General features: G+C 38.2%; 2 protein-coding genes across 2 annotated transcripts; both read right to left on the reverse strand.

The window, feature by feature from the left end:
* Positions 1-2,781: 2,781 nt before the first annotated feature.
* On the reverse strand, positions 2,782-44,065 carry ARL8A (ADP ribosylation factor like GTPase 8A). The gene is made up of 7 exons (XM_015818302.1): positions 43,870-44,065; positions 24,319-24,399; positions 23,174-23,247; positions 16,453-16,546; positions 10,761-10,828; positions 3,345-3,415; positions 2,782-2,901 (listed from the first exon to the last, which is right to left on the reverse strand). The coding sequence occupies exons 1-7, from the start codon at positions 43,990-43,992 to the stop codon at positions 2,852-2,854; spliced, it is 561 nt and encodes a 186-aa protein (XP_015673788.1). The 5' UTR covers positions 43,993-44,065; the 3' UTR covers positions 2,782-2,851.
* An 8,610-nt stretch (positions 44,066-52,675) lies between these two features.
* On the reverse strand, positions 52,676-64,361 carry PTPN7 (protein tyrosine phosphatase non-receptor type 7). Its single transcript, XM_015818303.1, has 10 exons — positions 64,277-64,361; positions 63,597-63,821; positions 60,114-60,297; positions 59,337-59,421; positions 57,694-57,770; positions 57,464-57,601; positions 56,112-56,222; positions 55,049-55,206; positions 54,621-54,734; positions 52,676-53,119 (listed from the first exon to the last, which is right to left on the reverse strand). Exons 2-10 carry the CDS (start codon positions 63,680-63,682, stop codon positions 53,026-53,028), a joined length of 1,047 nt encoding a protein of 348 aa, XP_015673789.1. The 5' UTR covers positions 63,683-63,821; positions 64,277-64,361; the 3' UTR covers positions 52,676-53,025.
* Between the last annotated feature and the right edge of the window lie 7,161 nt (positions 64,362-71,522).

Raw genomic sequence — 71,522 nt, forward strand, 5'->3', positions numbered from 1 at the left:
GACCTAGGGTGAATTTTAAATAGGGATAATTTTTAATGATTTTTAATAAGAGACACAGCTACAAATATTTGGTTTTAATTGGCTTTTATTGGGGAAATGTGCTATGTTGTTTTAATATGCTGTGAGCCGCCCTGAGTCCCGTGGGGAGAAGGGCGGCATATAAGTCAATGTATTAAATTAAATTAAATTAAATTAATTGGCTCAAATATTCTCTTGCTGTCTCTGCTGAACATCTGTTTCTTAACATCAGATTTATTCCCCTTATTGGCCTACTATTTCCATGGTCATTGAGAAAGTTAGCTGAGAATAATGGGAATCATAGTCTGATCGACCTGAAGAATATTCTGTTGCAGAAGTCTCACTGAAGCTATCCCAAAAAGAAGAGCCTCACATCTTTATCAGAAGTACGATACCTGGAGAGGCTTAGCTTGGTTCCTTCCTAACCTTTCTAGAATGACACTTGTAACACACTCCTTTATTTATCATCATGCTCTCTGTTTTCAAGACAATGGAGGGTTTTTTGCTCTTCCACAATAGGAAAAAACCCTCAGAAGAATAAAGTCTTCGGATACAGCATGGAAAAGGAAGTTTGGAAAAACCACCTGAAGAAAAAAGGTAACAGTGCAACCACCACCAACATAAAATTGTTAATTTATTGTTATTTTGAGCCAAAAAAAAAGGTACTGTTACAAGATTTGTTTTCCAGAGAAGGTCGAAGTGTGAGCCAAAAATGTATTTTTAAAAAAAGGAATAAATGACACTATACAATTGATTAAATTAAAAAAAAGTAAAATGCTTCCATGTGCAGTTCCGTGAAAATGAGGAGAAAAGAAAAAAATGAAATTAGAAAGCACCCTCCCCTCTTGAGGGAAGCAGCTCGTGGCAGGATGGGCCCTGCGACTGTACACCTGTCCATGGAGCTTACATGGGACAGACAGAGATATAGCCACCCACCAGCATCAACTATCTTTACAAGAAACAGTATTAGCTTATCGCATCTTGAAATATTTTTCATAGCTTTACTTCCTGAACTTCTCTGCAGCTGCTTTTAAGTCCTAGAGCAGGGGTTCTCAACCTTGGCAACTTTAAGACTTGTGGACTTCAACTCCCAGAATTCCTCAGCCAGCTTTGCTGGCTGAGGAATTCTGGGAGTTGAAGTCCACAAGTCTTAAAGTTGCCAAGGTTGAGAACCCCTGTCCTAGAGTGAGTCGAGAGGAGATATAGGAGCAGTAGCGTAGTCTGACCTCCCTTAGCCAGGAATATCATGGCCTTTGCCAGAAACCCAAGCACGCTATAATCCAAGGGGTTTCTTACACAAAACCCACAGAANGCTGGCTGAGGAATTCTGGGAGTTGAAGTCCACAAGTCTTAAAGTTGCCAAGGTTGAGAACCCCTGTCCTAGAGTGAGTCGAGAGGAGATATAGGAGCAGTAGCGTAGTCTGACCTCCCTTAGCCAGGAATATCATGGCCTTTGCCAGAAACCCAAGCACGCTATAATCCAAGGGGTTTCTTACACAAAACCCACAGAATGAAATTCCCTCTTCTACTCGATTATCCTAAACCTTCACCCCTAAGCTTGAGAAGCAAAGTTTCCATACCTCTGCGTGCATTGGTGGAAGGAGGACGAGGGATGTAAGCTTAAAGGACACCGAGAAAGAGTCCTGGCTCTTAAAGCTTCATCTTGAGCTCTGAGCAAAGATAGCCTTTTCTACATACCTTTTCTGCTCTAGAATTCAATTAAGGTCTGTGCTTTGAGTGAACCATCCTATGAACTCTGTCTTGCTCAAAAGGCTTTTGAATGGAACCTTTGCATAAGTCATTCTGTTCCTCAAGAATCCACAAAGGTCTGAGGGAGGAGACAGTCTACTCTAAAACATGGACTCAGTGAATGCTGGCGATCCAAACTTAAGTCATTTTGGCAGTGCACCAGAATTCTAGGTCCTCTGCATAGTTACAGGATGCATACCGTGCACTGCTTACTTCCATTCAGGGAAATATCCTGATCCTTGCAAAGAAAGCTGCCTTACAGGTTTTCAAAGAGAGGGAGTGCATCCAGCATATATCAGGTACACAGCAGCAGCAAGAGATGGTGCTCTGTATCTTCAAGTGCAAAGTGAATGAGATTTAAAGCTCAGATGGATGAGCTGTGCCTCCTGCCTGCTGGAAAACAATGAAACTGGCCACTGTTTCCAAGGATTTAGTGGCAAAGGGAAAAAAAACTTGCATTGGCTCTTCCCTAAAGTCTTGCACAGCCGATTAAATGTGAATACTGCTCTAGGAGGCTCTCCTGGGGATGCCCCCCCCCCATTAATCATGCCATATACAGAAGGACAAAAGAAGTGTGAAAGATGGAAGGAGAGAGTTATCTTGCAGGGAAAGTATCACCCAAAGTTATGCTCTGTACCCAGCCAGATCCCACTTGTTCTGTGGCTGCTTGTGACATCCCCAATACTGCATTTGTTACTTTCCCACCCCATCCATTAGCTGCTGCCCCCTTGACAGCTGACAGGCCCCATTTAGTAACAGTATAATTGCTTAAATTAAAAAATTAAAATATATATACATATATTTATATATATATATATACTGTACACACACTGACAACAACAGAACAGTGCCAAAATCAGAGTAAGGAGCAAAAGAGAGGAGGAGGCAGACAGTTTCTTTATAATAAAAACAGGAGTTCAATCTCAGCAGAAGAGGGTTCTGGTGTCCCCTAAAAATACCCATCTAGGGAAAAAGAAGTGGGCAAGAGGGATGGAAAGAGCAGGAGATGGGAAAAGAGAAAAGAGGAGGTGCGCCTGGCTTTTACAATCGCATCTTCCCGATCCAAAACTTGGACAAAGAGCTCTCAGCTTCGCCGGGACTTTGAATGCTGAATAAGCCACTGTAGGGTGATATCTGTGAAAGAGAAGGTGACAATTTATGACCATCGAGAAGAAAAGGAAGATATGCCAAGCTTTCTTCTGCTTACCTGGAGGTAAAATAAAATGTGCAGATGTCTGCCCAGCTAAAAGTCAGATTTTTTCTCAAATGTTGGCTGATTCAATCTTGCAACCCAACAGAATTGACAGAGGACAAAGAGTGATGTGTCCAAACTCTTCCCACTTCCAACTATGAAATGAATGGAAACCCCAAAGGCATACAGAACCCTCATAATAAAACTGACTGTGGTCTCAGCTGACTTAGCTGAACCTGTCCACATTATGGACAAAACCAGCAACTGGGTGCCTCCTCAAAAGAACTCTAAGATTTTGCTGCAGATTCAACCCTCATCAGAATCTTTTGAGTTGTTACATACCCTAACCTTTTAATCTTTCCCAGCCTTTTCTTTTCCAACTTACCAATGTTGTCTTTTTCTTTGCAAGAGATTGAATAGCAACAGATCTCGCGGTCCTGGATGGCGGACAAGTTCCTGAAAGAGAAGTAACAGCACAAAAGATCAGAAGTCTTAAAAAAGAAAGAGACAACTCACACAAAAGGACCATTGCCAGCCAAAAAGAGTGATAAAATGTGTCCCAGCAACCTGCAGCTTCAAAAATAATGAAAAGAGGATGAGTTCAGAACTTTTCCTTTTGAATGATGACCTCACTGCTCATGAGATTCTGCCATCCTCATTTATCATCTCTATCCACTCTGGGTCTCCTAAAATTTCAGGAATGTTATCCCACAGCCAATCTGATTTAGGCATATAAGAGTCAGGTATTATTCACATAGGCTTCGTGCAAGCTTTTACAAGATCCTGGCACCTTTAAAAATAAAAGCCATTTTAACTTGATTTCCAGGATAAAGTATGAGGAAAAATAAATAATAAAAATAAATATAATAGTTTCCATTACTAAAGTGCAACAAATGGATAACAATAGTATAGGAAAGCTCTTAAATGTTGAAGATTGACAAATTTCAACTGGCAATGTGTTCCAGAAGCAGACAAGTGAGAAGGTTTTCATATTCGCACACTGTTGGTATGGTTAAAAATATGATCTCATTACTGTATGCATATAGAACAGACTGCCTAAATTAGCTCTGACAGCCATACCTGATTAAAATATGCTGTAGAAAGGTCCACCCAACAATTAGATAGGACTAACATGAACTCTGCTATGTGCTATTCCAGAAAAGCCTATGAGCCTGAGTGTGTAAGCAACATGACAGTTTCTTCTTATTTATTTATTTATAATTTAATTTATAAATAAGCATCCATAGATTTTGAACAGGAGAGCAAATATGACACTGCCTTCTGGTGAGTGGTCAACCCTTTCTTAACTCTGAAGGTGCAAAGTTGGGTGAAAGCTGGTAGTTAACATTTGTAGCCTATATTCAAAGCTTGAGGAAGACAGGGATCTATTGGAATCTGTGAGATCAAAATGCCCCCAAATTCTAGGCCATTCAAGCCCAGATGGGTAATTTTGCTGAAAGAGCAGACTTGGGCATCATTCACGGAAAGCACACCAAATAGCCTGAAATAGCAAAATAAAATAGTACGTGTTAGCCCGTTATCTCTCTCACCTCAGCCTCTTCTCAAGAGCTCAAAGAAAAATAGTTGCTACTTCTATCCAAAAATACTAATGGCACTGGCACACAATAGTACTCATCATTCACTGCCCAAACTCACTTGCCAAGAGAGGGGTAAAAAAAAGTAGGGAAGATTTGGCGTCTCACTTGCCTAAGAAGATCTGCATAAGATTATGGGCTCCTTCAGATACAATCATCTTAGCTTACACCACCTTTACAGAAAATATTAGTTTCTTATTGCAGGATGTTGAAAAGTGCAAAGGAACAGGTTTCAAAATCATAATCTTACAGGGAAAGTGGAACACGATAAGGACAGCAGAAGCCCTCACAGGATCCTTCACAGACAGAACTTGGCCAAGGATATTTCTTCCCCTCTCATAATTCCCTTCTATTTTTTTTTAAGCTGCCTACTTTGAATGAGTCCTTGCTTTCTTGAGTCTTCTCCTTATTTTAGCAGAAAATATTACTATAAAAACAATTCCTGAAATACGTGAACTCTGCCGACAATATTGTTCAGCATATCAGGGAAAAAAGGAGAAATGAAAAATACTTGCCTGCCTATGGTGCCACCATGTGGCAAAGGCAGTGAAAAACTCAAGAGTATGTTGGTTTCTTTCAGTAAACTGCATTTCTGTGATCCAAAAGTTCATAGTGCTTTTATTTCCAGGAATATCCGTGGATTGTAATTTTCTCAATAAGTATTTCTATATTGTTCTATCTATAACAATAGAACACAGAATCCAAAGAAGGAGCTTCATAGTCAGAAACCCTATTATCAGTGTTCAAATAATGCGATATCCAGTTGCATTTTGATTTCCAAGATGGCTTTTAATCCCATAGGGGTTGCAAAACCATCTGTTGAAAAAAAAAATCTGTGGATGGCTGTAGCTCTGTAATTTGTCTTGAAATATGCTAAGGACTAAGGAGAAATTTTCTGACAGTAAGAACAATTAATCAATGGAACAGCTTGCCTCCTGGAGTTGTGAGTGCTCAATCGCTGGAGGTTTTCAAGAAAAGACCGGACATCCATTTGTCCGGGATGGTATAAGGTCTCCTGCAATGGGCAGGGGGCTGGACTAGAAGACCTCCAAGATCCCTTCCAGCCCTATGATTCTTTGCTTTCTCAATGCTTGAAACCATGTGGTGCACAACATGTTTTGTCACTATGCTCTTTTCCAGTTATTTCGGTTCTGAAGCAAATAGCTGATACTCAGCCATGCTTCCTGTGCTCTTAATCCCCAAAGCCTTTTGCTCTTCCCGAGATTCATCACCACCATCATCATATATGGATTCATGGGATAGTATCCCAGAAGTGAAACTGATTCAATCTTATTTACTGTTACCTGCTTTCCTGGCTAAAAAAATTCCAATGTACTATCAATAAACTACACTATATTTGAACATAGCAATCTCCAAGGCCTCAGATGATTTGCAAACTCATATAATATCGTCCCTAAAACAAAATTATTACACAATTTTACCACTACCATATGCAAATGACAATATTATATCAAATACAATTGGCAAGCTTTAAAATGCCATTAAATTCTATGCTGCCTTTTCTATAGCAAACTAAAATGATTCCTCTTTGGATTACCATTAGAGATGTAACCATGTAATGAATTAAGTTTTCTTTTATAACCAAGATTCTCAACAATGAGGGGCATTAATTCATAGCACCTATGCACACCTAAAAAACACCGTCCATAAATCAAGTTAGTTAGACTTGTACAAGTTCAGGAATCAATGCCTTGGCAAGCTTCAGTATCATATACTCAAATTCAGATGTTCAACTAGGTAGAAGTCTTAAAAATACTGCCTGCCCATTGGATATTAGGCCTTAATGTCCTTAGAAACAGATTTCCCTCTTTCATTGCCAGGAACGTTCTGGCAATGAAAATAATTCCTTTCCAGGTGGGAGAACATTGATGGTAAAGAGAAAACTGGGAGTATCAAACTGGATAAAAAAGAAGATACTGCAATAGTGGGGGGGGGGGGGAAGAAGTATGTGCGCTGATTAACCTGGAACTCAAAGCAAATGCTGCTTAATAAACTGCTCTGGTGTGAGAAAAGGAAGAAACATTCAGCAATAAAATACACAAGACTGCAGCAATAAAATATACAGGAGTGAAGCAATTTGTGGTATGCTCCACGTTTCTTCAAAAATCCCACCAATAAAAGAGATTTGAGGCTTTATTTTTTTAATAAGAAGATTTATGTCTACCCAACTCACAGTGACTTTGGGTGGCCTAGTCTAATTGTCCTGATTTAAGGCTGATACTCATCGTTGCTAAAATGATTGAAAATAAAAAAAATTAAAAAAATTGTGATATACTGAAAACTTGGAATTTATTAGTTTATGAAGAACTTTGGATTTATCAAGCTTAAAGTAGAGTCACAAACATGATTTTGCTTTCTTGGAAAGAAACTGCTACTAGAGACTTAAAATCTGGACTGAAGACATGGCTCACTCTCAGTCTTTCAACTGGTTCGTTATTAACACAATGGAAATACTGATTAATCAATATGATTCTGTAAAGATAAGATTTGATTTTCTTGTTTAAAATCTGTTACGTGTGCATGTGTGGACACATGCAATTTATGTGTTCCTTTTCTTTTTCCTATTTTTTTATTACTTTGTGTTTTGTAGAAATAATTTTGTTAATTTCTTCTAGTTTGTTGTTCACTATAGTAAGTTTTTTTTAAAGGTAACCTCTTTGGTTGATTTTTACTTCTGGCTACCTAATATGCACATCTATCTAATTATTTCTGATAAGCTGAGAAGGGACAGTGCCAGCTAAGTGGGAAGTGTGGAGCACTAGTCTGCTCAGGCCCTGCTGGCTGATCATTAGAAAGGAATGCAATGCTGCAAGTTAAAGCATGAATCTTGCTGGTACTTGTGGATCTTGTCTTGATTGCCAGTTGATTTCAGACACTAGTATTTGATGTTGGCAATTGCCATTTTGACAGCGTGTCTATTTTGTGGAAACCTGAACAAGCTAGCAGCAGGTGCGGACAGGACTTTCAAGGTAGGTGTTGGCCATGTGCTAGGAGATCTGAAACTAAGGACATGAAGCTGTTTCCAGTTCATGGGCTCTCTGCCTGGACTTTGCTACTCAGATGTTTTGTGTATGTGGCTGTTCCAAAGAACAGTTTGGAAGCATCTGCGCCCCCGCCCCAATAGTTTTGTCCTTTCACCATCACCTGGATTCAGAAGTGTGGTTGCTGAACTTCCTCAGCATCAATTCCCTAGAAGCCCTTTTTGCCAGAGAGAACTAAGAAGCTGTTTTATCTTTGGGGAAACCGGGCTATTCTATGAATGAGGATCAGGGTAGTATATAGAATGTTTTATAGGCAGTAGTTTGTTGAGGAAAATGCCTGAAAGTCATATAAACCTAAAGATCTTTGTTGAAAGTCTTTACATTAGGTTCAGCTTCTTATTGGACAGTGGAAGGTGCTGGATAGGAAGGTTAGGAGGAATTATGAAGGAATGGAATGATGAGCAATGAACATATGGTAGGAGACTGAGAATGGACCACATTCCGGAAACACATTTTGACATTTGGAATTTTTTTTTGTGATTCCCTCTTCCAGCTTTCAGTTTTCATACCAGGAGTTCAGGGCTCCAATTGCTGGAATTTAAAGATATCTGTCTATAGTGATTTTCCTCATCCATGATTTCATTATTAATGAAAGGGCAAACCTAGTTTGTATCTCCCTAGGTAGGGTTTTTTTTCTATAGGAAATATATATACCTACTCGGGTTTCAGATTTGACATTAGCCACAATTCTGGAGCAGGGGAGGGAAGTGAACATTGTGATTTATAAGGCTTTATTGATGCCAACAGAGATAGCAATGGATTTCCCGTGATTAATAATGTTGGGGAACATCATCTTAACTTTCCTAGACTTGGAATATGAAATGGCCCAGGGGTTCATAGCCATGAACAACCATGGACTTGGCCATGGCACACATTATATCTGGGGTTTTTTTTGTTTTTTTTTGCCTCAGGACAGATGTGACATGCCTTGAAACAGTGGGGGAGGGGCTTTGAACTTCACTCTTTTTCATGGACAGATCACTCTCAGATTGCCATGGAGTTTTACAATGTAATCCACCCAATGTGGTGGGAAAGAACTTACTGTATTAGATTGGTCTGCAAGTTTTCAAAAGACTCTTTGGGAGTTTCCCAAGATTCTGGCAGACAACTCAGCTAAGGCTTTGGTTGCCCAAAGATATAAAAGGATATCCAAGGTAGGAATTCAGTTAATTCACAGCAGCCTCCTCCTGTTTGCATATACATATTGCAGCCCCTTACTTTACTGAAGAGTTTAAGAAGATGAGTGCCAGAGGAGATGCCTGGAATATTATTAAATGAAGATCCATCTTGAGTCTGACAGAACACTAGCAGAAGTTCAAGTTAATGCTCATACAGTAGTAATTCAAGCAGTGCAAAAAGTAACTCTTATTGCATCCACGAAATACTATTCCTTGATCCTTTTTAAGATGACCTGTTCCCTTTTTTTAAGGGAAGAACGTTCACAAAGTCCATCTGAAAGGACTCTGTGACATTTTCACAGCATCTGTCAGTCAGGATGTTCACACTATTGACGATGCCAATGCAGATGATTATGGCCTCATCTTGTGAAATTTTATGGAATCATTTTGAGACTGTATGTCTTCATGAAATTGCAATGTTAGCTTTGCTACTCTCACTTGTATCTCTTTCCCTTATGGTTGGTCATGGCCTTACATGAGGTGATGGGTTGGATCAATATTTGTCTGAGAATATGTTTCCCTCATATCTGAAAAAGGCAGCAGTCAGACCGCAGACTTTGCTCAATCCAATGTTGGATCGTTATAGACCTGTTTCCTCTCTTTTCCTCCCTGAAATATTGTGGAAAAAGTGGTTTTCCTACAGCTGCAAAGGATCCTAGAGGCAATAGACATGAAGTCATATTTGTCAAAGTTCAAGCCAGAATACAGCATGGAATCTTTGGGCTTGTGGATGACTTTTGGACAGACCAGGATCTGGACTTTATAATCCTTCTTGAATTTTCAGCATCTTTTGATACCATTGACCATGATAGTCTTCTGAACCATCTCTGTTCTGCAGTGGTTCCTCCTTCCGGAAGGATAGGTTCCATTTGGTGGCAGGAGAAGTTCTACCCACAGAACTCTTTGTGGAGTGTCTCAGGGATGTCTCCTCTATCCACTCCTTTTTAATAACTCTATGAAACTGCTGAAGGAAGTCATCTTCTGTAATGGGGTTTGGTATCACCATTATGCTGAAGTTATCTAGTTATATATTATGTTTCTAGGCCAAGCAGATGACACTATGGAAGTTGCCTACACAACCAGATCAAATAGGGCCATTTGCTTCAAATCCTATCTATATGGGATTGTCCCATAATGGAGCCTCAGAAGCAGATGTTCTCAGTAGTTACCTCCATTCTTTGGAACTCCCTCTTAGTGGGAGGGGGTAGATCTCTCCCCTGCCACCAAATGGAACCAATCATTCTGAAAGGAGGAAACACTGCAAAAGAGAAATGGTTCAGAAGGCTATCATGATCAATGGTCAAATCTTCAGGAAAGCTTTAAAGACCTACTTGTTCATTCTTGCAGAAGAGAAGGGTGTTCTTTGACCAGAACTGCTGGCATGTATTTGTGGATGTTTTTAATTTTATGCTATTTACTTACTTACATTGATTTAAAGTACACCTTATTCCAGATACATAATAAAAAAAAATATAAAGTCCAGATCCTGGTCTGTCCAAAAGAACAATGAAAAGAAATAACTGATATGCATCCAGAAAGATTATAAAACACACGCCACACAAAACGTACAGGAACCTACCCACTACCCTGCCCCAATATCTAGTCAAGTTTTCAATGATGTCATGGAACATCATCAGAATAGGAGCCATACAGATTTCTGGGAAATACTATTCCAGAGCACAGGCACCACCACATAAAATGCAGAAGGCATTTTATGCTCATATTGTTTATATCTTTTAGACTGGTGAGAATGGGTGGCCTATAAGCAGTGTAATTTTATAATACCATAACTGGTATTTATTATTATTATTACATTTTTATTATGCCTTTTATATAAAAATATTATATTGCATAATCATGCTGAATATATCCAGATGTGATTTCCAAGAAGCTAAAATCAAGTTATTGCTGCAATGGAGAGACTCCAGCCAAACTGTAGAAACTGAAGACAACAATAAACACTTACATTTTTTCAATGAGCTCTTTCTCATCCAAGGCACCAGCCAGATCTCGCTTGTTCCCAAGAACTAAGACCTGCAAAAGAGAATAGGGCAGTGCTCTTAGTCTGATACGTGCAAACTGTAAAGACGATACCTTGTCAGACTTCACTGAGGTAACAAGTTTGTTCTATATAGAACACGTGGTCACAAAAGTTATGTGAAAGACTTAAGTTCTTAAAGGAAATATTAGGTCCCTTTCAGACGGTTCGTACTTCAACCTTTTTTGTGTTAAACCGAACTTTCCCTTTTTCTATTATCCTTTCGACAGAGATGTTTATAAATTTTATACAATTTCTAAAATACTATATGGACTTTATAAAGCCATATATAAAAGAAGCAAAACGCTGCATTGCTTTAAGTCTAAATGCAGATATGAATAACAATATTAGCCATGTAAAATAATTTAAGGGTTCACTTGGAAAGACATTCATGGGAAAAATCAAATACTCACAAAGGGTATTTGATTAACCTTTAAATGTATTCCCTGGGGGTAGCCAATACATCTTTTGTAACCAACAAACAGAAAGTTGTCTAGTGTCCAGATATGCTATTAAAACCTAGCTACCCAAAACAGTATCTGCTTTTCTTTGCAATTACTTCACCCTTGGCAATGCTCCCTATGGGCCAGTTCAAATGGCAGCATGCTGATTGATAACTGTTTTTTTCTTTTAAAATATTAACTGGACCCTACACAATTCTTGACTTCCTAATTTTCAGGAGCTATTCTCATTAAGATTTGGACCATGAAATTCTCTCACAATGACATCTACCTCCCATTTATTTTGCTAAAGACCATACTTCCACTGATGTAAAAGTTGAGGGATCTGGCAAGCAATGGAAATTACAGATTTTTAAAAAAGCAGCATAGTGCATTTCTGTGTAGAAGCTGGTTTAAAGAAAGGAGTGAAATGACCTCCATATATTTAATATAACTGCAAATATGTGTTACATATTTACATTTTTGCCTCAAATAAGCTATTTCATTGTCTTACAAAATGAAAACTCTGAGGAAAGGATTTTAATTCATGGAAGGTAGAAACACTCAGAGCTGCACTTTATCTTTACAGTGTGTGCAATAATACAGTGTGTTATTTCTATCTTCTATCTGAACAGTAGCCAGTGGGAGCACCTACCGAACTCTGGCTCTGTGTCAGGCTCTGTTAGTACTTGGATGGGAGACCATCAGAAAGTTCCAGAGCTATATGCTAAAGTAAAATAAAAGTAAAAAATAAAAACATTCTGGAAGAAAAAAATAGCAAGCTCTTTCGTTACTATTGCCAAGAAAACTACACAATTATATTTATACAGCCATCAGAAGCTGAGCTCCACTTGAGAAAATATTTAACTGTGGATGCGCTAAAAACTAAGTATTATTTACATTATAAAACTTCAGCCTTACTTTTCTAGGACCTAATTGTGTAATATTTTTCTTTTTTGCATTCCAAACAAGAGGGTCACACCTATCTCCTGCAATGTTATAAAAATAGATTCTGCCCTTTACTTACTTTTCCAATACAGTCCTTCCATAAAAACTTACACATCCTAGAAAGAAATATCTCAGCACCATGTGGAATAGTCATGAAAATGAGAAATAGTTGGTTCCAAAATCTAGTCCTATAGTTTCTGAGAATAAATTACATTGAGTTGAATTTTTTACTCAATCCGTCATATGGATTAACTTGTATATGTTTAGCCTTTCCAGAATTGGATCAACTTACAGGAATGCCTTGGAGTTGTGGTTTATCAAGCAAGTTGTGCAGTTCATTCTTTGAAGCTTCAATCTTCTCCTGATCTGCAGCATCTACCATATATCTATAATGAAACAACACATTACTACTGAGCTGGAAAGGTGACAGAAGCAGCTGCAGATGACAGCCTAAGATACTATGTAGGAACCTAATACAACATTAGCTAACCAGCCCCCAGCAAACAAGATGGATACTTCTGAAACTTTATTAGTCTCATTAACTGACTGGTTACAAAACTTTGGGTTTGGGCAACATCTTAATTCACCTTTTTCTGTCCATACCTTAGGAAGTACTTACTCTCTTAGAGATACTGGGATTCTAGTGCTACAAATATGCACTGCAGGCTTCATTTTGTGTGTAGAAGTGCTTAGGCAGGGTTGAACATACTTTGAAATGAATGTATTAGACATGCTTCAGATCTCACACAACACCTCTCTGCTATTTATCAAAGCAGCCAGTCTCCATCACAGCTTTAAGAAGCCCATTCTTAAAGCAGCAGCATAGAAAAGAAAATAGAACTTGTTGAATGAATAAGAGAGAAGTGTCATAGTCATGCAAGATCAGAAAGCACTTCCTTCTCAATCTTTTCTAAAGCATGCACAACTCTACTGTTGGACACGTTTGTATAATCTATATTCATATACATTTGAAGATTTCTTTCATTAAAAAGTGCAAATGACACAAAAGAGCTATACAGTGTAGACAGGATATTTGTCAGAGATTCTTAATCACATCTTAGTAAGAAATTACTAAAGATGTTAAAGTTCTTAAGATTTAGGGAAAAAAATAACAGCAGAGAATGAAGGCAAGATTTTAAACTATTGATTCTGTTTATAGATACATTCAATAAAGATGAAATTTTGAATTCTAAGAGTCATTTATTATCAGCTTCTTAAACTTCCAAAAAAATAGAACTGTTGCCATTATTTAGGCTTCAACTCTTACTACATCTTAACAGTTTCCTGAATTTGCCCATCTTTCTACCTTCATTGGATCATTCTGATTCATGACCCTTTTCAGAATTGCAGCCACCAACCACCCCAAAGGAAACTGATAAGGTCTTGGGTAATTCAAGAGTCAGTTAATCTAACTGTTGATTGCACACAGCAATTTCATTCACCACAGGCGAACTTACATCTATGTTCAGTTATTCACTAAACAAAATGTGCTAGGCTAGTTCCATTTAAAAAAAAAAACAGCAGGAAGCAAATATAGGACAATGTCTGCAGATTTTCTAGATTCACTTTTTATGTTATAGAAAAACATGAAAACATGTTATAGAGTATTCAAGCAGAATTCAATAACTGAATCCTGAAGTACAATATACAGTACAACATTTTCAACAAAGGTGAACTCAACCCAGTTGAGAAGCAGCCCAAAATCTGGTCTAAAGAAAACAGAAACCAAGACCTTTTCAGAAATAAAGATATATAAACTATCAGTATTAATATCAAAGAATATGCTAGATACCAAATGTATCTTTAGGCTTACCCGTATAATACTTAGCATGCAGAATGTATTTTCTTGATTATGCTATTTTATACAGTGCCTCATACTGTATACTAATATCTATTGCATCAGGGATCAAAGCTCAGTTTGGCCCAGAATCCAGATTCAGATCATTTACTTGACAGCAAGGGGATAGTGGATTATTTTGTAACATTAGCCAATATATGTGGACAAGGGCACAGAACGCTACCTACTAGCTTGCCTATATGGAAAGAGAGGCACAGGCAAAACAGAGCTAATCCAGCATGTACTCTGCAGAAGCAATAGAAGGATTGGCCGCTACTGGAGGTTGCACTCACTGATAAGGGGTAAAGTAGAAGGACTATGGGTAAAGATGCAGCTTCATAAAAGGGTAGTCTTGAACTGGATATTGTTCAGTTATATGGATTTCAATTCATAGAACTCCTGTCAGCATTACTATAGTTGAAAATAGCGCAAATTAAAATTGTCATACATGAAGGATGCCTTGATTCGGGAATACTGATATAAAACATCACATGAATGAATAGCAATACATGTTTCTGACAAAGAAGTCCTTTAGAGATAATTAGAAGTAATCCATGGGAATGCAGGGAAGAAACAAATCTTCTTCTTCTTCTTCTTCTTCTTCTTCTTCTTCTTCTTCTTCTTCTTCTTCTTCTTCTTCTTCTTCTTCTTCTTCTTCTTCTTCTTCTTCTTCTTCTTCTTCTTCTTCTTCTTCTTCTTCTTCTTCTTCTTCTTCTTCTTCTTCTTCTTCTTCTTCTTCTTCTTCTTCTTCTTCTTCTTCTTCTTCTTCTNGCTATGGAACAGTCTGAAGTGACTCCATTGTTCAAACAAGATATATCTTGTGCACCAGTGTTTTCAATACACTTTCTGAATTCAAGAATTTCCTTTATAATCCAGGGAAAGTCTGCCAAGCATGAAGTTGGAAAAAACACAATTTGGCTTGAAAGGGAAAAAGATAATAGGAAAGCTGTCTCTACAAATATTTAAAATACCAATTTCTAAAATGCTATATGGACTTTATAAAGCCATATATAAAAGAAGCAAAACACTGCATTGCTTTAAGTCTAAATGCAGATATGAATAACAATATTAGTCATGTAAAATAATTTAAGGGTTCACTTGGAAAGACATTCATGGGAAAAATCAAATACTCACAAAGGGTATTTGATTAACCTTTAAATGTATTCCCTGGGGGTAGCCAATACATCTTTTGTAACCAACAAACAGAAAGTTGTCTAGTGTCCAGATATGCTATTAAAACCTAGCTACCCAAAAGAGTATCTGCTTTTCTTTGCAATTACTTCACCCTTGGCAATGCTCCCTATGGGCCAGTTCAAATGGCAGCATGCTGATTGATAACTGTTTTTTTCTTTTAAAATATTAACTGGACCCTACACAATTCTTGACTTCCTAATTTTCAGGAGCTATTCTCATTAAGATTTGGACCATGAAATTCTCTCACAATGACATCTACCTCCCATTTATTTTGCTAAAGACCATACTTCCACTGGTGTAAAAGTTGAAGGATCTGGCAAGCAATGGGAATTACAGATTTTTTAAAAAGCAGCACAGTGCGTTTCTGTGTAGAAGCTGGTTTAAAGAAAGGAGTGAAATGACCTTCTCCATATATTTAATATAACTGCAAATATGTGTTACATATTTACATTTTTGCCTCAAATAAGCTATTTCATTGTCTAAAAAAATGAAAACTCTGAGGAAAGGATTTTAATTCATGGAAGGCAGAAACACTCAGAGCTCACTTTATCTTTACAGTGTGTGCAATAATACAGTGTGTTATTTCTATCTTCTATCTGAACAGTAGCCAGTGGGAGCACCTACCAAACTCTGGCTCTGTGTCAGGCTCTGTTAGTACTTGGATGGGAGACCATCAGAAAGTTCCAGAGCTATAGGCTAAAGTGGAAAAAATAAAAACATTCTGGAAGAAAAAAAATAGCAAGCTCTTTCGTTACTATTGCCAAGAAAACTACACAATTATATTTATACAGCCATCAGAAGCTAAGCTCCACTTGAGAAAATATTTAACTGTGGATGCGCTAAAAACTAAGTATTATTTACATTATAAAACTTCAGCCTTACTTTCTAGGACCTAATTGTGTAATATTTTTTCTTTTTTGCATTCCAAACAAGAGGGTCACACCTATCTCCTGCAATGTTATAAAAGTAGATTCTGCCCTTTACTTACTTTTCCAATACAGTCCTTCCATAAAAACTTACACATCCTAGAAAGAAATATCTCAGCACCATGTGGAATAGTCATGAAAATGAGAGATAGTTGGTTCCAAAATCTAGTCCTATAGTTTCTGAGAATAAATTACATTGAGATGAATTTTTTACTCAATCCGTCATATGGATTAACTTGTATATGTTTAGCCTTTCCAGAATTGGATCAACTTACAGGAATGCCTTGGAGTTGTGGTTTATCAAGCAAGTTGTGCAGTTCATTCTTTGAAGCTTCAATCTTCTCCTGATCTGCAGCATCTACCATATATCTAGAATGAAACAACACATTACTACTGAGCTGGAAAGGTGACAGAAGCAGCTGCAGATAACAGCCTAAGATACTATGTAGGAGCCTAATACAACATTAGCTAACCAGCCCCCAGCAAACAAGATGGATACTTCTGAAACTTTATTAGTCTCATTAACTGACTGGTTACAAAACTTTGGGTTTGGGCAACATCTTTATTCACCTTTTTCTGTCCATACCTTAGGAAGTACTTACTCTCTTAGAGATACTGGGATTCTAGTGCTACAAATATGCACTGCAGGCTTCATTTTGTGTGTAGAAGTGCTTAGGCAGGGTTGAACATACTTTGAAATGAATGTATTAGACATGCTTCAGATCTCACACAACACCTCTCTGCTATTTATCAAAGCAGCCAGTCTCCATCACAGCTTTAAGAAGCCCATTCTTAAAGCAGCAGCATAGAAAAAAAAATAGAACTTGTTGAATGAATAAGAGAGAAGTGTCATACTCATGCAAGATCAGAAAGCACTTCCTTCTCAATCTTTTCTAAAGCATGCACAACTCTACTGTTGGACACATTTGTATAATCTATATTCATATACATTTGAAGATTTCTTTCATTAAAAAGTGCAAATGACACAAAAGAGCTATACAGTGTAGACAGGATATTTGTCAGAGATTCTTAATCACATCTTAGTAAGAAATTACTAAAGATGTTAAAGTTCTTAAGGTTTAGGGAAAAAAATAACAGCAGAGAATGAAGGCAAGATTTTAAACTATTGATTCTGTTTATAGATACATTCAATATAGATGAAATTTTGAATTCTAAGAGTCATTTATTATCAGTTTCTTAAACTTCCAAAAAAATAGAACTGTTGCCATTATTTAGGCTTCAACTCTTACTACATCTTAACAGTTTCCTGAATTTGCCCATCTTTCTACCTTCATTGGATCATTCTGATTCATGACCCTTTTCAGAATTGCAGCCACCAACCACCCCAAACAAAACTGATAAGGTCTTGGGTAATTCAAGAGTCAGTTAATCTAACTGTTGATTGCACACAGCAATTTCATTCACCACAGGCGAACTTACATCTATGTTCAGTTATTCACTAAACAAAATGTGCTAGGCTAGTTCCATTTAAAAAAAAACAGCAGGAAGCAAATATAAGACAATGTCTGCAGATTTTCTAGATTCACTTTTTATGTTATAGAAAAACATGAAAACATGTTATAGAGTATTCAAGCAGAATTCAACAACTGAATCCTGAAGTACAATATACAGTACAACATTTTCAACAAAGGTGAACTCAACCCAGTTGAGAAGCAGCCCAAAATCTGGTCTAAAGAAAACAGAAACCAAGACCTTTTCAGAAATAAAGATATATAAACTATCAGTATTAATATCAAAGAATATGCTAGATACCAAATGTATCTTTACGCTTACCCGTATAATACTTAGCATGCAGAATGTATTTTCTTGATTATGCTATTTTATACAGTGCCACATACTGTATACTAATATCTATTGCATCAGGGATCAAAGCTCAGTTTGGCCCAGAATCCAGAATTCAGCTCATTTACTTAACAGCAAGGGGATAGTGGATTATTTTGTAACATTAGCCAATATATGTGGACAAGGGCACAGAACGCTACCTACTAGCTTGCCTATATGGAAAGAGAGCCACAGGCGAAACAGAGCTAATCCAGCATGTACTCTGCAGAAGCAATAGAAGGATTGGCCGCTACTGGAGGTTGCACTCACTGATAAGGGGTAAAGTAGAAGGACTATGGGTAAAGATGCAGCTTCATAAAAGGGTAGTCTTGAACTGGATATTGTTCAGTTATATGAATTTCAATTCATAGAACTCCTGTCAGCATTACTATAGTTGAAAATAGCGCGAATTAAAATTGTCATACATGAAGGATGCCTTGATTCGGGAATACTGATATAAAACATCACATGAATGAATAGCAATACATGTTTCTGACAAAGAAGTCCTTTAGAGATAATTAGAAGTAATCCATGGGAATGCAGGGAAGAAACAAATCTTCTTCTTCTTCTTCTTCTTCTTCTTGTGCCATATCTGTTATCGGACGTTGGCGATCATGTTGGCGATCCTGTTTTTATCAGCAGCCGCACGAAAAAGTGCTACTGAGTTTTGTCCAAACCAATCCCTTAGATTTTGAAGCCATGATGTTCTTCTTCTGCCTAGACCTCGTTTGCCTTCAATCTTTCCCTGGAGGATTAAATGGAGTATGCCGTATTTTTCTGGGTGTCGCATCACATGTCCGAAATATTCTAATTTTCGTTTTTTAATTGTTTTGATGATTTCCCTTGGCTTTCCCAGGCGGCTTATCACCTCCTCATTTCTGATTTTGAAGAAACAAATGCCAACTCTTTATTGGACTACATCATTTTCCTCCCATATCTCTCCTTCCTTCCCATCTAGCAGGCTAATAGAAGAGAGGCAGAAATAGCTAGTTAGCTGACCATTCCTACAGTATTATTCTGAAGAGATTAATCTTGTGTGTGTGTGTTTGTAGCTTTTTGAATTTGAAGGGGAAAAGTGATTTGGAACATGTGAAAATGCTCAAATGTCATCTATCTGGAACTTTTTAACACATCTGTATCTTTCCTAAGAGAACCTGGCTGCCCTCTACAAATGAAATGCAATCTTAGAAAAGATATACTGCCTCTGAATTTGGAAGGCGGCACAGCCCTACTATAAGCATTCATACATAAAGAAAACACAATTCCACTTTATCTGGATTGAGATTCCACAATGGCATTTCCTCTAATTCCAATCTCTGTCAAAAATTAGAAAACGTTACTTTTTTTTTTCTAAATTGAGATGAGTAAGTATAAACCTAAGTTTTCAAAAATTCCTCATAATTTCAGGGCATATACTTGAACCCTCTGATTCACCCTTGGCATGAAACAATTGCTCCCCATTTGCCAATCCTAATTTCCTAATTAGCTCTTTAATGAAAACCCCAGGAGTTATCCCAAGAATTAGGAAACATGTTACATGTCTTTGGAGCTGAAGTTGCTCAATAGGTTTTTGAAAAATGCAAACTCTGATAGCGTCTACCTCCCAAGCACATATTCTATCTTTTTAAAGCTACTTATACTATTGAACTGGGTATACATCTGTGCAAACAATTCCCCTGTTCTAAAAATATGATGTAGAAACCAGAGCAAAGTATACCTTTTGAAAATATAACCTGAGGAAGAATCACCACTCCATGACACAGTGTTTCTAGTTAAAGACATTGGGTAACAGGTCACAGGAAAGAGCTATTAATTCTGCCCTACAATTTTTAATTATTATAATACAGTGCTGGTATTGATGAAGATTCTAGTGCTGTAAAAAAAAGTAGCTTGGAAAGATTTCTAGAAATGCTTGAGAGGTCTGAAGTAGAGAATTTGAGAACTACATGGAACTTTAGACTGAGCCTTGGAAAGAGAACTTCATTAGCTACTTTCTCCCCCCCCCCCAAAAAAAAAAACCAGAATAAAGTTGTTCTGCCTGCCTACCATAAGAATCAGTGAGATTTTATGAAAAATAGCATTAAAAGGAACAAAACAAGAGAACTTTTCTGAAATGGTAACATCTGCAGTGGTCTGTAAGAACTTGGCCCTATAACCTATCATCAGATCTTGAATTAAATGGAAGCCTGAAGAAGTTTCTCTCCTGCAGCATTAACGCCTCTTAATAGAGTGTATAAGCAACTCTTTGTGTCAAAGTATTCCAATACAAAAGTGGTTTCTTTATGCATGACACATGAAAACAGTAAAGATAAGAAAATACATCCAATGGTTACAAGAATATTCTGAATTATGGGAGCTTAGAGTTAAATATTAGGATTTCATAAAAAAATGTCCTATAAAGAACACAAATCACCCCTTTTTATTGGTGTATCAAAGTATCCATGGAGTAGGAGAAGTTATGTCAAAAATATTACTGGGCAAATGATGTACATTATTCACTATATGTGATATATGTCACCATAACATGCACAATGTTATAATGTTATGTCTTTATTATAATTCTACTTGATGCCTCTGTGGTGTGTCAATAGATATCACTATGAATGTATATGAGAAAAATCCAGCAGTTATATCAGAATGAGACTTGAAAGACTTAAGAACAGACTCTTATATTATTCCAAGGTCTATTATTATTAAGCATACAACTAGCGCAAAGGACTGAGGGACATTTTCAACATTAGTATCATTTAATTCACTCAAAATATCTTGACGTTAACAAACAGAATTTGCTTGCAGAAAAGACATTAAAAATAGTTGATATGGAAAGAGGAATGTAAGTAGTCCTCACTTAATGACAACTCATTCAGCAACCATTTGAAGGTATGATGGTTCTTGACAAATAGTAGTTACAGCTTGTCCTGTACAGCTTGACCGGGGGGGGGGGGAGAGTCACGTGATCAAACTTCAGGCGTTTGGCAAGCCATCCACATTTACAACCATTGTTGCATTTCCCCCCCCCCCCCCCATCTCTGGCCTTTTGACTGCCCTGCACTCAGCCACCCAGCCCTGGCAGTGTCCCCAAAGAGTCATGATGCCTCCGCAGAACAGTCCTCCAGAAGTGCTGCCGAGGCTTTTCAGGGACAAAGCTGGGGCAAGAGTGAGCAAAGGGCTTTGTCAGTGTTGGGTTTGCTTTATCCCCCATTGAAACCTGTAAGATGGTCCTCTAGAAGCTCTTATCACAAAAACTGCAGAGTGTACACTGTGACTCCTGGAAGTCGTCATCCTTCCGCTGCCTCAACTCCAAACAGTGACTCCTGCACAGCTGCCACCTTCACCTGGGGAACCGCTGCCACCTCTCCTGCCTCACCCATTGATAGAGAGCACCTCACTTTGATGTCCCCAAATTTTGATTGCAGGGGCGCGACAATGACCAGAACTTTTGAGGATCACTTAAAATTACCATTTATTAAGCACCATTGTAAATTCAGATGGTTGCTGAATGAATGGTTGCACCTGAGAACTATCTGTATGTGTGAAATCTGAATCAATTTTGTGTTTTCTTCAGAAAAAATCATCTGAATTTCTGAATGAATGGATCTCTAGTTTCTGGCCCCGCCCCAGGTCTCTCTAGGCATCAGGACTTCAATACTCACCCTGCGAAGATCGAGAGATCCTTCGCTTTCTTGACTGCTCCAGGCCTTCGGTGCGTTCGCAGAAAATGGAGGCCTAAAGTAACGCAAGATCACGTGAAATCAGCGGGGCGAGATTTCACACTACTGATCTTGCGTGATCTCATGTTACTTTAGGCCTCTGTTCTCTGCAACAGAGAACAGAACTGAAGCCGGGGGCCGCTTCTGTGTGTCTCCAGAGGCTGGATCCAGCTGCCGGAGGCCTTTTCCAGGCCGCTGCCACCCAGTTCTGAGGCTGGGGGACGCTTCTGCGGACCTCCGGAAGGTCGATCCGGGCTTCGGAGGCCTTTTCCAGGCTGCTGCTGCCTGGATCATCTTAATGAGCAAGGGAGTGATCTCGTTCGAGATACGAGATTCACTCCCATGAGTTTTCGAGTTACGAGTGGAATGGGCAGGCTCCATTACACTCGTAACTCGAGGACTACCTGTAATTAAAGACAAAAATTAACATATTTGGATGACTGTTATTGTTGGCCAATCAAGAACTTGTAGCATTAGAAAACACTTTGCATCAAGAAACAAGGCCTAGTTATTGCTCTCATGCTACGACTCTGAAACACAGTGGAAGATAAATGACAAGCTGACAACTTTTGCTTCTGAACAGAGTTTCTTATTTATTTATGTATTCATTTATTAATCAGATTTCTAGGCCACTCAACTCATAGCAATTCTGTGCAGCATACAGAATAAAACAATTAATACAATACAAACAGAAGATGATAATCTATGAATTAAATTAACAATATATTAAATTTCCACAATGGACAAATTTCCTGACCTAGTGATTGGCAGAAAGGCCAGGTAGGTCTTCAAGGGCTGTTTAAACAATGGCATGGTTGCAGTGATTTAAACCTGAAGGGCAGTAACTTTTCCACAGGGCAGGTGCCACAAGTCCATTTAATGACATTACTTTAACTATAGGACTTGCAGCATGCCTATTTTGTCAGATCTGCCTGGACAGGCTAAAGCAATGGGGAAAAGGTAGTCTCTCATCCTTTATAGGTACCTTGAATTGTATCCAGAAGCTTCCTGGTAACCAGTGCAGTCTGTGCAGCAAAGGTATTACACAGATGTGCAAAATTGCCTCCATAACTACCTGCACCACCATATTCGGCAGCTGCAGTTTCCAAGCCGTCTTCCACTCTTCCATTATTGAGTGCATTGCAATTGTTTACATGTGAGATAACTAGAATCTGAGTGACTATGAGAAGAGATTCATGGTCCAGGAAAGGGCATAACTAGCATATTGGATAAATCAAGGAAAAGCCCCCTATCCACAGCTGTGATGAGAGGAGGCAAAAGTTTGCTATGATGCCTAACTTGCACTTAGCTATACTATAGTTAAAGAGTTAGAACTAACTGCAAGTTTCTGTCCTTCTTTGTGTATTATTCCTGCCCCTCTATAAGGAAGCATCAAGCATATCTTACTTACCATACCCTTAGTATGTAGACAAGAATTACTTACACTATTGCACTAACACCACGGCAATATCTCTCCCACATGCTACGAAAACGAGGTTGACCTCCAATGTCCCAGAGCTATAAAGAGAGAGAAGCAAAAAGGATAAGAAAAGAGAAGGATGTGAGGCCTTACAAATAGATTTATCCATGACTTCCATATGCAATACTCTACATGCATATTCTATTTTTCTAAGTATTTATATAATACAATTCTCCCCACTTACTTCATGGACCATATTCATTTATAGCTAAGGAAAATAAAGCTGGAGGATTACCAAGATAGCCCAGAAAATGGATTCCTCAACTGCAATTCTAGATCCTACCGAGAAATGTTTTCACATTCACAAAACATGCAAAATTCTTCATACTTCAAACTATTAAAATGCATTAAAATATATATTCAAAAAGACTGAAATGACAGGAGATACAGTATATGCACTAAATTAACATATTCATATTTTTTCTCATCATTTTAATACGTCTATACCAACTATTGATATGTTGCTAACACTTCTTTTCAAATTCCCACTGAAGTCCTATCTTTTCCTAAAAAGCTGAATAATAAATCATCTACATAATCTACAGGAAAAAAACGCCTTAATAAACAGATGTCAATCAATCTGTCCTTATTTTAGCTGAGTTATGCCTCCAGAGTTGCGAACCCTTGGCTCACAAACAGCATACAGCACTCATGTTGCAATCTCTGAGAATAATACATACCATAAATAATCTGTAACAAATACTAAAACCACTGTGCTCTGAAAACCCACTTCCTCCATCTGAACCCAACTGAAAGTAGCCCAATATTTCAATAATATTCCCTTTCTATGCTCCTGTCCTGCTTTAAGAAGTCACAGTGCCTTCATCTACAGAAAGGTTCCTGTTGCATAATCATCTAAAAAGTGAGCCTTTCACAGCATGCCTCCCAACTTCCTGAATCAATTTTCACAACATCTATCAAGGCATCCAAAGACAGGAGAGTCAGCTTATTTCAGCATCTAACAGCCAGTATGACTTCATATGTGAAAGAAGCAGATAATTTTTAATTTCTGTTAATTAAATTTAATTTGTTGATCTGCCTGGATGGCCACAATCTAGAGTACCCCAAACACTATGTTTGAAATCTAGTCAGGGTATTTTGTATCTTACCTTTATAGTTACATTTCCCTTGGTGATTTTCCTCATGTTGAAGCCCACTGTTGGGATCATATCTTCATTGAACTGTCCAGACTAAACAAAATAATAAAAAAAGATTAGTCATTCATTAGAAATGTCTAGCTTTCGGTTTAGCTTTTCAAAAGCTCCATCCTTATAACAGGGGGAGATATAATAGAAATCAAAGGACTGAAAGGGATTTTAATTCCTAGATTGCATAAGAATGACTGCAACTTTTTTTTTAGATGGTCAACTTATCAAACAACAATCCCATTCAGGAAATAAAGTAATGGGGAAGAGAAAGAGGAGAAAAAGCAGTCTCAAAGACATGAAGTAAAAGCTACCCCATCTGTCAATATGGATAGACCACAGACGATTCTCAAGTAGATCCACTGAATCCCACTGGTACCCCAGGTGTTCATTGTAATATCTAGTGTGCAGCACTTGGTGTCCTTAATTTAAAAAAAAAACCTGTTAGACTGTTGCTATACAGTCTATTTTAGCATACAACTATAATTAAAATTGCAACTAATACTCATAAGATGTATAGGAATGTAAACTCATTTGTCATTTCCATGTTGGGTATTAGAAAATGTACAAAATATAATCCGTATCAGACTGCAGCCTCATTGAAAATGACAATTGGAAGTATTTTATGGATCTCAATTGTTTATCTGATAGAAATCAACTGAACTAATCTACAGATAAAATATAGCACAAAACATAGTAACTTAGTAATAGTAAATTTTTATTTAAGTAAAATAGGATTTATGAAAATATTCTTGTTTATCTGATTATTTATTACTGTGATTTTTTTCCAAACAAAAGAGAAAAAAAGTGCATAAGCATGTGTTATGTACACTGGAATCCAGAAAGTATAAAACTGAACAATTTCAGATGAAAAGATTTTTTTTGCTTATTGTTACTTGAGTTGTCCTGGATCTGTGTTTCATATATCTTGCAACATTTGTCTCAGAATAATCTTAGAAATTAATTTTATCTGCCCACTGCTCTTGTCTTTTAATAATTTACAATTTTAAAATGACCATCATTTAAACATTTATCATTTTAAATGTTGTAGCAGAGATTTAAGAATCTTGTAAGTATATCTAAGTGTCAGCAATGAATTTATCTAACTCTGATTTAAAAATGGAGAGCTTTTAGCCTCTGGCTTTTAAAGATTTGGCACATCAGCAAATCTTCCTTGATTCTCTGTGTTTTCTCCCTCAGCTTCTCATTTTAAAAGGCACATCCCGATCTTGCTAGTGAGATAATAATAGACTACTCAAAAGCTGCATCAATAGGCCAACAAGCTCACACTGCACTGGGATTTAATGCAACATGCTACTCCAGACCTTGTTTTTCCAACAATGGCAAGGTTTTACTTAAGCAATAGACTCAAATATCCTCATTTTTCTGTCCAACTTTTTTTTCTGACACAGATCATCAATACTGCACAGTAGAAAATTTTTATTATTATGAGATTCCTAACAGAGGAGATAAACAAGTCTTTTCTCAATCCACCCTACCTCCTAGGGGGCTTTGTGGAAAAACTGGAAGAAGGATCATTACATGCAGTATATTGCCTTGAGCTCCTGAATGAAAGCAGGGATATCAATCTAATACATAAACTGGGCTTCAGAGCTGGGAGCAAATCTTAGGAAGTTTAGAGGACAGCAAGGCTCTTAAACTTTTTAACAGAAGCTACTAGATCAGGCATGTGAAACTCGTGACGTTGCATGACATATCACAAGTTTTTCCCCATTGCCGGCAATGGGGTGGGCGCAGTTTCGGTGTGACGCATCCGGCCCGTGGGCCAGCTGTTTGACATGCCTATACTAGATCTTTACAACAGGGACTATCTTTTTGAATTTCTTGAAGAAACCATAGATGTGATAAGCAAGAATGGCTCTTTAAAATCTAAGACTTAATCATAAGAAGGTCCATGGTCTCATCAGAGACTTGTATATTGCCTCAACATAATCTGATTTCCTTCAGCATCAGCAACATGTACACAATTAGACTAGATAGCTGACTATTTTAGGCTCTAACACAGCACTGTTACAACTTGCATTTCTGTCTTTTGATATATCCAAAAAGTTGCCTTTCAGTATATTGTTCCAGTATTAAAATCCATTCATCCTTGACATATATTTGTTTGTTTCCCAGACTAATCATAATGCAAGAGCCTTTGAGCCAGAATTCATGGGGCTTCCATAAATCAGAGGAACAAAACAAATGATTCTAACATATAATAATAATAATAATAATAATAATAATAATGATGATGATGATGATGATGATGATGATGATAATCATAATCATAATCATAATCATAATCATAATCATAATCATAATCATAATAATAATAATAATAATAATAATAATAATAATAATAATAATAATAATAATAATAGCAGCTCAGAAACATTTCACTGTATTGGAAAAAGTACCTGACAATTTTTCCTGTTACTAAATAAGTAATAAGGATTTACCTGACAGTAAAAGAAAAAAAAGATAGATTAAGAATATTATTAGATGACAGATAACCACTGGGAGCTGAACTTACAGAAAAATGCATCTCCACCACTTAAGTGTACTATTGTTCAAAACTTCAGCTAATCTCAAAGAAGAGCACCATCAGAGGAAGGATAAGAGATGGAAAAAGGTGTAACAAAAAAATAGACACTATTCCTCTTGAGATCTTCAGTTCTTAGTTTTATACAGAGAGAGAGAGAGAGAGAGAGAGAGAGAGAGAGAGAGAGAGAGAGAGAGAGAGAGAGAGAGAGAGAGAGAGAGAGAGAGAGAGAGAGAGAGAGAGAGAGAAGGCATTCTATTGTAAAGAGGAACAACTGGTCATTAATTACAATAAATCCAAACTTTTAGTTTTTTCCAATGAAAGACAAAGGTAGGTACAAGTGCATAAATTCCCACGAACTAGAAAAAGTTAAATATTTTAAATATTTGGGCACAGCATTTCAGGCTTCTAGGAAATTAACAGCTCAGGTTAATTCAGTGACTTCTTTTGCCCAAAGGCAACAATATTATGCATTAGCTATAACCAAATTTTATACCAGCAAGAGGTAAATTACATTCCAGTAGCAATTAAACTGTTTATGATTGTTTACGATTGAAATAGCTGCCTAACTATTATATGGTACGCAGTTTAGCCCATTTAAATGAGGACATATAAAATATTCATTTGAATAATTTATTTTTCTCTTATTTGTAATTTTAGCCAAAGACTATTTTAAAGAAACTTAAAAATGTATGATGAATATATGTTGTTTAATTTTTACAGCAATGGTTTAAAGCACACAGAAAATAAAAGGAAGAAATATAAAACCAAATGTCAAAATGCCACAGCAGTTAAATCAGGACACAAGAGAAAATGAAAACATTATATTGAATACTGTCTTTCAGTACTAGAAATACTCAAGACACTTATGCCCAGTTTTCTGAACTACAATTTTCATAGTCTTTTTTCATTCACCAAGATTGCTAGGGTTTATGGGAATTGGAAGCCAAAAAGATTAGTCTGCCTGTCCTTGCATGAGTTACTAAATAATAGCCAAAAAATATACTCCAAATTTAATCAGGCAAAATAACTTCCATAATTCAAGAGCTATCACAAACTATTCATATCCCTTGATGATTTATCCTTGGCATGCAGGTGATACCAAAATAAAAGCACGCTCAGCAAATTGTAAGGAAGTAAAATATACCTGGTCATGCAGAGAAGCACTAGCAGCTAGCTGTAACAAAGATATAGGCCATGCTACAGAAATGCAACATATTTGTATTTCTATGTATTACAACAGACACTTCCAAAATGATATTTGCTATTTATGGTCTCAAATGTGACACAGCTTCCAGCATCGTATTTTTTTCCAACTATAGTGGGATTCACATGTGTCCTATATCAATCAGATGATGTGAGCCCAGAGTTATTTGTCTGGAACTGTGTCCACTTTCCCAGAAAAAAGAAAAGAGCTCTTGGGAAATAGAAAGTGTGAAAGAGAGCAATTGCTTTAAAATAGTTGCTTTATGATCAGCCGTGCCCTCCATAGCAATGACTTTGCGACAGTACTTACTATATATTCTTAACATTCCAGATGTGCTTACTAGCCCCAAAAGGTTGGGGTCCCTGAATACAGCACAGTGACATTAGCCACTTGGTGTAAGAACTGCATAACCCTAATTAGGTTTTGCAGACCGAAGCCAAAAATGTTATAGGAGCACACTATCCTGCTCCCATTCACACACACATACCACGGAAAATTCAAGGGGTTTATTGAGGCTTTCAAGCCCTCCAAAGGTCTTCCCCAGGGAATCCCAGTCCAGCAACAAGGCAACCCCCCCCCCCCAATGCGTGTCCCAACTCCGTTCTGAAATGACTCCCGCATGAATCCACAAAGCTGGATTCACACTACAAGGAGACAAGCAAGCCCCCCCCCCCACACACACACACACCAAAGTCCACCCTCAAATTTCAAGGCAAGGCAAATCTGAAAGTAGGTCCAAGAGTCTCAGCACAAATCCAGGATCTAAATCCAACATCTGGGTCAGGAAGATCAACAAAGAAACTGGCAAACACTAGGCATTAAAATGGATGTGTTGTTATAGCCATTGCCTGGTGCAATCCAGCAAGAGGGGCAAGGCTATCACCTCATGAGTAACTGGGCTGAACACCATTGCTCCTGCCTCTTCTCCAGTCTGGGTTGGATCAAGTGGAGGAAGCAGTTCCTTCTCATCTGCGCTGGCTAGCTGCAGCTGCATGCTCTCTCCTCCTGAGGTCTCAACTATGTCTTGATCATCCCATGCTCAGACAGCTGCTTGTCCGGTCATTCCCCCTGCAACTGGTCCAATGTGCTTGGTCTTGCTGATCCTGGCTTGGGGACATCAGCCACCTCCAGGCATGCTGCCACCTCCCCCTCCCCTCCGATAATGCCTGGGACTGGCTCATCCTCCTCCAAGCTGGCATTCAGGGAAACATCCGGGGGAAGCTTCAGAGGAGGCCATCACAAACACTCCCACTCACGTTTGGCAAACTGCATTACATTTTGTTCTGGAAATACAGTATGTGTGGAAACTTCTGGCATCCTTAGGACTAAGAAACTTATTACTTCAAAAGTGTCATTATGTCATAACATTCTAATCTAGAGGGCACGTAATTAAATGAGTGAAGACTAGACTGACAGGCCTTCAGGGTTTTCCTCAGTTTCATTTATAACTTAAATAAAGTTTTAGAAATCAAAAATATAGTTGCCAAATGTATAGAATTATTTAATACGTATGAGAATGTCAGGAGAGTAGGAAAGTATAAAGCCTATCAACATTTCTATCATTTTATAAATAATTTAGGATTGTCAATCAAGTGTTCAGATTTGAGGTGACATACAGAACAATACAAATTCATAATAGCTAGTCATCTAGCTAACCTTCTCTAAAATAATGCAAAATAACACATAGTTTAATCAAAATAGCAATTACATTTAAGGGCAATGACTATTCCTTTCTATATACCGTATATACTCGAGTATAAGCCGAGTTTTTCAGCACATTTTTTGTGCTGAAAAATGCCCCCCTCGGCTTATACTCGAGTCAGCGTCTCAAGAACGGAGGAAAGTGAGTGCCGTAGTTCTTTTTTTGGGGGGGGGGGGGGGAAATCTATGCAATCACTAAAAGTCGACACCGGCTTAATCTATATCCAAAAATTAAATTAGGCGTTCTCTATCCATTCCAGCAAATAGTCTTTATGTTAGAAATCTACCTTGGGTAAACTGTAAATGAACCTTAAACCTGTTCAGGATAACCACATGTCCACCCTCTGACAAAAATTAAAAATAATGAATAAGTAAATAAATATAGGTAGTCCTCAACGCAGGGCCCTAACTGAGCCCAAAATTTCTGATGCTAAGTGAAACAGTTGTTAAGTGAGTTTTGCTTCATTTTACGATCTTTCTTGCCACTTTTAAAATTACGGTATTTTTGATACCATATTGTTTTTGTTGACCCCCTTTTCCACTTACAGAGCTAGGTTATTGTTTTTCTTTGAAATAAATATTCATGTAATTTTATTGGTATCTATCTTCATTTTTTACATTTACCAGTAGCTGCCTCATTTCCCACCCTAGGCTTATACTCGAGTCAATATTTTTCCCCAGTTCTTTGTAGTAAAATTAGGTGCCTCGGCTTATATTCGGGTCGGCTTATACTCGAGTATATACGGGTTTAAATGAAATCCAGTGTAGATAACCATGTCAGAGAGGAAATAAACATGAGGCCTTTTTTCTCTTTAGATGTGCTCATTTAGAGAGCATTTCCTCATGTACAGTCACCCCCATAGGATAAATGTGATCAAAGTATTTCTATTCAACAAACTAAACACAATCTGTTGGATTTAATTGTGAAAAATCTGAATTCATGCTCACAATCTTAGAACAAATACAGTTCACCTAAAATAATTATCTTTTAAATAGCTGTACCCGGCCACGCGTTGCTGTGGCTCAGTCTGGTTAAATTTACGTCCAACAGATGGCACTGTTTTTCACAAAAAGCATGTTTTTACCTGTCACAGGTGTGACATCTATATAATAGTAGGTATATAAAAACACGCGTGTATTCGAATGCAACGTTGTGTCAAAATTTCAAAGCAATCGGTGAAGAACTTTCGGAGATTTAAGATTTTGAACAAACGAACATTTACATTTTTATTTATATAGAAGATTGAGAGTCATTTACTGATAATAGAAAGAGCTTCAAAAAGAGGATGATGAAATAACAAGTATGCTAAAATTATAATTTTATGCTAGCTACTGATTCACATGCAGTTTTGCTATAAGTCAGCAAACGGGTTCTACAGGATTGTTCTCCCTGAAGAAGCAGAAGAAATCAACTATGCTCTACCATGAAAAGGTTTTGCTGCCATTTATTTCCTTGGCTGAAGTGGGAAAAAGGCCCAACCAAAATCTCCTCCTTTTGGAGAAGCTCATACAGTGGTACCTTGTATTCAACGGTTTTGAAATTCATCAAATTTGGTACTCAACATATTTTGATGAGAAAATTTTGTCCCAGCACTCATCATTTGTTTAGTGCTCAATGCACAAGCTAGAACTTGTTGGTGTCGGCTGCCTTGTGACACACTACATTATTCCTTATGGGAAAATTTGTTTGGTATTCATCATTTTTGGTATTCATTGCATTTCCCAGAACCAATTAAAGATGAGTACTGAGTACCACTGTACGCTGATACATACACAGAATCCTTTCTTAAGCAATAGCAGAATCCCACGGTGTGCAATCTCTTAATAATAATCCTCACACCATCTTTCAATACAAAAAAAAGATAATCATCTTTGTAAACCATGAGGATAAACAAAAACTATCCTGGTATAGAATCAGTGACAACGGACAATGAATGTACAGTAAGTAATTTAAGAATTTTCTTATGGCTACAAGCCTATTTTTAAAAATAACTTTTTAATAGTTTAATAGTTTAAATAATTTAATGAAAAGGCATTATTTCAGAAGTTAAAAAGCCTCCAGTTCTTTGAACTACTGGATTATGACTCTATTATTCCTTATCATCCAAATGTTGGCTTGAACTAACCGGAATTGAATTTAACATGGACAAAATGGATTCCCAACTCTGCTCTATATAATCCATATATGCTGTGATATAGATTTCCCTTAATGAAATTCTCAAATTGAGATTTTCTAGGGCTGCAATAATTTAACAGCTGTTAATTTCAGATTCACAGATACTCAATTACTGGGAATTTTTGCCACTATTGGTATGATGCCCTGAAGACACTGACAATATAGTACTAGTTTTCTCATATCATTTCGGCCTAGGACTAAATCCCTATTTCAAACTCTTTAGCAGCTAAGATTTTCAAGCCCTTGATATTGCCTAGGTCTTGTATCTCTGCTTTAATAATATTTACCTTTTAAAGTGATATATTTGATATTGTTGTTTTTATACAAAAAGCTTTATCCGTTTGTTGTGTACTGGCAGGCTCATCTTTGGCGAGATGGGTGACTATATTAATTAATTATAAATTTGCCCTTTTTTTTACATGTCTCCAAAGTGATAGGAATTTGTATATGTTGGTAGCTGGAAAACCCAGCCACTTAGATTACAACCAGCTGATAGAAGCATTGTAATCTTATCTTAAGTAATCTTAAAGCTACAATGTATCTGTTTAACATGTTAGCAATATATGTTTAGGATATCTACTAGCTTAAATTACAAGGAGCAAGTATAATTTATCTGTGCAATTAAAACAGAATGGCACTGAAATATCACTGAACAATAAATGTCTAATTAATGCTTAATTAATAGCACAACCATGATAGTTCTACTGTTTTGATCCTGCACAGCAGTCGGCTGAGGACAATCATGAGAGAGAAGAAAATATACAGAAAGGGCTGCACAGTCTCAGGCTACTGCAGGCAGGAGAAGGACTGCAGGGAACTTAATTGTTTTTCAGATATAATTCTGCAATTAATCAATTTTATGGAAATAGAAATTTCTAAGTCACTATGCCAACTGTTCTTCAAAAGAAGAGATGGACATATTATAAAATGTGCATATGAAACTATCCACTTGACCTGCAGTTTAACATCACACAGAACACACTAGAATATGTAAACTTTGTATTGATCTGCAATCTCTTTTGAGAAACAGCCAATCTGCTGCATAGCCTTCCTACATGGAGGCCGGTATTATGCCATCTCAGATATGGGTACTATTTTGGAAGCAGCCACAATTTTGAGGGAGTGCTGTGGGGAACTCAGCAAAGTGGACGGAGAGAATATGGGGGTACAGCAGCCCTTGTGTTGCTTATAAAGGGGGCTGGATTGCAAGTTGCCCAAATTTTGTTCACACGCTTGCAGGGGTGCTGCAGCAGCCATAACTTCAGGTACACCTTATAAGTCCCTTCGTTCAATGCTGCTGTAATTTCAAACTGTCTCTGAATGAACAATCTTAAGTTGAGAACTACCTGTATTTCTTGTTAGTTTTTATTTCCAATTTGTTTGTTAATTAAAATTATATTTAAAAAACAAGAATTTAATTTCTGCCATATTAAAAACTTTCTAATCATATCAAAGAAGAAAAACAAGAAATTCAACTATTGCTTGGTAGAGTATTCAAAATGATGTTCTGTCATTTGTACTATAATAGTTGCAAACCATAATCCAAATCATGAATTAACTCTGACAAAGCAAGATTTCTGCTATGTAAGTTGATGTCTAAATCAATAAACTGCTGTACTCAGTTCCAAAAGTCAGGGTACAAAAAAAACTCCCAACAACACTGCAATAAATATGATTTAGCAGTGTCAGGATTGAATTATTAAATATTGTCTTATGTTTTCATTGTGGATTCCATACATTTTTCAAAAGTACTGTACATGGAATTTCACTTCAATTTTCTGATTGCCAAAATTTATTTGGGAAAATCCAAATTGGGAGAAAAAAGTAGCTACAAGACATATCCACACTTTATTTATTTCATTCATTAGAAATGTCTAGCTTTCGGTTTAGCTTTTCAACAGCTCCATCCTTACAACAGGGGGAGATATAATAGAAATCAAAGGACTGAAAGGGATTTTAATTCCTAGATTGCATAAGAATGACTGCAACTTTTTTTTTAGATGGTCAACTTATCAAACAACAATCCCATTCAGGAAATAAAGTAATGGGGAAGAAAAAGAGGAGAAAAAGCAGTCTCAAAGACATGAAGTAAAAGCTACCCCATCTGTCAATATGGATAGACCACAGACGATCCACACTTTATTTATTTACAGATAGCAACTATTCAAAGTTACAAGGGCAGTGAACAAAGAGACTGAAGTTACAGACACTGCAATGCCCCTGCAGTCACGTGATCACAATTAGGGTGCTTGGCAATCCGCCCACCCTTATAACCAACCGCAGGGATGCTTCAACTACCTCCATCTGCCTATCTCCCACCTCCATCTCATCCCGCTGGATCCCTTGGGCCTTCTTTCCATCCTGCTGGATCCACATTCTTAGGTGTCCCCCACTCCGTCATGCCTTGCTTTTCTGAAAGAGAGGAGGCAGTGTGCCAGGTGGCCTTTTTTATGCCATCCTGGAAGGGGACACAAAATGTCTGGATGATGTTCCAGAAGATGGCAGAAAAACTCTCTTCCTGGGTCCTGATAAATGATATTCCTCTACAGATAGTACCTGGAGCATGGCCTTCCTGCCAGATCTAAAAGAATGGGTAGACATGACTGAGGAGAGACAATACCAGAAGTAACCCATACTTTTCCTGTCAATGTAGAATTAAAATGCCTTACTAATCATTCTTTAAGAACATCCTCTCATGATGCAGCCTTTTTCCCATCCCCCACCAACAGCTGACACTGTCTATATGTTAAAATGGTGTTTTCTATATCCTTAGTAACATATTAGTTGGTCCTGCCTGCTAAAATTGCAGTTTCAAAAGCAACTTCTAAAGCAAAAGTAGGTTTCACAGGAAAGGCCAATAAATGATTGTAGTTATTTCATTTGGCTGAAGAACACTCCTTTGTATTTTCTAAGACATTACTAAAAGTGACTATCTTGGCTACTATCTTTCCTTACTACATTTTATATGGGGGGAGGGGAGGAATTTTACACACATTGTGTAAAATCATTTAGAATCTTTTTCCACTTCAATTTCTTCACTGAAAGATGAGGAAATCTTTCCTTTGGTAGCTATAGCACTGTCAGGGTTTAGGGAAGAGGTCTGTAACTTTATATAAATAATAGCTTCATTAATAAATTACTTGGAAGATCATATATGTGCAGAGTTCAATTGAAATTACTGTAAAGACATGGCAGACTTTCAAACTGCTGCTTATGTAGTTCTATGTGCAGTTTCCTATTGAGCATTATAACAGCTTTGTCAGTATCTAAGTTGACTGAGCATAACTACTCTTTTCCTGCCCCTACATCCCCTGTCTGCTTACATTTGCTATCTTCATCTTTGCTTCTTGATTTTTTCTTCTGAAAAAAGATTAATGGCTTTAGAATGAGTCAGCATAGAAAATGCTCTGACTCCTGCATGCAGTTCTCCCTAGGCTGCAAATACCTCTATCCACAGCTATCCTAGTAGGACAGCAGTCCCCTACCTTTGCAGCTTGGCAGCCTGGCTGGAGCGGGGGGAGAGAGGGGAACCGGGCCGCGCGAGTGGCAGGCCACCTTGACTCGCACAAGCGGGGGGCGCCGTGCACATGCACGCACATATAGCTTGACTGAAAGTTGAGCTGCACACATGTGCGCACCAGCCTGCCACTCATGCAAGTTGAGCTGTGTACATGCATGTGTGTACAAGCCCGCCGCTCATGTGAGTTGAGCTGCATGCGTGTGCACTGGCCTGTGGCCCAGTTACGAATAGACCGTGGCCCAATAGTGGGCCACATGCCAGGGGTTGGAGATCCCTATAGTAGGATTTGGGATAGTCCCACATGGCTTTGTCTCTGTGTAAAAAAATGGTTTAATAAGATAAAGATGCCACTTTTTCGTATCTTAAAGGACCAGAGGTGCAATTATTCTGCCAATACTGCTCTACACTTGAGGTAGAAGAGAATGGCAAGGTTGACTGTCTTGTTTAGCTACTTTAGTAGCTATTTTAGTAGTCTATCTACTACTATGACAGTGATGAAGTAACTTTATGACCAATCCCCTTATTTACAACCTCTGGTCTATAAAACAATGGAAAGCTAAAGTAAGATCATAAGCACAGTTTTGGTTTCACTTTGTAACTGCTTCACTTAATGACAAAGTTGTGGATTCCAACAGTGGTTGCTAAATGAGACTACCTGTAATGTAGAAGAGAGGAGTCAGGTTTGTGATCATCCATCTCAGTACTGTACAACTTGTTCAAATGACCAGGCAAGCAAGAGACTCTTCTATAAGAAAATGAAAGTGTGACCATAAATTAGAATTTTAAAAACATGCACATTTTTTGTTTATTCCTGATGCTATATTATATATTTGGGGTTTAAAATGTGATCATTTTGGATGAAGCAAAATTGTATTTGCTTCCATTCCATATAATTAATTTAAATACTGGAAAAAGCAGTAAGAATCTGTTGCCTGCCAGTTAAAGCAAAGAAACGGTTATATCTTGCATAATGATGTTGAAATCATCTCCCACTTCCTAATATGGAACATTCTGACACAAACCCCTGCTTGAATTGTTATAGTGATAATATAAGGGCCTAAAAATTCTACAAAATAATGAAAACTTAAAAAAACACTTGAAAATCAACCATTAGTCTATTATATCAAAGCAAAACTAATACACATATTTTTCTCTTCGCATCTTTACTTCACTTCACTTTCTTTAAGGCATCTCTGCCTAAACTGCATAGACAGAATGTCACATTTATTTTGAAATGTAATTTAAGTTCCATTTGTACCATTTTCTCAAAAACAAATCCTTCCCCTATTTCACTCTCTTTTCATCATCTCTGTACCAAACTGCCTTTTTGTAATAGTACATGAGAAAAACCCTGGGAGAGGGCAAAGAGATGCTATCTAGGGAAGGGTCAGGTAAGAGAAAGCACAGCCCACATCTAGATAGTGGGCAGGGCAAGAGGCTCAGAAGTGACCTTCCCTAGTTTCTCAGGCTGTAAAGGAAATTGACAGAACTATACTTTCAGTTTTGCAAGATTCTATTAATGTAACTTTACAATAAAGTAGAATTAGTTTATCTGGTCATGTTTCCTGTCTGGTCTACTTGATAAGACTGATACTGTGAAAGCTCATTTTTCAGTCTTCCATAGTTACACATGTCTTTATGAGGTAAAATCTACACAGCTCCTCCTACCGCAAATCATCTCTAATTCAAAGAAAAATACATTTGTGAGCTTCTACCCATTCTGGGATGGCACTTCTATCTGTTGCTATTGTTTCTCCTTGTCTTTATCTTCACAGCAGGAGGGGAAGTAAAATTAAAAAGCAAAATCGGTGTAACCAATGATTTTTTTTACCTGATATTGAAATAGCAACAATGACCAAAAGATATTTCCCTTATTTCTTTTTATCCCAAATCTGCAGCTGAGTCTTCAGAAATGGAGGAGCATAAAAGCTGAAATAAGATTGCTCCCATTGGTTGAAGGGTCTTCCAGGTTTCAGCAAAACTACAAGAAGACAAAGTAATCATTCACAAGCAAAAAAAAAAAAACCCTGTTCACATGAAATTAATCTTCACTTGAGGGATATTTTTTTAAAGTATCCCTCCCACAAAGGCAACTTACAATTTTAGGAACTTAACGTTATTCCTTGGTTCTCAGGCAATTCTGAAAAACTACAGCTAATGTATAACCCGACCCACTAGAGCGGGGAGGCAAGGAATGTTGCAGGTCCCGTCCCCTAAGGAGATACATCTGGTGGGACCCAGAAGAATGGCCTTCTCAGTGATGGATCCCTCTTTCTGGAACATCATCCCCCCAGAGGTTAGACTGGCCCCCACTCTAATACACTTTCGGAAGGTGCTGAAGATGTGGTTCTGCCAGCGGGCCTGGGGAACCCAGAGTAGGATGGTGCCCATTAAATGGCTAGTATGAATGTCTGTTGTCGCTAGGGTGGGGGGGTTATTATTTTATTATTTTTCTTATTATTTTTATTTCTTTTATATGGTGTTTTTATATCCATGTAAGCTGCCTTGAGTCGCCATGTGCGAGTAGGTGGCAATATAAATTTTCTAAATAAAATAAAATAAATAAAAATAACACACCAGATCAATCACTGTCCTTCAATTTAACTTACCTCAAAGGATTATAAAGTGAGAGTCAAAAACATTTATTTATAGAATTTGTATATCATCCTATCTCAAAATTCTGGATGGTACAGATGCATTAGTTATTTTTTGAAGGTAATGTAGGATACAAATGTAATAAATAAAGTATTTGTTTTATTTTATTTGTATCCTGCCCTTATTATTTTTAGAAAAACTCAGGGCAGTGAACATATCCAACACAACTTCCTCCTCCTATTTTTACCACAACAACAACCCTGTGAGGTGGGTTGGACTGAGAGAGAGTGACTGGCCCAAAGTCATTAGCTGTCTTTCATAGCTAAGGCGTCACTGTCTCCCACTTTACCCTAACCCAGGGGTAGGCAACCTTGTCTCTTTTATGACTCGTGGACTTCAACTCCCAGAATTCCTGAGCCACCCATGCTGGCTCAGGAATTCTGGGAGTTGAAGTCCACGAATCATAAAAGAGACAAGGTTACTTACCGCTGCCCTAATACAAACTGACTCTCCAGTTTGTTACACCTATTCCCCAAAAATAGCCACAGAGAAAAGGGTTATAATTATGAAAAGCTTTACCACCTACTTTTCACCACAAGCTTTTAGCTCCTGTATGGTATTGTGGATGTAGCTACCCCAAGGCCTATTTGATACTGCCTTAGCTGAACATTTATCAGGCTCCTGCCCTGTCCAAGGATGCATTGTTCAAAAAAGAAAGGGGGGGGGAACACTTTTTTACACTGGTGTGTCCAGATGTGACTGTTTCTAAGATTAGCCTAAAAATCAGCCTGTATTTTTTCCCCTCTACTAGAAGCTCTCTGCTCATTAGACATTCAAGACTTGTTCAGTCTGTTTTCCTGGAAAACTCTAGGCATACAGAGAGCAAACATAATGACATCAGATGCTCAAAGAGCAAAACCTGACTTACTGAGAATGAAGGTTTTTTATTTGTAAAAATAGTTTATTTGCTACTTTTTAAAAGATAGAACAAGTTTGCTTAAAATACACTTATAAATGCATTACTAATTATTTCATAATTATCATTTTAAAATTCTACTCAAAATTCTCCATGTCCTACTTATAACATTTAAAACAAAATTCTACAATATCCAGCATATCTCAAACAAGGCTTGGAAATATGCTTCACTACATTTAATTCAAGCTACTAATGGGCAGAGAAACTCAGTTACACTGAGAATAATCATTAAATATAATCCTCAACTTACAACAATTTGGACTGGAGATCATTAAGTTGTTGCAGTCCTAAGTTGAGACACCCATATTGGGCAGTTGTGAAACAAATAATTACAGTTGTTAAGTGAACCACATTAAATGAACATGTGGTTGTTTAGCAAATCCATTTTTCTGAATGGGTGTTGTTTTTGCCAGAAATTGGCAAAAAGTGTTGCAAATCACGGTCACAGTCATAAAGGTAAGCCAATTGCCATGCTATTATTTATTTATTAAATTTAAATTTAAATTAAATTTAATAAATAAATAATAACATGGCAATTGGCTTACCTTTATGACTGTGACCGTGATGTGATGACCCTGCGTGTGAGTATGTGACATTTTATGAAGGGCAGAAGTGCTTTACAAGCTGTAAAGTACCCATTCGAAGGCCATCATAATTCCAAATAGTCGTAAGTCAAGACTACTTGTCTTTTCTCATCATTATTTTAGAGATAAAAGGAGATGGGTATTTTATTTATCCTAAGGTGTCAGCTAGATAGTATTACTTATCCAATTTGATATCCAAAATACCGTATATTCCGGCGTATAAGACGACCCCCAACTTTTCCAGTTAAAATATAGAGTTTGGGCTATACTCACCGTACAAGACTACCCCTGTTCCAACGCACACCAAATAAAAATTAAAAAACATCAGATTTGATTTCAATATGGTAATTTTAATTCAAATGCTTATGACATGCAGGTACTTAGCAGGAAAACTGTCACTTATAAACATAAGGCTGTTTGTCATCAAACATGTAAAAATAAAACAGTGCAAGTGGATTAAACTTTTCCTAATTCATTCTAAAGCTGAAAGGAAGGATAAGACAATAAACCCATGGGAGCTGCCATGCTATTTGTTTTCTAAGCCAGGGCTTTTCAACCTTTTCACCAATTGTACCACTTTTAGAATATGGCAACATTCGAGTACCACCAGTCACCCAGCAAGGTGTCAAAAGCTTGATGACAAAAAAAAATAAATGGAAAAAAGTGATAAAGTACAGGTAGTCCTCAACTTACAACAGTTTGCTTGGTGACTGTTCAAAGTTACAACGGCACTGGAAAAAGTGACATATGACCATTTTTCACACTTATGACCACTGCAGCATCCCCAGGGTCATGTAATTTACATTTGGATGCTTGACAACCGATTCTTATTTATGATGGTCACATTGTTCCAGGGTCATGTGATCACCTTTTGCAACCTTGTGACAAGCAAAGTTAGTGGGGAAACCAGATTCACTGAACAGCCAGCCATGTTACTAATTTAATCTCTCTCCTTCTTTCTTTCTCTCTCTCCCTCTCTTTCTCTCTCCCTTTCTTTCCTTCTCTCTTTCTTTCTCCCTCCCTCTCTCTTTCTCTCTCCCTTTCTGTCCCTGTCTCCCTTTCTTTTTCTCTCTCCCTGTCTCCCTTTCTCTCTCCCTCTCCCTCCTTCTTTCTCTCTCTCTCTCTCTCCCTGTCTCCCTCTTTCTCTCTCCCTTTCTCCCTCTCCTCTTTCTCTCCCTCTCTCTATTTCTCTTTCCCTCTTTCTCTCCCTCTATTTCTCTCTCCCTCTCAAAGATCCTTAAAATACTTAAAGGCTATGCTTGGGCGGAATACTTTTTCTTTTACAGATGGGGCGGGTGGGCCTGACATTCGCGCGCAGGCAGGACCCCGCCCGCCGAGCCACCGCTTCCCCATCGCCCTCCACGCCAGCCTGCTCCGTCTCCAGACCTCCCAGCTGACGGGTGCAGGTCCGGGGGTCGCCAGCTGACGGGTGCAGGAGTTCTTCGCCTGGAGCAGTTGCAAGGGCTTGCATGGTCCCCAAGGGCCGCTGACGCGCTCCCTGCCGCCGCCGACCATGCAAGTCCTTGCAACTGCTCCAGGCGAAGAAGCAAGCGGCTGGGAGGCCGCGGCGGCGCCTACCTCCTGCGCCCGTCAGCTGGTGACCTCCGGACCTGCGCCTGTCAGCTGGAACGTCAGGCAACGCTTTGGCCGGTGCGGAGAGCGAAGGAGAGGCCGCTGCAGCACCAAACTCCTGCGTCCGTCAGCTGGCGACCCCCGGACCTGCGCCCGTCAGCTGGGAGGTCTGGAGACGGAGCAGGCTGGCGTGGAGGGCGATAGGGAAGCGGTGGCTCGGCGGGCGGGGTCCTGCCTGCGCGCGAATGTCAGGCCCACCCGCCCCATCTGTAAAAGAAAAAGTCTTCCGCCCAAGCATAACGCCAGCAGTTCTGTGCCACAGAGGCTTGAGACACGGAGGCGCGGGACGCGGAGCGGTGCGGTGGGAGGCGGCAGGACGGGGGGAGGGGTTACCTGCATCCTGCCAGCCGAACTCTGGAAGCCTGCCTGAATACCCGTATTTTCCGGCGTATAAGACGACTGGGCGTATAAGACGACCCCCGACTTTTGATAAGATTTTCAGGGTTTAGAAAGTCGTCTTATACGCCGGAAAATACGGTACTTGGATGGCACATTATCAGAAAATCCCAGAGCTGCAGGGTAGATTGTATAATGAAGAAACTTCCTCAAGAAAGAATTGTAATGGTAAGCCACCTCTATACGATTAACAAGAAAACTACATGGACATATTCATGAAGTCACCATGAATCACAATTAAGTTCAAAGAAAATAAGATTTTTAATGCCTGGGATAGTATAGGAAAGAAAATTAATGATAAGCACGTTAGAAATTGAAGGTATGTTTCTATCTTCAAAACAAGGAATGGCAGGGACTTTCACTAATTATTCACCATATCCAAGATTTGTCCAGTAGCCAGTGCTGAATCAGTGAGCAGTAACGAAGCACATGTTTCACAGAATTTCCTATTTAGCATATTATCAATTTATACACTCAGGTCTCCAGTATTCAGAAAACAACACGGAACATAAATGGAGGATTATATATCAATAACTACAAATTCTCCCACAACAAACAAAGTAGTAGCAAAAGAGAGAATCCCAGTTAGCATAAACTCTAGAGCACAGATTTTATTCAAAATCAAGTATCTGAAAATATAACTTTTAATTTAGAGTTAAATTTGAGTTTTCAGTGTTAGCTACAATAAATTATTTACAATATCAGTTAAAACACAAAAATGCCAGTCATGTTTTTTTTTAAAAAAAATAAAGGAAGCACTATGAGCTTGTCCCTACTTCTGCTTCTTAAAATGGCTCCATTAAAATTACAGTAATGGGAAAATATAGTAGGACAGTGCAATCTTCATGTCTATTGTTTTCTGTCTTCTACCAACAAAAATGCTCAGTATTCAGAGAAGCTGCCACGTGAATCTAGTCTGATCCATGCTTTAGTTTTCTTCCCAGGAAGAGGATAAGATCAAAGAAGTTCAGTTTCACAATTGACAGATAATAGTGCGAGTAAATATGAAGGAATAAATATGCAGGGCTAGCTACGTGTGAGGCCCTGAGGACAGAAAGCTTTGGACTGCTATCAGTATTCCCAATGGTCAATGTTCTCCACCCCATATGCTCTCTAATGTCTTCCTTGGCCCTTTCCATAAATGCGTACTTTGAAGGCATTACTGCAGATGCATAGAAGAGAGGCAGGAAATGCAAGGCAGACTTAAGTCAAAATATCCAGAGTAAGGATATTTTCTGCAGCCATACAGTTATCTTTCCACAAAGCAGCTTCTTAAAATGTATTCCTCCAAGATATTTCAACAGCAAATCCTACTGTAATGTTAAATTTGCTTAAAATAAAAGATCACTCACGCAGAGATGCATGAACAGACAGTGTTAACTGACATATTGATTTGAAAAGATGGAGATAAAATTACCATTCACCACAGAAGATGAAACAGCATCCTTCTGCCAAACACCCCCCACCCACCCACTCAATTGACTCAAATGTACATTTCACACACCACAAAAGCAGAAGACTATCAAACAGATCAAATGCAGAGAGAACATTCAGAACTGAGGTGTTAGGATACAAGGCTAATTTAAAAACAAAATGCAACGTTTTCTTCTTTTTATGATCTCTTCCACATGTCAGGACCACCACCTATAATATGAACAGCGGGTGGGGTGGTGGGTAATGTAACCTGAAAGGCTTTGCTCATGTTGAATACGCTATTTCCATTGATATCGTGGAAGGGCAGAATAGCATGGAAGGAGAGCAACTACCCTTTTTTTGCAGAACGAGAAAAAGGAGGATTTCATCACTGGGAAGAGGAAAGGAAAGCAATAAGATCCCCTTAGATCGTTTTCCTTGCAAGAATACGATTTGATAGGGGAGGGGGGCTTTTCTCATCCCCCGGGCGGAGGAAGGCCTCCGTCCTGCTAAGACTGAGAGATGATGCCCAAGCACGAGAAGGTGGCAGCACCTTCATCGGGGCCGCCGTTCCCCAACATGGTGCCCTCCCAATACTCCCCGAGATTACGGCACGAGCACTCTCAGCCAACGTATCCGAAGGCCTAGCTGGCAATCTTGGGAGTCCCATTACACCTATACCCATCTGGACGGTACCGGCCTGGGGATGAATGCTCGGTGCTACCCGCCCGGGCCCCGCCGTGAATGCTCGTGACCCGGCATCTTACCGCGATCACGTTGACGAAGGTGGTCTTGCCCGAGTACTGCAGCCCCACCAGGGTCAGCTCCATCTCCTCCTTCCAAAAGAGCGCCCGGAACCAGTCCAGCAGCTTCGTGAAGAGCGCCAGCATCCTGCCTTCGTCTCCCGGCCCCGATCGCTCAGCGCAGCCAGGCCCAGCGCCTTTATTATCCCCCGGAACGATCCGGCCTTGCCGCTGCAGCCGCCGGGGTCTCGCTCGCCTGGCTCCCGTCGCTCAGCAGCGGTGGATGGGTGGGGTCAGTCAGCAGCTCTCCGGCCGGGGTGGAGCCGCTAATCTCGACGGTTTCTGCGCCTAACCCAGCAGTGGCCTCTAGAGAAGCGGAGGACTCCGCGCCGAGGCGAGGACCTCGATTCCTCCTACCGAGGCCTAGGACGCAGTCGGACGTCAGATCTACTTTGCTTCGCAGTAGAAGCTCAAGATCCGCCCGAGCCAATGGCTGAGGAAGGCTGGCGTTCGTCTGACACACGCCAGCGAGTCACGTTTCAGCGGATTGTGTGAAGCCAGTCGTGTGATTAATTTATGGTTTACCGGGCGTACGGGGACCTTCTGAAATTAGGTTAATTGAATAGATCATGGTTAAATTAATCAAGGGTAAATCTGCTGTGCAAAAACACAGTCATTCCGGCAGCACTCGCACTTGCAGTGTTTCTCAACCTTGACAATTTTAAGGCATGTGGACTTCAACTCCCAGAATCCCACAGCCAGCATTGCTGGCTGTGGAATTCTGGGAGTTGAAGTCCACATGCCTTAAAATTGTCAAGGTTGAGAAACACTGCGAATTAAGGCTCGGGATTGTTGTTTCAAAAGTCTTTAGTACGATACCCTCAAGGGGGCGCCGTTGCTCATGAGGTTAGAATGCTGGGCTAACGATGGGCAGCCTTGAGTTGGAGACCTGTTAAGCAGCGGGGCAGGGTGAGCTCCCACCACAGTTCCAGCTCCTGCAACCCAGCGGTTCGAAAGCAATTGCAAGTAGATAAATGGGTACCACTTTGGTGGACAACTTCATTGGCATACGAAGGGCGTCTCCTGAGTAACGGTGATGTCACTGGCAAATCCTTTCACCACGAAAGCATTTGGACGCTTCCAACACAGAAGAATTACTATGCCCTCAACCACCATATCCTTATTAACTACCTACAACGATTGAAAGATTCTATAGGTAGTCCTTGAATTACAACCATTCGTTTAATGACGATTCAAAGTTGCAATGGCACTGAAAAGTCTTATGAGCAGTTCTCACACTTAGGACTGTTGTAGCATCCCCGTGGTCACATGATCAAAATTTGGATGCTTGGCAACTGGCATGTATTTATGATAGTTGCACTGTGCCAAGGATTTAGTCCTATCTATTTGAAACCGTTTTCTCCATGTTACAAATCAGGAGCTCCAGTCTGCTTCAAAGGGAGCCTGACCTTGGAGTAAGGATACTTCTTGGTAGAATTCCCTTTCCCTTGACATGCAGATCAGTTCTTCTCATCTCTGCTACAGGAAAAGACTAAACACTTATTTTTATACTCAAATGCTTCCTGTTAGGATTCTGGTTTTAACAATTGGTGCTTTTGGATTTTTTTCCTTGCTGTTGTTTTGTTAGTGTTGCTTATGGATTTTATATTTTATGGAGAACAGTATTTTTGCAATCGTTACATTTTATTGCTGATGCTGTTTTACAAGGTTAACTATAGAAGGCTGGTTTTACTGGGGAAAAAACAGGATTTATATATGGTAAACAAATATGAATACTTATCTGAACAAGTGGTGTAAAATTTAAATGCAGCTAGCATTAACTCATGAATTTAACAAGCAGTTTTTGAAAAATAGGTGTTGACCTGTTTGTGCAGGTGTGACAATTTGATGATTTCAACATCTGTCTTAGAGAAATGGCAAAGAAAGACAAATAGCAGAAGCTAGTAAATGAAGTGGAGTCAATCAGTTTAAATTTTGTGGTTCATTTGCCATCTGAAAGATTGCTTTAATCAGGTTTCATTCTCCAATCCCGTGGTGTAATTGCATATCTTCCTTCAAATTATGCTTTTTTCAAAAGCCTTTGATTTCTGCTTCCAGCTATAACTCTTGTTTTCTTCACTCTTGCCAATCGGGTCAAAAGACACTTCTGTTCTAAAATGCATGGTAGAGTTTATCTTTTGAACTATGGAAATCTTAGAGCCGAAATCACTTTTATGGGATCTTTGTTTTTTGTTTTTAAACAAACAAACCAGATAAAGTAAAAGGTAGTAGCTTAACAGATAATGCCAGCTGGCTTCTGCACTCCTTAAACTAAATCCTGAATGATCTGTATACTGTATAAAAATACAAATCTGTATCTGAGTTAGTGCAAATGAGAAGTGTTACGCTTTAATTATAGGAGAAGCAAACAGCTATTTTGTTCCCATTGGGAAAAAAAATTGAGATCATTGCCTCTTCCAAATCCTACAAAAATCTATAGGAAGACTGTAGTTTAGTTTTGATCAATCTGTATCTTAGAAAGTTAGACAAAATAACATTGTCTCTCCTTAATTATAACTGCAACCACTTGACTCTATTTATTTGTTGAATTTATATAGCTGCCTGTGTCACAGATGTGATCCTGGGGAGTCTACAATAAAACAAATGGTTAAAAACAAGTATAAATAACCTTTAGCAGCAATTAAATATACATAAAATTGTGAGAGAATGGACCAACATCATGTTTGGGACTGTCAACTCCATTGTTAAGTGACATGGTCATAAAGTGAAATGCCATGTGGCTTGCTGATTGACATCAGTTCCACATGCTATCATTAAGCAACTCACCTACAATTGCTAAGCAAGTCACAGTTGTCATATAACTGCGAGTTTGCAATTCCTGCTATCTTCCCAATTGAGTTTGCTTGTTGGAAATCGGCTGACAAGGTTGCGAATGGCAATTATGTGACTGTGTCTGTGATATCCTGCAACATCATAAATGTACACCAGTTGCCTAAATTGTAATCACATGACCATGGGGACACTACAACAGCTGCAGCTTTGGGGACCATCATAAGTCTCCTTTTTCAACACCATTGTAACTTTGAATAGTTGCTGAATGAGTGGTCAATAAGTGAGGACTACCTGAATACAATATAGCCATCTTGCAGGCTCCCTGTCTCCATGGGATTGCCCAGGCTGCTGGAAAACCTTGTTTTGAGAGATTTCCACAAGATTAATATGGTCAGAGCTAACCATTTCCGGCAGCTTCCATGACAGAAAAGAGTCCCCTGGGTCCGATCAGATGGATTTTTTTAGCAGATGGGACCCATAACCTATCCTTCCTGCCAGATCTGATGGGACAGGTAGATGATATAACAGAGGATAGGTGGTCCATCAAATGACCTGGTCCCATTCCATGTAGTTTTAAAGATCTAAAGACTCTAGCCAGATGGAAACCCAATGTCCTTTATTATATAATGACATTATCCATGTAGCTATGAATAAAAGTCATAGCTTTTTTAAGATTTGAAGAATAAGGATTATCCTTCCACGATATTTATGCAGTAATAACACTGGTTAAATTTACAGAACAAAGTAACTTTTTCACTAAGGCTACTGAACAGGAAATTTGTTATTTTTAAGAAGTATATGTACTATAAAACTGGTACCTCCAAATAGTGTAGCATTATGGCTGAATTAAAAAAGAATATTTTTAGAACATGTTCTGTGGATGAGTGAGAAATCAGGTCCACCATCTCTATTTGCATAATCATATCTAAGGAAACTATGTATTCCATTCCCAGCACTTAGCTCTTAATCCTTTTCTTGCCCCAAAGAAAGAAGTAACAGATAATCCTCATTTAGTGTCTGCCTCAGATAGCAACTATTCACATTTACAATGATGATAATGCCTGCATTTAAGATCTTTGCAACATCTTTCTCTCTCAGTCTGGTGTTTGCCAATGCAGTCAGTTAGTATGCATTATCCAGTGTCGGATCTGTGTTTTTTTCCTCCCACCTTTCAGAATAGAAAGATTGCCTAAAACAAATGATCTCTTCCTGAGCTCATTCCTAGCAGGTACTAACTAACTACAAGTTAACAAGCACAACTCTGTGACCTTAATTGTTAATTAGAACAGAAGGCTTAGTAGGCTTGCAGCTGTTGCCTGAAATTGACAAGATCCTGATCAGTTTCATAAAGGTTTGTTTGCCTCCTAAGCAGCTTGCACTTACAGCTCTGAGATGCTATACAAAAAAACAGCACTAGCACATTCCTTTCGATTTATATTTCCGATTGTGTGCCTGCTTATTCTCTTTGCTTCCTCTGCAATAAATATAAATGCAAACATCTATTCTCTTCTTGCTAATGATCCCCGCCCTGGGGTGTTACAGTAGGGAAAAGGGCTATCAGATTTGCCCTATTGCCTGGCTTTCTCATAGTTGAGTTCGTATCCTTCTAATACCATATAGCAGGGGTGTCAAACTGCCGACCCGCGGGCTGGTTTCATCATACCGGAGCCGCGCCCACTCCATTGCCAGCAATGGCGAAAAAGCTCCAATACATTGCGCGACGTCCCGTGACGTTGCGAGTTTGACATGTCTGCCATAAAGCAAAGTAAAAATGGAAGCCTGGTTGTTGTTTTTTAATCATGTGACCATTAAAAATTACAATTACAGCAATAAAAACTAATTCAAATGAAAAAAAGAAAAAAGAAAAAATAGGTGCAAAAAAAGAAAAAATAGGGAAGAAAGAAAAAGACTAAAATGGGAAAAATAAATATATAAATACTTTCCCCTTCATCACAAGTATAAACAATGTTAGTTTAAAATACAGTATGTCATCTCTTCTTCCATCTGTAAACAAAATGTCAAGGCTTCATCATTTCAGTACTGATATCAGCAAAAGTCCATTAAAGGTATCAGAGGTAACATATCTATTTTAACCTTGATTTAAAAAAAACTTTAAAATCTTTCCTTTTTCTTCTAATAGTCTTGATCTTTAGTCTCTTCAGGGATTGGAATGGAGTGATTTCCCTATAACTGGTTAAACTTTAGAGAAAATGTTAGACTCAACCAAGATTTGAGCAAGATAAAAGTTTTGCGAAGCTTATCCTGAAGTTGCCACCTTTGCACGCAGGTGGCTGGATGCCCCAAAGCCTAGCAAGAGCCAGGTGAGGTTTGCAACCTCCCAATTTCCAGTTGATTAGGGCAGAAACCCAGTTTCCACCAAGGCTTGTTTGGAAGCTTCTCTAGCATTGGGCCCTAATCTAGGCTCTTCTTTCCTGCTGCTGTTTTAGGCTTTTTACTGCTTGTCTGCCTCCTTAATGGACCCAACTGGGTTATTAGATTCCTTGAGCTACCCCATGCTTGCTTAATGACCTGCACATTCATTTAACTGTGACTTCAGGGACAGCAAGGGGTCGTTAAGTGAAACTATATCACTTAATGGTTGTCATCACTTGTGACCATAATGGGCTCTATTACAGTTGAAGATTGAGGACTATCTGTATACCTACACACAAACAGTCCTACATGCTATTGGTTCCAGGAAACCTTGTCCATTATTCTTTGAAATACTTCTAAGTGAATTCAGGCTAGTTGATCTGGAAAATCCACTAATCTGTAGTGTCAGAAAGAACTGCTCTGCTCTCTTTTAAAAGGTCAAACTTTCCTTCATTTTGGAGTTTCTCTTGTTAGCTTTGTCTCAGCATGCAAAACCAAGGACATTCATCTGCTCTCCAGAACCAAAAAGAGGACCATATTGCTTTGTATTGGCAATACATTGTGGAGTTGAAAGTTAACATTTTTTAAAAGTAAATTTGATTAGTTAAGATTTCGATTTTTAAATCATGTGTCCTGGGTCAATAGGAGATTACATAGAATCAAAATTATCGGTATTTATGATGCCCTTTAATAGTGTAATTCAGTTTAAAATGATCCTGAGTAAGAAACCATAAAATAAAAAGAAATGTAGATCAGGACTGATGACAAGATCAAGGCGCCAGCCACAAGACTGAAGCTGATTGACTACTTATTGCTGATACAGACTTGGGGGCTTTTCTTGTCTCTGTAATGTAATTAATTATTCATGGCTGTTGATGCATCTTTTTAACTAGTATAATATAATACTACTATATAATCTATTGTTAGGGCTCTTGGTCAGTTTGGCTAGGAACTCAGTGATTACTATAATAGGACATTTTAATAAAGAAAATTGGCTTCAGTTCTCCATTGCTTTGGTTCATTTTTCAGTAGACCTCTTTTTTCCACAACAATGTGGACTATTCATAGATAAATAAGCAGTCTGCAACAGCATGCAAAGGCAGGCCAGACATAGGTTGCATTCACAGTTCACTCTAAGTCATGGTTCTTTTAGTTATAGCATGTGAAGAGGTCACAATGTATGGGTTCATACACATAATGCTTATAAGCCATGACTATGTTCATACTGTCCTAAAATCAAGCAATATTAATTAAGCCTAAAGATATATATTTCAAAGAAACCTATGAATGTGCTTTCCTGTTTTACCCCCTTATTCTTTTATCATTCTTTTCAGTTGTTACTTCCCCTCAACCTATTTTTAAATGGCAGACTCTTGGGATCTAACCCCTTCTCATCTGTAATAAAATAGATGGATTATATAAATGACAAATCACATTAGAAAGTATGATGCACCTTCTAGTCCTCAGAATGATGGCTTTCAGGTTGCTAATGTAATTTTTCCACTCTGCACAAGAGAAGCATGTGTTCCAAATTTGTACATGTTCGCACCAATAAAATGTATTTATTGCTATGGCAGAATTTATTCTGAATGAAGAAATTTTGGCTTTTTATGAAATGCATGTTCCAGTATCTTCTTCCTGCTCTTCCACCTCCTTCCTCTTTCTCTTCTTATTTCAGCTTCACTGAATAATTTAACAAAGCATTTATGTATAAACCTTAGCAACTTTATGGTATATAAATAATATCTTCTCTAAGCAGTAAGGTATATAGAAATGTCCTGCTTTTATGCATGATTAGCATGAGATAACCACTGTTTTGTATAACTGCTCCTAAATTCAATAATAAGATTAAAAATACATTTCCAAAGGCATATGAATTCTTACTGTTGAAAACACACAGCTTCATTTTAAGATAAGCTTCAGGAAAACACATGCAAAAGTGGTAAGAAAGTATTACAATTAATTACAATTAACTGAGATTTCTTTTCTGATTACTCTTCAGTTTGATGAAGTTAGAGAATAATAAATAAAGAGAAGTCAGTGACTACATTTTTATGCTTTAAACTGGAATGTTAAAGAATCATGCATGCAAAATATTTATTATAAGGAGGTCACTAGCCTTGGTGGGAATAGATTAGAAAGGATACAGCACAACTTTGTTCTTTTAGCAAACATGATTTCCTTTTTTCTTCAGTGAGAGAAAACATAATAAAAAAAACTGCAATTCAGAGGTAGAACATTTATTCTCTATGCATAAGCCTTCCAGATATAGCTAGACTTGGCAATGAGTGCGAGTGGTATTATTCACACATGATATTGCTGTGCAAATGACACAAATTACATATAGTACTGTAATCTGCAACATCTGCATGACAATATGACCTGTAATATGTTATTGTGGATTTTATCAGACACCTGGAAATATGGCTGGGAAAGTTGGTATCCACATTTGAGATAATATCACCAATGCTGAGCAAAGTAGATTAGAACTTTTGCTTATTTTAAGGCAACTTCCTATGTATTTTAGCCCTATGTAGTTAGTTACAGAGCATCCAATTTATACAAAACTGGGAGTGGAAAAAATATATTACAGTATATTTTCCATTTTTACCTAGGTATATAAAATATGTTTATTTTATATATTCATCCATTTGAACATAACACTAGCAAGCCAATACATTCCGCTAACCTATTGTGTGTTAATGCTCACAGACTGATTGAATATTTTGTAAGTTACATATTTTTAAATGTGATCGCCTCTGCCTGGAAGACTCGCTTTCTCATTTAAAGTACATTGTGTAAATCAGGCTATATGTCATGACTGAATACAAACTAATTAATTTAATTTATGAGGCTTCCTAACTCCATAGCAACTCTGGACAGCATGTATTAATGAAATAATTAGAAAAAATAAAAATAAAATCACAAACATCTGAAGAAAGGAAGACGGTTCATTCTAAAATAATAAAACCCACAAGTCCTACAATCCAGTCTAACCCAAGGCCTTGGGAAAGAATCAGATTTTAAGGGTTTCTTTGAACTCAGACGGGGTGAGGGCCAAACAAGTCTCAGGGGAAATGTTGTTCCAGAGAGCAGGTGCTGTGACCAAGAAACCATATTTCTTAATTTCATTACATAACACTTTTTAATGAACCTATAGGATAACCAACACTGTGAATTGTGATATGATATCACTGTCATCATGTGACACATCCATAATTGCCCATAGTGGTGCATTCTGGACCAGCTGCAATTTCTGAGTGTTTTTTAAGGGCAGCCCTATGTAGACTGCATTACAAGAGTCATATGTGAGATGATAGAGTGACTATCTGAACGACCATCTGGTTCAGGTAGGATTATAATTGGCACACAAGATAGATTTGTGCAAAGGCCTTCTTAGCCATAACTGCTATCTGCTCCTTAAGTAGGAGAAGTGAGTCTAAGAATACCTCCATATTGTGTATCAGTTCTGAATGGAAAAGTCCAAGCTTATTCATGACTAAAGATGCATGTCACTGTTTCAAGGACCCAAACCCATAACCACTTATCATCGTCAGGATCAAGCTTGAGCCTTTTGCTTCCCATCAGAATTTCCACAGCCTCCAGACACTGGGAAAAGATCTTGACAACATGACCTGGTCAGTCCAGGATTGAGATGTACAGCTGGTTGTGTATGTGTGTGTATTTAACACACCAGTATTTTTAATGGATTTGAAATGAATATTAGGTTTACAAAATTTACACAGGAAGTTCAAAACATTAAAAAGTGAAATTAAAATTCTACATCAAGCTAAATTCCTTTTATATAAAACCAACAACCAAACAGTTCTTGTTTGAGCTATGTATTTCAAGTGATTGAAATATAAATACTTCACTATTTTGCTATCAGAAAAAGGCTCTCCAAGCAAAGTGTCAAGATATAAACAGTTCCTCTTGCTATCACAGCATGATGGATTAGTTGTCTGTGAACTCTGGAAGCTGTGAGGCATACATAGCAAGTGTATGATGGACAAACTGATACTGTTCACTGGTTTGTATCATTCCACCTCTGCAATGCAAAAAATATATATCTAAATGTATAGGCACTGGGAAGAACAATACATTTGTTTTGCAAACAGTGGGAATCTTAGATCATTTACAATCTTTGCAGATTGTAGGTTGCAGAACAGCTTACAAAGTAGGCAGAGATTACATATACTTTGCAAAACAATTCAATTGCAAATGCCTGTTCAAAAAATTGTAAAATATAATATCTACAGGTTAATTAATAAAGACTGAAAACTATGAAGACCTTCTTAAATCAAACTAAAATGGCATTAGTAAATACTGGTAAGAGTCATTAAATTAATTGCTGAGAATTTTTATCAGGTCAAAATAATCTTTCATTCAAAGCTTATTAATATGACTATGAGTGTCACTTAGATATAGCTTTTAATAATCCCTGGAAGAGCAAACTAAAGAGTTGACATGATCCATTTGTATCATATATAAGGCATTGGGAACTATCTTAAAAAAAGTCTTACCCAATAGGCTATATTTGCTGTATTGCTTGTAAAGTCATATTGCTCCAGGCTCTTTGTAATACTGTTTATAGATGTTGTAATTTATTTTCTGTTGTTTCTTGCATGTATTTTATTCATGCCATAGACAGCACTTACTTAGATACTGAAGTTGATAAATAACACAAACCTTTTAATTAACACTTGAATGTCTGGCTGGGTTCTTAACCTATAGCCATGTCCCAATGTAGAATTAAAGATATATAAAGATTTGCATATATTTTTCTTGGCATTGCATAGTACATTTTGCTCCATGATGTCCGGAAGCATAGTACAAGTAGCACTAATAATGTACTTACATTGTCATACATGCTTTTATCACATTTAAAGGTATAGCAATGTGGGTATAACACTTTACCACAAGTGTTACATTGAAATAATTGTAATGGGGTTTGGTAGGTTACTTGATTTAACACAAGACTATATAAAATTGGAGATTAAATCTATTGTAACAATACAGAAATCAATTTATTACTGGGTATAATTTGGTTGGTGCCTCTGTGTATGTGGTGACCAATGTAGAATAAGACAAATACAGATCTTAAGTTGAGGTACACAAAGTGGGATCTGATTTGTTTAGGGATCAAGCTTACTTCTATGTATTTAGTGAACAGATGCCATTGGCAGTACCAAACTATTAACCCTATTATGTTTCCTACAAACATACCTGGGATAGATGTCTCACCATAAACTGTCTTGTTACCAAAGCATTAATGATTGCTGTGATTTTGCTCAAATACTGAACCAACTAATTTAATTACTTTCATATCAAATTATCAGCATTGGGAAAGTCAATAGCTTTACTATAGCTTTACTATAGCATGATGTAGAAGTTTCAAAACTTTCAACTTGATTAGAGAATATTGTTAAGTAGATACTATATGAACAAAACAAAAAAATAAACTAGATGGCCACAACAGAGGGCCATTAGAGACCACTTCAGTGTTTCATAAAATAGTCTCAGAACTATATATCGCACTTCATCCATACCTGTCTATGCGTAGCTGACAGACAATCCCCAAAATATCTACTTCTCCTTTGTCCTTTAGTTGCTGGCATCCAATCTGAGTAGCAATAAAGCAGCCTGTCCGCCCAATGCCGGCACTAAATAGAACAACAATTTCAAGTCAGATTGCGTCTTTGGGGCTATGAAGGAGAAAGGTGCAGAAATATATCTGTCCATCCCCTTCCAATCAAGTAGGTTTGCTGAATTCCATCTCTTATACACCAAAACCTAGAGGCTTCTGGAAAATACACTTTGCCAGTTTCACCACTGTCTATAAGTACAAAATTTTACAGAGAGAAGTGTTTGCTAGATCTGCAGCTACATTATTTTAGAATGGAGATTTCAAATATATGTTCAAAACCAGCATCCTTGGGCATCGTCCAACACTGGAGCTAAAAGAAGAATTTCTCACCTACAGTGCACAACAACTGGTCCCTTGTTTTGGGCAGCCTTTAAAATTTTCTCCACTTCAAGAATCAAATGCAAGAGCATCTTGGCTGATTCTGGTGTCCTCTGGTCTGGCCAGGATGAGCAGACAATGTGTTTCACAGTGCGACATTCATCTTTGAACTAAGAATCATGATGAAATAGAAGATAGCATTACTTTTACTCTTTCAAGTATTCACATAAATATGGCTGCATCTATCCAAGAGAGAAAGTAACAGGGTACTTATTGGAATTCCAAAACTTACAGCTATACAAACATCTTTAAGGAGACAAAAGTCCTGAGGGAAAAATAACTCCCTTCCTCACAACAGCCTCATGACAACTAAGTGAGACAATGAAATGCCAAATAAAATGGTCATTGATAATTATAGATGGAATGAAAATTAAGTGAGAGGTTAAATGAAAGGGAATATTCTGCCTACAAGTAGAAAATTAAACAGAAATAATCCAGATTGCAATATTTTGTGGCCAGGTCTATTTATATACACTAATAAGTATCAGAAAGGAATTTTTTATACAGCCAAAAGGGTAACATTTGTATACAGGAAGGAGCCAAAGGGAACCTGGGTGAAAAATATCCAGGCATGGAGAAAATTAGAAAAAAAAATCTATAAAAACATTTTTAAAAAAGAGGCATCAAATGAGAACTAGCCATTTTCAGTAGACATGAGATTAATTTTTCTGGAAAATGTGGCTGATTAGCTGAAATAGTAAACAAGTAAAGTCTACTGGTTTTTTTGGGTATAGACTTTATAGGTTACACACACCTTGTTACAAGAATAATAGAAATCCCAATTGAACAGTATTTTTAAAATAGAAAAAAATATAATAAAAATAACAAAGCCCAAAGCAGCAATCATGAAAAATTCTGAAAAATAAATGGCTTCTTAAGAAAAAGAAGATGTATATCAGTTTAACTTAAGGGGCAGGTTTTGACAGTACTTGCATAGAGATTTGGAGGGAAGGGTGAACTGTACAGAAATATCATTTTGCCAGAGCTCTTGCCTTCATCAGTAAGAAATTAATACCTGCAGAGAAAAGCTACGAATGGTGTAGTCATCAGATTCCCAAATGTCTTGGACTTGAATTCTAAATGATCCATAGGATGCTTCTCCTTCAGGCCAGTAACAGATACATTTCTGAAATTGTAAAGGTAGGGATACTCATCCATAAATGTGTCAACCAAGTGGCTGACTCTAAATCCCCAAAGAAAAGAGGAAATTAGAACCAACCTTCACTGATCTATTCCCCCATAGTAAATGGGCTGCAGGAGTGGTTCTACGAAGCAAACAACAACAAGCTTGCTAAGGCTCAGGAACCCCACGTGTGAGTTTTCAACGCATTTTCTAAAGCTTCCTTATGGAAAGAAAAAGCTTAGGAAAATCTTAACAGTTACAAAATACACTTGAGATGTAGCTATTAATACTCCCTTGCCACCGCATTTGTATTCATTAGGTCTGGAGGGATTTGTGCTGGCTAACAAAGCTTCCAGAAATAATAAGGCCACAAGTTCTGCACCTTTGTCACATCATAAACTCCTTTGTTGTTTTTATTTCTGAACGAGGGCACACGCAGGGCCCTTGTTTAGCAATAAGTTAAGCAATAAGCAATAGGTTTAACAATAAGCAACCTTCCTGCACATTAGTAGGCGATACCAAAACTCCTTCCTGCAGTCTCACCCAACACCTTTCAAAACTTCATCCAGAGGTATCTTCAAGCTGTCAAGGAAAAACACTATAGAATGTCCAGAGTGCTTTGTAGCGTTTCAGCCCTAGATATCATTAGTTGAAAACTAAGAGAAAGCAAAGCACTGGGAAAAGAAAAAAAAACAGTAGGAAAGCAGCTTCAAAATATGACTAAGACTTTGAAATGGCAGCTTATCTGTGAGGGTTTGCAAAGAGTGGAGCTTTAGTGGGTCAGAAGGACTGCTTTGTAAGCTCAGAAGGAGACAGAAGGAGTCACTCAATGAGGCAAATTTGGCCTGGACTGGAGTTTCAGGATCTCTGAATTAAAAGACAGTGTATAAGCATTTCATTCAATTTATTTAAATTCGTTTTTAAAAAATAAAGATAGCCTCATTACTTCATGAGAAGAAAATAATCCAGAATGTCACAAATCTTGAACTGAAATCTTGCAGAAAATCTAATAGCATTATCTGTTCCTCTAGAACAGCCACAGTATGCCACAATATTACTATGGCTATAGGTGGCTATTGAATATTTCTGAATATTTTGCTAACTTGCAAATGACTATGTACAGATGTTATACTATAGCAATGGCACTGATCTCCAGAAATCTCTTCCAAAGAACCCAGAACCCAGGACAAACACTGGAAACAATTCTCATATATCAGAATTGATATACTATTATGCAACAATACCTCTTTCCTTTCTTTGAGTTTGGTGAGCATAACTATGAGTGGAGTTTCTTCTTGCCACACCATTGTCCAGAAGTCATTGACTGTATTTAGCATGGGTCCCTGTGTGGCTATATAGGCCTTCTTCTGGCTAGCATAACCCTGGACAATGCGAGAGAAATAACAACTGTGAACAAGAGACACTGGAGCCACCATCTTTGTTATTCTCACCTCTAGATAATTCACTGGCTCACCCGGATGTAATTTGCATTTATGTAAGACTCCTCTTCTTGGCTGTTAACTCTCCTGAGACAGACACGACTCTGGGGATCTAGAAGAATATTTTAATTTGGTGAGATAGCTAAGGGCTTAATATAGCATTTACTATCAGTCAGGCCAAACTATTCCACAGAAAAGTGGTTTTGAAACCTTTCTGGTTTCCTGTCATTTTGATTTTGGGCCCTTATTTCACCCACTTTTCATTATAAATGTACAGTTATAATCTCAAAATAGGAGTATAAAAGAGATTTTAAAACCCTATATTTTAAAACAAGGATGACAAAAACAAAAAGTCCACTAGCTAAATGCCTGGCTGAACCAATAGTTTTTTCCCCTGATGCCTTGAGCTTTTATAGTTATATTATTTTATTTCTCCTAAACCTGGAGCAATGTGCATCCCACAACAAAATTTTATTCATCTTATTTAGCAATAAATTATATTCTTCTTTACAGTCTTGTGCAAGAATGGTAGCATCAGCAAGAAATTCTTATGTACGTGGAGGACGTTTTGCATTCTATCACACCACAGCTTTAAAAGCAGCCTTCCCCAACCTTCCAGGTATCTTGGACTTGACTTCACATAATTTTCACCCAGCCAAGCCTGGAGATAATGGGAGCAGAAGTTCAAAATTTCTGGAATGGATCAGCTTTTCTACAACTCATAACAGTCTCAATGCTTCTCAGAGCAATAAATAATCTTTGAGTCCCTGTAACTGAAAGGGAAAAAGCTACAACATGGTCAAAAGTAGCCCACAAGGTTCAAAACTATTTGAATATGAAAGATATTGCTTTATTATACATATATTTCAATTTTTACCATTCTAATAAAAAATTCAAGGCATTCTAGATGGAATTAACCTTTTCTTTTCTTTTTTTTCATTGAGATATCCCACTAGAAAGAAATTGTGCTTCCAATTTCCAATGAAATGTTTATTGCACAATCATTCTCTCATTCATGGAATTCTACTAGAGCCCTTGAATATATTGTCTTCTATTACTTAAAATCTCTCCATGTTTCCCCAACATTTCTTTGATATTTCATACCCAAGGAATGCAAAATTCAATAGCTACTTAATTAACTTAACTGGTAGCTCTAGGAGTCCTCCATACAGAAGTACCCTTTATAACTATTTCATGTTCTACAGTAATGTTCCATGTGTGGCAAGTTTCTCCAGTTCAGTACTCTACAATCAATTGTCCAACTGAGCATGCTCCAGAAGTGTTTGGACTAACATTCCAGACTTCCCACCCAGTATGATATATTGACCCCCTCAGGGATCTCCAAATGCCTATCCCGCTGAAGAGACACTTTGTGACATTTTACTCAGTGGACTGAAAACTATTTTCTGAAAGCTAAAATAGGAATTTTATCACCTGGTCATAAAAACATTAGCTGTCAGCTGTGTTCCCTGCTGATATTAATGACAACTTCAGACTTTGAGTCATGCATCCTCAAGAGACTTGACAGGAGATCCTACTGAAAACAAGGGTCTGCCAATGTTGCAGAAGGCAAGCTCTGCAGTATGTTATGCAATATAAATCTGGAGCCAAAACTCTTTGTTTTCCTTTCCCAATCCCAGTTTTTCCCTGTTCAAAGACAATTACAAAGTAAACATACTTGGTAGGATGGATTTGTATCTATCCTTTGCTGCTCGACCAGGAATGTTGAGTTCTTCTGGACTGATGAAGTTTGAGGGGATTTTCTATTAAGGATAAGAAGAATTGCTGAATTGCTTTCCTTTTTGAGTGGTACTCAGAGAGTTGGAAACAATATCTTCAGGGCCTTTTATCGTTTCAAGTAGGCAATTTCCCATTCCTACCTCCCCAGCAAGGAGAGCTCAGCAGAAAAAGATGGGGAAAAAAGTGTAACTCAGAATTACTACTCTGCTTAGATGCTGCTAACTAAGAACCATGACCAACTGGATCCTATACTAATTCAGCATCAGTCTGAATCAGGATAGTGATATTCAAAGTCAAAATTGGTGTCTGAATGGCATGACGGAGTTCCACTGGAAAAAATAGGCAGGGACCAAAAAAACCCCATTCAGATTCTCACCTTAGCATAGCTAGATAGTGATGTTTACTGTGTACTGGGACGAAGAAACCTTAAGCAGCTGATTCTCTTCTGTGATTTTTTTAATATTCTACTTTTTATATCCATTGCAGTTCAATCCAGTATTTCCTTTTCCTACAATTCTCTTGGCTTAAAGACATTTTTCTTTATATTACTTAAGCTTGGTACTAAGTGGGAATTGGTTTTTGACATAATCAGCATTCCTGCAGGGGAAACTCTTATCTGCCCTACATGCAATACATGATGGAAGGAACTGAGGTATTGGAGGTGTTTAACCTGGAATCAAATCAGGCAGTTGGTAGGCAGTTTTGAGAATCTCACCGCAAACTCCTCTTGAAGCTCTTCCAGATTGCAGCTCCATTCCTGTAGCATCTTCTGTGTTAGGACATGGCTGGCAGTGTTCAAAAACTGTACTGTGACATCTCTAGGAGTGGAGATTTGCACAATGGGTTCAGTGTTGCTCAGAGAACTCATGTCCAACACCAATGACACATTGGAACCCCTTCTGCAAGACAAAGAAGCCTGAAGTTACAAACCATCAAACTAAAGAAAGCAGCCTGTGCTATAGCAACAGAGTGTCTCTGCTGACAAAATGAGGTTGTTGTGCCAAATATCACAAAAATACGGCAAGTAATTACTTTCTGAATAAGTAGAGATGTATTTTTACCCATAAATAAGAGGAGTTGAATAATCAGAATAATTTGACCTGAATCAATATTCAGCCCTATCTCTATAACCCACATCCATTTACTTTCCTCCTAAGACAGGAGGAAAGTATGTCAGTATGAGAAGCACTGCCCCCACATCACTTACCATGACTCAGCAATGGGGCAGTTTAGGGTTGCTACCTGCATACCCTGTAATGTCAGGTAGTTTCAGAGCAACAGTTGGCAGAAAACCTGCCATTTCTTCCCTTCCCATCCCACATCACTATCAATAGGAAAGCAAACTCCAATTGCCACCATTGGACCTCTGTTTTGGCTGGCTTTAATGCTTTGCCAGAAGAGCCACTCTAAGTCTGTCTGCAGAAAATATTTGCAGCAAACTTCTGATTTGCATGCTCAGCATCTCAAATGCAGTGGCTTAATCCTGGCCTGGTTAATTCAAATTATGCAATGGCTTCACTATTGCCCACTTTATTTTTATGCAGGAACTATATGAGTTGTCTGGCCTTCAAATAAATTGTACTTGCAGGAATTGTGTGTTTTGGACCACATCTTCTGGCCTTTCTGTGCCAATTCTAGGAAATGCAACTACCTTAAGGCATCTTAAAATGTCTTTGATTCCTTTGATATCTCTTATCTTGTTGAATCTCCACTACATAAGATTCTCTCTTCTGAACAACAAAACCTGGAATCTAACTCATTCATCTACCCTCAGAGATTAGAGAAAAATTCTACCTTTAATCATGTTGCTGCTTCAGCAATATTGCAATGATCCTAAGCAAGAATATTATTCCTTTGGAATCTCAGGAGGGGAGAAAGAGATTCTCAGCAACCTTGGAGGAGCAAAAGCAACCCCCCATTTTTATTGTTTCCTCAAGTAAAGAAATGCAATGTATATATCAGTACCATCTAGGAGAGCTTTTTTCAGCCTCATTTTCATACCCAAGGAATGGAAAAGTCCTTTGGTCTTTGATTTGTCTTTGACATTTTCTTGCAGTTTTGACATTTTCTAAACACTGAAAGAGTAAGAAGTTAAATGCACCACCATGGGGAGGGCATTGCACAGATAGAAGCCATGCAAGATAAGGTCTTCCCCCATCTATCAGACAGACCTTGTGGCAGCAGGAGCATTTTGAAAAGACCTCTGCTGCTGATTGAAACAACTAGCCCTGTTCATCATGACAGGCCTTAAGGTAATTAATGTTTTAATTGTTAACACCAACAATTTTTCAGTACAGGCATCCTATAATTCCTATAGTTAACAATACAATAGTATATTTTTCACCAGCTGCGATTTATGGACAATTTTCCAGGAAATCCCCTGTGGAAACTGTTAGAGTAGTTAAGTAGCCAAGACGTGGATAACTACTAACAGTTCTGCTCAGGAATTATATTTTATTTTTAAATTATTTATTAGATCTTTTAAATATTTCCTTTATTACATTTTATAAGAAACTCAAGGTGGTGAACATACATAATATTCATTCCTCCTCCTATTTTTCACACAACAGGCATGCGAAGGGGGTTGGGCTGAGAAAGAGTGACTGGCCCAAAGTCACCCAGCCAGCTTTCCTAAAGCAGAACTGTGACTCAGAGTCTCCTGGTTTTTACTCTAGCACCTTAACCACTACACAAACTGGCTTAGTAGCACATCAGCCACAGTTGTGCTAACGTGCTTCTGAACTGCAAATACAGTACAGTAATAGTTGGGCAGTCAAAGAAAACTCTCAAACCCTAAATCTGCTATGTCTGAGGAGTACAGTCTTATCCAGAATAGACTTCACTTCCGTTCGCCAAACAATTTCCTCCTTACCAACACAGCTTCACACTTCTAGCATATCTGGATGTAATTTAGCTTCTACTCACTTATTCAACCTAATATTAACATTAGTTAGCATTCAAGGGTTTTAGCTGCTTCTTTACAGTTGGTGGGGGCAGTAGAACTGGGTGTCATCAGTACCCAAATAATTGTGCTTTTGTTGCATTATCTCCTTTAGAATGATTAGCTACCCCACCTAATCAGATTGGTTGCCAGGAATGAAGTTTCAACTTCTGTGTTCATTAATGATCAACAATATTTCATCTAATATTCAATGGAAGATTACCATCGACTTCACTGGAAAGAAGAGAAGCTAAGTCAATCACAGCACAGAAGCTATACTTAAATATGAAGCAGGTCCACAGGACTTTGTCTACAGAGGTATTGGGACCTGAAGAGCCCATGTGAAGCCAAGCTATGCCAATAGAGTGCTAGATTAAAACAATGCAAAACAAAAAACTGTATCTAACCACAAATAGAAGTACAAACTGTTGAATGCCACTTGATCTTGATTAAACTGCTTATGGAAATTGTGGTTTTAATCTGTTAATTTACATTCATGTGTAAACTAGCCACTGCAATTCACATGCTTAGTAGTATGTATGAAACTAGCTAATTGAGACCTATTTAACAAACCATAGTGAAGCATATGGTTTGTTAGTATAACTTTGTACACTGTGAATTAACTCTATGACAGCCTTCTTCCCTAAATGGTCAGGTAGTTCTCAACTTATAAGTATAATTAAGTTCACAATTTTGGCCATAGGTCATGACAGTCATAAAGCAGGTCACCATATGACTAGATCGGACACATGACCTTTTTCGCGGCAGTCATTAAGTGAGCACTATTGTTGTAAAATGGACACTACAATCATTAAGCAAACTGATTGTTCACTATAGGGCCAGTTTTGATGGAAACCAAAAGTAAATGCCAGTTTCCATTAAAAACATCATAAATCAATACAAGCTGGTTGCCAAGTGCCCAAAATGTGGTCATGTGACGGGGGGGAGATGGATGTTGGAACCTCAAAACCAGATCATAAGTCCCATTTTCAGGATCCATTGTAACTTTGAATGGTCTCTAAGTGACTAGTCATAAATTGAGGACTACCTGCATCCATTTTAATCTATTTAGTCAGCATTCCCAGCTTTATGCTCTCTATTTACAATTCCTATGAATCCCAGCTAGTATAGCCAAATTCAGCAAAGCTATGCAGAGTGTTGGAGAACATAATTTTGTCTATTAGAACCAGCATAGTGCTTAACTTACTACTAGAATCTCAAAGTCTATGCATGGAATTTGGAGTACCACTGACTCACCGATCTTGCAGGCGCACATGTTTCTTAACTTCCTGATGGCTGTGGGTAGCCTTGTCCATTCTCCGCCTTGTTTGCTTCTGTAGCATGCAGAAACTATGATTTCTCAAACATGCTGAACAGGCCAGGACTGGGCTCTGCTAGCAAGGATTTGTTGAACTTAGGTAAGAGAGGCCAGTAAGCACAGAAAGAATGCAGCTTGATGAATCCATGTCCCCAGGAAAGTGCCTAGAAAACATTCAAGCAAACTGATCATCAGTAAGAGCTTCACCATCTTTCTATCATCCAACGCACAAAACCCAGGTACGGCAAGCCCCATTTAAATCAGACACATCAGAGCCTTGTTCAGAAGATGCCAATTAGCTTGGTGTTCTTGAAAAATGTTGAAAATGCCAAAGGGAGAGAGAAATATGCCACTCAGTCCAACAAACTTGTTTGGGGAAAATCAAAAGCCACCTGAATAAAATGGGTACTCCTTGAGGCTACTGCATATTCAATGATTAGAAAAGACCCTTCACTCATTCTTTGCTCCAGATATATGAGGGTTGGGAGAATATTATGCGGGGAAGGCGGTTGCCCCATATTTTGCAGCTTTGGTCCCCATCTTCATATTCCCAAGAAATGATTCCCTTAAACTGAGATTTTCTCCCCTGCCTGTCCTTTCCCGTAAATTCCTCTCTCACCTCATGCTGCCAGTAACTTCATCATCTCTAGGGTTTCAGCCAGGGTCTGTGGCTCTAGGAGATGTACATGCAGAGTGAAAAGAAAGTGAATACAGGAAATTCCTTATCTCTGAGGCTGGTGGTTGCTCTTTGACACTTCCTCCTCTTGCTCCACCCTTACAGCCACCCACACACATTCTGGCCACAACTTCACAGTTCCTTCCACAGATACCTTCAGCTTCCTGGTGAGCTTTTTTGCGAGGCTGCCTGGACAGTTAGACCCTACCTGTTTTGCTTTAGAATGATCAGATATTTCTTTTATTTTTTACAACCAAGAATGTAGTAATTCACTTTGTATACTTATTGCAGTCTAGAATATAAATCTACTCTATTGACAAAAATGCAAATCCATGACTATGAGCTACTGAGCTTTGTGATATAATAGGAAGCAGCATTTTTAGTGTGTGTGATTTCATAATCATACAATTCTTGTGAAGTCTGCAGTAATAGCTCCCTGCTGAAATCCTCCCTCTACCCTTTATGATAGGCTTCATTCCCTAAATATTTATATTTGTAGGAGCAATTTTAAAATCATAGTATTTTTTTAGTATAAAAACGCTCTCCATGTGATTACTTGGGAATATTTCAGCTGGTTATTGAACAGATCTGCAAAATAGCATACTGGAGAAGACTGAGCTAGATAACTTAAAAATGCAGTGGGACAATAAATAAATTAAACAAAAAAAAGGCAAAACCAAAAAACCTCTACATACAATTATTTAAGCACAGGAAGTCCATATGCTGTATTACACAGTATTGCAATTGGGCAATACAGTTTCAGTTGGAAAATACCACAATGCACATCTGTTGCAGATGATTATTAGGAGGCCTCTTTCTACTGTAAGCAATGAAGCATAGGCATTTCAACAAGCTATAGCTCTTTAAAAAGGACATTGGCAAAAAATAATCAGCAGATAAATGTGCTGGAAAATATATCAGACAATATTTTTTAAAGAGGATTGTATAAAATTTTGGGGAATCTTTCCTGCCAGATGTGGTATTAAGGTTTGCAACCCATTTTGAATATATAGTAAAAGTGAAAAATCTTCAAATGAAATTTAACGAAAGATTCCAGGAAAACCTCCTGTTTATATTTAAGTGGCTAGGAACCAACAGTCTGAAAACAAAAACCATCACAGTAATTGAAAACAGTTTTATACTGGGTACCCATGAAGCTAATGTTGACTTATAGACATAATTCTAGAATTCAAAAAGTGTCAAGTGATAGAAGATGAAGATTTGAAGGACTAGGCAATGTACATCAGAAAGCAGTGGCTTGAACAACAAAACAATCAAATCTTACTATCCAAAACCTCTCTTAAAATATCTGTTTTAAAATTGCTGTTTTAAAATTCATCTGATGATATGCCACAAACTCACTCTTTGATAGAGTTTAATAATAGTCCGTCTATGGAGATTCTCAGTCATCCAGGTCATAGTTATCCCAAAGATGCTTTTTCATGAGGCAACTGGACTTTCTTGTTTTTCTTTGAAGATGTTTCGCTTCTCATCCAAGAAGCTTCTTCAGCTCTGACTGGATAGTGGGGAATGGAAAGATTTATACTCCTGCAGAGAGCTGTTCATTTGCATTCTTTTAGCAAGTCGTTAAAGCTACCTGGAGGCTTATCTGTGTCTCCAGGGTCACCTGAATAGTGCAAATGGGTGTAGAGCCTTCTTGGAACTGTTGAAATAGATGACGGAGATAGATGATGCCAGATCCCTCCCCCTCTGTTGGGAGAGGGCAGTTCAATTTTGACATAGATGGCCTCTTTGACTGCTCTTTCAAACCAGCAGTCCTGTCTGTCCAAAATATGGACTTTGCTGTCTTCAAAAAAGTGGCCTTTGTCTTTTAAATGCAGATGGGCTGCTGACTCTTGTCCTGATGGGTTTGTTCTCCTATGCTTATGAAGTTGTTTCATTTCCCCAATGTCCACATCTGCACATGGCTCACTGTATTGTACTGCATGTACCACATTGCTCAGTTTGTGTCTGGGTGCTTTATCCTTGGGGTGGACAAGCTTCTGCCTTAGTGTATTCTTAGATTTGAAGAGTGCACATATGTTGTGTTGGTTAAAGATCCTCCTGAGCTTTTCCAATATTCCTGCAATGTATGGAATTACTACATTGCTCCGTTTATTGTTTTCTTCGTCTGTTACAGAGGAGCTCCTGCTAGGACTTTTTTGAGATTTGATGAAGGCCCACTTAGGATAGCCACAAGTTCTGAGCGCTTCCCTGATGTGTTTTATTTCTTTTTCTTTTCCTTCTTTGCTGGTAGGCAGGCCTTCAGCTCTGTGGTGTAGGGTTCTGATAACTCCCATTTTGTGCTCCAGTGGGTGGTGTGAATCAAAATGTAAATATTAATCCATGTGAGTGGGTTTTCTGTAAATTTCAATGTTAAGGTTTCTCTCTTCCTTAATGTATACAGCACAGTCCAGGAAGGCTAGACTATTTTCCTTAACATCTTCATGGATGATTGATGTATCTGTCCACTGAGTTGATATGTTTGGTGAATGCTTCCAATTCTTGTGTTTTGGTCTTGATCCAAGTATCGTCCATATACCTATACCAGTGAATGGGTGGGAATTTCTGTGAAGGGGTTTAGGGCTTCCATGTAGAGATTGGCCACAATGGGGGACACAAATGAGCCCAAGGCACAGCCGTGTTTTTGTCATGTTGTTTTAGTAATAGTCCATTAAAAAAAGTATACAGATGTATGCTTATATCGCTACTTGCAATATTGGCTGAATATTGGATATCCTTGCATGAATATGTTGCAAACTCTCAGATTATGGATGCAATTCTTTATTACATATTTATCAACAAACAAATCCCAATAGCCCAATTTAATTTATTGTCCAATAGGAAGAATTTATGTTTGGGACTTTTAAACATAAATTATTTGCCTTCTTGTCTACAACATGCTTGTGTCATTTTTTTTAATGGCATCCCAAACTGAATATTTTCAGAACTGAGCTTTCCCCAAAATAATGATTGGGTGTCAAAAAAGTTAAGATGGCAGTTGCAGCCATGTCACTAAGCTCCATCCCCTTTTTAATATATCTCACACATGACACATATTAAAATGGATAAGGCCTTGATTACATAGTTGCCATCTTGACTTAACTTTGACGCCCCCTGCAGAAAATTTCACAATAACAATCTGGTGTGATTGTTCTTATTTATATACTGCCCAGAATTTGAATGATTGGGGTGGTCTAAATTGATCCCAAGATATTTTGTACGCAGAAACACTCTGTCTTCCCTAACCTGACATTCTCCAAGCACATTACACTACAATTCCCATTATCCCCTATCAGTATGTATCTAGGGTAGGGGTGTCAAACTGCCGGCCTATGGGCCGGTTTCATCATACCGGAGCCGCGCCCACCCCATTGCCAGCAATGGCGAAAAAGCTCCGATACGTTGCGCGACATCACATGACGTCGCAAGTTTGACATGCCTGACTAGGGAAACTGATATGCAGTGATGAACCATTACACTGAACTAAGGGCAATTTCACACTGCAGCCTAAGCTGCGTGAACAAATTGATTTAAAAATAGGGGTTTCTTTTCTGCAAATGAAATTGTATTGTTTGGATTAAAGTGTGAGAAGAATAAGGAGCATTATTTTTCACAAAAGTGGTGATTCATGAAAAACAAAAAAAACAAAGTGATGATTCATGAAAACTAAAAAATAAGCTCTTGAAGAACCTCTTATTTCTTTTGGAAATGCTGCATGGAGCATAAACCAGCATTTTCACATTCTGGGAACCTGCTCTCTAATCTTTTAGAATGTTTACTTTTAAGAAATAGCTGAACATTTCTAATATTACTTAATGCATGAAACTTTGACTTCCTAATTATCTTAATATTAAACAAATGAGTCACATTTAAACTGCCTGCAGGTTGGATTTGAAAAGAGCTTCCTTCTAAAATTCAAATGCTGCAATATAGAAATTGATTAGTTCACAGTGTTCCTATAGCATTAACCAACTGCACAATAATCAAATACAATGTGCACACAAATTTATAGACTCAGATTCTTTGTAAGGGGTGAAGAGAAAGGGAAATCTAACCTCCCTTTGAGTTTGGATTATAATTACCAGTAACAGGAACTGAAATTTGCATAATAGCTGAAAAAGACAGAAAGAGCAGAGGAGATGAAAAAGGAAGTGGCTGAAAAATGTTTGTTTTGTCTGCTGCTAGCTTTTGCAAGCCCTTTGATAAAGAAAACCTTTGCAAGACCTGTCTTGGGACCTTTATTGTTCCTGGGATCATTTCTGAGTTTCATCAGTCAGAACAGAAGCTCCTAATTTCAGCTTGCTTTAAAAAGAAAAATCAAGGGAATCTATTTCAATGTACAAATTGCACAAATGTGGATTGCTTAGTGTGAACGTCTGGAATCAAACCAGAAGATTGAAGTCAAATGCAATATTGGATCACTTATGCTCACTTGCATAGAAGCCAATTGCACAAAAGAGAAAATATATCTATCTATCTGGACCAGAAAATAGAGATTTAGAGCTGGAGTGGGGAGACCAATGTAGAAGTCTGCCAAACCACCAAAGGGATAGTTATAACTTATACCTCAATATTTTCCTAGATTAGTAGGAAAGGGGCTAACTTGATCTCCCTTGGAAGGGCTATTAAAAGCTTCTCCTTACAAGATCTAGTGAGATGTTTAAGTTCTGGTTGAACAGCAATTTCCCAAACACCAAGTCATGAAGAGCTTTTAACACCAGCATTTTAAACTATACCCAGAAACCAACTGCCAACCAATGTGGAGCCCACAGAATCCATTATGTATTATATACTTCCAATACCTAGAGCCAGTAAATATACAGGTTGTCATATTCTGGACCTGTCATAGTCTCCAAGTAGTCTTTAAAGACAACCCCATGTAAAGTGCACTGCAACAGACCAACCAGGAGGTAATGAGGGTGAGTGAGAGTTACTGTAGCCATGTCCTCCTGCCCCAGAAAAAGTTGTAACCAGAGCATCAGATAGAGCCAGGCAAATCTTCTCCTTCTAGACATGGCCTCCACTTGCTTTTCAAGTAGGAGCCATTTTTCTAGAAGGATCCCCAAGTTAGGCACCTCCTGCTTCTTCGGTAACTTTCCCATTCAGAGCAGGAGTTTTAGCACAAGTATTAGCAAAGGCACCCAACATACAAATAACAACTCTATCTTATTCAGCTTCAGATTTTTTCTTTCCCATCAAGATTGCTATGGGGCTCTTCTTGAGGTAGTTGATTAAGAATTAACCCCACCTCCCTCCTTCTTCATCGTGTGACAATGGTTTTTTTTGTTTGTATTGTCATTTTATTGGATTGGAACATTTATACTTGATTAATATTTTTTCCACTGTAAGCCACCCAGAGCCACTTCGAAATGAGATGGGTGGCAAATAAATGTAATAAATAAAAAATCAAGACTGCTATAAGTTCCAGAACTCAAAATAGGATATTGATAACATTTCTCCTCCAGCCTGGAGTGATGATATAAAGTTGGGTATCATCAGCAAACCAATTATACTTTCCCCCAAAGTATTAGATGAGCTCCCCCAAGAACGTTAACATGCAGATGTTAAAGAATAGGGACAAAATCCTGTAGCAGGGGTCCCCAATCCCTGGGCTGCAGCCCACTACCAGGCCTTGAGCCACTTAGAATTGCTTAGAAACATTCAAACTGCTCACCTTTGGTTTTGAATGGCTGTAATAACTTTGAACACTTATCACTAGAGGGCATCATTTCCTCAGATCTAACAGATCTATTTCTCTTTCTTCAGAGCTCAGGCTGCTTCCCCCCCCCCCCTACACATTGCAGGAAAAAAAACATAATCTTTCTATAACTGACAGTATCTATTATGTTCTACTTTCTGGTAGTCTTTCACCATATTTTGGGCTATACGTAAAATGTGTCTTGAGTCCCTCATCAAATCTGGCTTATCTCAATGGCAGCTCAGACTGATCTCTTGGCAATCTCTCTTAGCTTTCATATTCCAGAGCTTTTCTTCAGCCTTCTTGCAGATGCAACAAAAATTCCTGATACCTACTTTATCTGTCAAACTCATTTTAAAATTTCAGTTCCGAGCAGAATCCAAAGCATGTTTCTGTACCAGCTTGTAACTTCTGCCATCCAAGAATTGCTGTCCAGTAATATTGGAAGATTGATGATTCTTAAATCTTGTGATCAATGTTATAGATTTACTTTATCTTGGCTGATTTGCTTTCTGCTGTCTCTTGTAACCAGAAAGATTGCAACTTGAAATCCTCAGGGCAGGAGAAAATTGAATGGGATACTGTTCTTTTTTAAATTGTTGGACATCTATACATCTTTGTGAATGATATATTTGTATGCTTCTCTTGGCAGCCTTGAATCTTCCACTGCTCAGTTTTTTGGATGGCCCCTCCCTCCCTCCCTCCCTCCCTCCATCCATCCATCCATCCATCCATCCATCCATCCATCCATCTATCTATCTATGTATCTATCTATCTATCTATCTATCTATCTATCTATCTATCTCTATTTATAAAATGTATTGGCCACCCATCTTATCACAGGCTAACTCTGGGTGGCCAACAATACTTCTAGTATTATATTAGACAAGATAGATAGATAGATAGATAGATAGATAGATAGATAGATAGATAGATAGATAGATAGATAGATAGATAGATAGGACATCAGTCACTTTTTAATCTGAACTAAAAAGCTGTGTACATTGTATACCTTATTATTCAAATATATATTGTTCCACATAAATATTATATTTTTTTGCTGAGTTGAAAAGTGGACTTGCATTACTCCCTTTCTGCATATTGCATAATATTGCTTATCCCTAACAAATAGTATGATGACTATGTGTGTGTAATTTAAAGTCCGATCATTTATTCAGCAGACTCAGTGTTGTTTACACCAATGTTTCTCAACTTCGGGAACTTTAAGAAGTATGAACTTCAACTCCCAACATGCTGAGTGGGGAATTCTAGAAACTGAAGTTTACACATCTTAAAATTGCCAAGGCTGAGACAATACTAATCTATACTAATAGGCAACAGTTTTCTATGGTTCCAAGTATTCCCAGCTCTAATCTGGAAAAGCTGGAAAATGAACTTGGGATGCTCTGGTTGTGAGGGTCTGGATGGGGAGGAACAGACTCAGACTCAACCCGTCCAAGACCGAGTGGCTGTGGCTACCAGCGCCTC

The sequence above is a fragment of the Protobothrops mucrosquamatus genome, unplaced genomic scaffold (assembly GCF_001527695.2).
Source record: "Protobothrops mucrosquamatus isolate PMUCROS unplaced genomic scaffold, P.Mucros_1.0 scaffold712, whole genome shotgun sequence".
Lineage (NCBI taxonomy): Eukaryota > Metazoa > Chordata > Lepidosauria > Squamata > Viperidae > Protobothrops > Protobothrops mucrosquamatus.

Bases quoted from the DNA above. Each gene is read 5' to 3' on its own strand.
- PTPN7 (XM_015818303.1), bottom strand. From the start codon at position 63,682: ATGCTACAGAAGCAAACAAGGCGGAGAATGGACAAGGCTACCCACAGC. The intron at 60,298-63,596 runs GTGAGTCAGTGG...TTTGTCTTGCAG, and splicing joins CATGTGCGCCTGCAAGATCG to AAGGGGTTCCAATGTGTCAT. The intron at 55,207-56,111 runs GTATTAATTTCT...CATGATTCTTAG, and splicing joins TTCGTAGCTTTTCTCTGCAG to TTCAAAGATGAATGTCGCAC.
- ARL8A (XM_015818302.1), bottom strand. From the start codon at position 43,992: ATGCTGGCGCTCTTCACGAAGCTGCTGGACTGGTTCCGGGCGCTCTTT. The intron at 24,400-43,869 runs GTAAGATGCCGG...TATTTTGTTTAG, and splicing joins CCTTCGTCAACGTGATCGCG to TCTGGACAGTTCAATGAAGA. The intron at 2,902-3,344 runs GTAAGTTGGAAA...TCTCTTTCACAG, and splicing joins CAAAGAAAAAGACAACATTG to ATATCACCCTACAGTGGCTT.